Source organism: Aquarana catesbeiana, linkage group LG07, assembly GCF_042186555.1.
Source record: "Aquarana catesbeiana isolate 2022-GZ linkage group LG07, ASM4218655v1, whole genome shotgun sequence".
In the NCBI taxonomy this organism is placed as follows: domain Eukaryota; kingdom Metazoa; phylum Chordata; class Amphibia; order Anura; family Ranidae; genus Aquarana; species Aquarana catesbeiana.
Genome location: NC_133330.1, coordinates 49,657,213 through 49,729,301, shown reverse-complemented (window position 1 = coordinate 49,729,301; position 72,089 = coordinate 49,657,213).

Here is a 72,089-nt window from a genome sequence, read left to right as displayed (position 1 = left end):
TCATCTTTACAACGTGAAAGTCACTGCAAATCACTAATGCTCTCTCCAGCCAGCCTGCTCCTTTGTCTTCTGCATTTTGACAATTACAGTAAAGGTATGTCATTAGCATCACTACATCCGTTATCCTCAGGAATTATTACGATACTGTTACAACAAACATTTGAATTATTACGATACTGTTACAACAAACATTTTTTTTTTTTTAAAGTAAGCTGCTTATATCCTTGTATATTCCTTGGAGCTGTGAGGTGGTGTTATTGTGACTGTTTATCATTCAAGGTAGATTTTTCATGTAAATGCTTTAGCAGCTGCTGATGTCACATCCATCTTATAAAACAGAATAAAACAAACAACATAATCGGATTCTATTTTTTTCTCACTACATGTTCAGATTGACAAAAAAATGCAGAAATAAATATAATTTTTTACGTGTGTTTGACAGGAGTCAAGGCACATCTCACTTTTTCCTGTTCTTACTTAATATTATTGCCAAAATACCATTAGTTGCTAAAATTTGTTAGTTTAACACTTCATAAAATATTAAGCTTGATTCACATACAGTAATAAAGTAGGAGAACAATGGAGAGTACAAATCAAGACACTTGCTGATTGTACATAATATTGACATGTTGCTGGAAAAAAAACTCTGTACCATTATTACTAGAAAGTTTGGCTTATTTTTTATATCTAAAGCCAGGCTCTAGGCATATACTGAAAGCCAGAAAATAATGCAGCTCTGTGTTTATTAATAAATGATTAAAGGGCAAATTGCATTATACACTATATTGCCAAAAGTATTGGGATGCCTGCCTTTACATGCACATGCACTTTAATGGCATCCTGCTTTTGAGCTATAAGGCTACTGGGGTGGTATTCAGGCGCTTACCGCTAGAAATAGCCTCTGCAAAGTGTCTGAAAACCACCTTCCATTCGTTGCAGTGTGTCTTTTCACACTCGGGCGGTGCGCTTGCGGGACGCTATGAAAAGTCCTGCAAGCAGCATCTTTGGGGCAGTTTTGGAGCGCTGTATTTCGCGCTCCCAAAAAGCCCTGCCCATTGCAATGAGTGGGCAGTGCTTTCAAAATCACCTGAAAAGCGCTTTGAAAGTGCCGCAAAACTGGAGTTTTTACCCTTTTTTGTGGGGTAAAAACCACCCTGCTAGCAGCTGAAAACAGCGCTAAAGCACTGCAAAAACAAGTGGCGCTTTAGCATTAACGGCCAGTGCTGCCAGTGTGAAAGTAGTCTTACAGCTTCAGCTCTTCTGGGAAGGATGTGCACAAGGTTTAGGAGTGTGTCTATTGGAATGTTTGACCATTATTCCAAAAGCGCATTTATGTGGTCAGGCACTGATGTTGACAAGAAAGAATGGTTCGCAGTCTCCGCTCGAATTCATCCCAAAGGTGTTCTATCAGGTTGATGTCAGGACTCTGTGCTGGCCAGTCAAGTTCCTCTGCCCCAATCTTGCTTATCCATGTCTTTATGTATCTTGCTTTGTGCACTGGTGTGCAGTCATGTTGGAACAGGAAGGGGCCATCCCTAAACTGTTCCCACAATATTGGGAGCATGCACTGGACCAAATCATTTGGTGGAGGGGGGATTATTGGGTGGGGTTGTTTTTCAGGGGTTGGGCTTGGCCCCTTAGTTCCATTGAAAGGAATTCATAAGGCGTCAGCATATCACGACATTTTGGACAATTTCATGCTCCCAACTTTGTGGGAACAGTTTGGGGATAGCCCCTTCCTGTTCCAACATGACTGAGCACCAGTGCAGGAAGCAAGGTCCATAAAGACATGGATTTGCAAGATTGGGGCAGAGAAACTTGACTGGCTTGCACAGCGTCCTGACCTCAACCCCATAGAACATCTTTGGAGTGAATTAGAGTGGAGGCTGAGAGTCATCATCTGTCAGTGGACTTCCCCACTGACAAATGAATGTAAAGAAAAGAATGCCGGCATTGGCTGACAATAGAAAAATGTTAGAAAATAACAGCGTGGATCCCCCCCCCCCAGTCCTTACCAGACCCTCCGGGTCTGGTATGGATTTTAGGGGGAACCCCATGGTAAAAAAAGGGCGGGGCCACTGTATGATGTACCCAGGTAACCCCACCCCTTACCTATATAAGAAATCTTAAAGCACAGAGGAAGCATTTGGCGGGAGGCCTCCCAGAGAGACGGGAGCATGTTGGGACAGGAAGGGGCCATCCCTAAACTGTTCCCACAATATTGGGAGCATGCACTGGACCAAATTATTCGGTGGAGGGGGATTATTGGGTGGGGTTGTTTTTCAGGGGTTGGGCTTGGCCCCTTAGTTCCATTGAAAGGAATTCATAAGGCGTCAGCATATCACGACATTTTGGACATTTTGGACAATTTCATGCTCCCAACTTTGTGGGAACAGTTTGGGGATAGCCCCTTCCTGTTCCAACATGACTGCGCACCAGTGCACGAAGCAAGGTCCATAAAGACATGGATGAGCAAGTTTGGGGCAGAGAAACTTGACTGGCTTGCACAGAGTCCTGACCTCAACCCCATAGAACATCTTTGGAGTGAATTAGAGTGGAGGCTGAGAGTCATCATCTGTCAGTGGGCTTCCACACTGACAAATGAATGTAAAGAAAAGAATGCCGGCATTGCCTGACAATAGAAAAATGTTAGAAAAAAACAGCGTGGATCCCCCCCCCCCCCCCCAGTCCTTACCAGACCCTCCGGGTCTGGTATGGATTTTAGGGGGAACCCCATGGTAAAAAAAAAAAAGGGCATGTGGTTCATGCTGGGTCTGTGACTTCAGAAAGGGCGGGGCCACCGTATGATGTACCCAGGTAACCCCACCCCTTACCTATATAAGAAATCTTAAAGCACAGAGGAGGCATTTGGCGGGAGGCCTCCCAGAGAGACTGGAGCTTTTTTAATTTTTTAATTTTTTGGGTTCGACAGGCGGTAAAATTGATGATGGATTTACATTGAGGGACACTTTTTAAACATTTTTAAATAAAAGAATTTTTAAAAACTTTGTCTCGTGTGTATTAATTTTGGCCATTTTTTTGGTGAATGGGTAGGGGCACTATGTACCCCATTCTCATGAGGGAGTGGCGGAATCTGGCGGCCCCCTTGTTAAAGAGGGCTTTAAGATTCCGATAAGCCCCCTGCCCGCAGACCCCCACAACCACCGGTCATGGTTCTGGGGATGAGGCCCTTGTCCCCATCAACGTGGAGATAATGTGCTTGGGGTCCCCCATGTTGAGGGCATGTGGCCTGGTATGGCTCAGCGGGGGGGTGCCCCTTTTCCTGACCTACCAGGCCGCATGCCCAGATAAGGGTGTTGGTATAGAATTTAGGGGGGACCCCATGCCGTTTTTGTAAAAAGAAATTTGCGTTGGATTCCCCTTAAAATCCATTTCAGACCCAAGGGCCTGGTATGGACTGGGGGGACCCCACGCCATTTTTAAAAACATTCATCTGTCAATGGGGAAGCCCGCTGACAGATAATGACTTATTACTGTAAGGACGCAGGCGGGCGGCTTCCTGGCCCACTGCTTAACAACCAGCTAATCTTTACACAGAATTCAAATCGGTCGATCATTTTTCGACCGATCCGAATTCTATTTGTTTTGAAAAGTTGGAATTCATTAGAAAACGAATAAAAACAAAACAAATTTTAACGGATTACATTGAAATTCATTACTATTTCATTTGAAGATTCGGATACATCCGAATCTCTGAAAAACAAAAATTCTCAGAATTTGTATTCAGACCAAAACGCACATGTCTAATATTTAATTCAATCCACAGTCCCCCGATCTTAAGTCCCCTGAAGCTGCTCTTTTTGCTAGTTTCCATCTGGTCTTGTTGCCACTCCTCTTGCTAATGCCATGGAATACAATGCATGGCCAGTGGCCAAGTTTCAGTTAGATAACGTTTCTGCTGGTCCTGTATTGTAATCTCGAGTGCTCACCTACATTCGAACACTAGACAGAAGAGGACTAGACAACCATTTGTTGTAGCAACCGGCATTTAATATAGATATTTTTCTGTGCTGGCCCATCTCCAAGACAAACTAACACTAGAACCTTCAATAGCTGGATTTGAAAAGTGAGGAGACAACTGTTATGACTTTTAATTGCCCAGGGTCTGCTGAATTTACTACACTTATGTTCTTTTATTATTGTTTGAATAATTTTATTATCACTCCCTAAAATAGTGCCAAATTTAGGTTGATGAGCACTGTAAATTTTAGTGAGGCATCTGTTGAGGAGAGTTGGAAAAGTAGGTGATCTAAGTGGTGATAAAATAACACAATGATTTACTAAGGTAGACACTGTTCACTTACCAAAGTGAATGTTCAGTAAATGCAATGAAGCCGCATTCATTTTAAGCATGCAATCAAAAAAAGATCCTATACTCAGCTTTCCCCAACTTCCATCCATGGTTCCTAGGCGAGAGTGACGTAATCTTCCTTGCAGCAAATATAGGTATTAGGGAATGTATAGTGCTCAAATCTTGCAGGAAGTCACTTATGCCACAATGCCCTCTTGTGAGATTTGAAGTACTCACCATTTCCAGGGATCTCATCGGCAGATAGTTGACTACCCTGTGCAAAGTTTTTACCCTGTGTAGTACAGAAGACAGAAGAAAAGCTAAGCACTTTTTTGTGTGTTTGTTTTGGTTTGTTTGTGCTTGTAATGAGCAGGGCCTCATTCACACTGCCTGTAGCTTTTCTGTGAATGAAAGGTCCATGCAAGGTAGCTTTAGGCCCCATGCACACTGTGCATTTAGCCCTGGTGTAGGAGGCTCTGACTTCTCGGTGCAGGTGGAAGACACAGGTGCACTGCCCAGCCCCTGGGACAAATGTCCAGAATGTAGACTTCTTGTGTTACAGGCATTCACCCCAGTATGCATAGTGCCCTAATTGTTGGTAGCACTCAATGAATCACCCAGCAATGTCCAGCCGTAGTTGTCAGCCTCTCATATGTAGCGAGGGGGGGTGCTCTGTTGCTGTGGCTCTCGCACCTCCCGCTGGCGCCCTGACACTGACACAGGCCAGCTCTCAGGGAGAGCATGCCTGTCAGTTCCTGTGGGGGATTCCTCCCCCTCTCCCTCTTCACTGATTCTATGCTTAACACAGCACAGCCAAAATCACCCACTCTGTTCCCTCCCCTGCTTCCTGATTGACAAGGAGGAGGGAGCCAATCAATGGCCAGCAGAGTGCCAGCAGAGGATTGTAGGATATGTAGCCCCTAGCCTTCTATGGGGCAGAAACTTCAGACCCCAGCATGTACTTGGAGGAAAGGAAGAATGGACACCATCTTTTTTGCCTGGGGACAGGCAGACACCATGAGGCAGAGAAGAAGACCAGACCTGGGGAGAGGTGTTGCCTCCCGGGTTGGTGTAACGTTCTTGCCAGGCATCCATGGCCATATATATGGAAAATGTGAAGCGCTAAGCAAATAATGATCAATATCAAAAATAAAATTGACATATGAAAAAAGCAATATAAATAGTGACACGTGTTCTGTGAGAATTAATGTCCAAGGTGTAAACAAAAAAAAAAAGGAGGGAACACAGACAAGTCCTAAATGTATTCCAAAAGGGTGAAGTTCAAAACATAAATGGGTAACAGTCACAGAACTCCTGAGTGAACATCCAAAATGTGACAGAGGTAACATAGATGATCCACCACCAAAAGCACCAGTCGCTTACCAGAAAGGATAGACTCATACAGGTGTACACCTGATGGGTCAAACAGGTTTTACAGGATGACAAGGGAATCCAGGCTCACTATGTGGATACGGTCTTCAAGCAAACACTCCAAAACGATGGATAAAGCAGGTAAATGAATGGGCAAATAAGTCCAACCATAAAGAGAAAAGAGAGGAAGAACAGGGCACATAGCGTAATTCCGTAAGGAATATTTATTGTTGTAAACATAAGAGTTGCACTTACATTTTCCAGAGTAAAAACAAACGCTTCAAAATAGACAGTAATCGGGGGATCAGCATAACAACCCGAAGCTTTTCGCCTAAATAGACATCATCTGTGGTGCTGTTCCATGGTAGTTTCCGCCTTTATATAAATATATAAGCCCCCCATAATGAACAGCAGCTCTGACACCAATTGCTGACACTTCTGAGGTCACTTCCTGTTTTTTGCGTGTGTTTCAAGCCTCATTCTGAAACACAGGAAGTGGATCCATATTGTTAACAGCTTTTCCGGTTAGAAAATGGCTCTGACATGTGTGTTGCAAGCCTCATTCTGAAATGATGAAACAGGAAGTGGCCCAATATCACAAAGAAAACCGATCTGAATATACCACATAGATGGTAATATAAGCGCTGACACTAACACACATCCGCATAAGCAGCCAGGTGGGGTGACAGCATCCATGGCCAGTCGGGATACAGAAGCACCTGTACTGATGGCGTGAAGTGTTCCAGAGGTGAGGTAGCCAGTCGGGTTACCTGAAGAGCCTGCCTTGTTCCAGGACATCTCGCTTGGCCTTGATTGGTGAGCGGGCACTTGCCCATTTGCAGGACACAAGGACACTGTTTGCAGACATAGTTGTTCACTTTGCCCACACTTGCCAGAACCTGGCTCACATTTACTCCCTGTTGAGCAGTTACAGCATCCACTTTGTTACCCGGATACTGCCAGTATACTGCAATTCTATCTACCAAGCAAGATACCTAAGTGCACCAACGAAGAGTGGCTAGCTGAAAATTAAAGGCCTTCTTCTCTTTGGGACTGAAGAAACGTATGCCTTACGGACACGCACACATGCCCAGGGCTCAGTATATGTGATGTACTAGCAGGGTGGTTTGTCTTAGGAGTTAAGCCATTGACCACTGAACTATCTGAAGTGTTTATAGTTTATGGGCCTGTTGTCAGGGGACAGAAGAGAGAGGTCTGACATAAGTGAGGGTCATTTCTCTGCTCTCCTCCTGCCTGGACTCATAGAGCCAAACCTAAGTGAATGGGTGTCCAATCTTGTATAAAGTTTGCCATTTGTGATCTGTTGTTATTAAAGTGTTTGCCTCTGATCTTGGGGTTATCCCCTGAAAGAAGCCTGATGGTAATATTGAGTTATATTGCTCTTGATTCCCAGTCATTACTCTTTACTTGAAATATACTTCTACTGTCTGTTACTATTTCACAGAAACTTCACACTAAAGACAATTTCTGTGTTTATCATAAAGTGTGTCTTTCATTGGTGTTGTTGCACTAACATTCCCACTAGGTGTGCCAGAGGAGCTGGGGCTGTTCTTGGGGTTGAGAGGAAGAGTACAGAACCAAACAAACTTAATATGCTCATTTGGGGGTAGTGGTACACATAGATCTGGGAGTTTGACTGCCTCCCTCTGACTCTATGAGAGGCTAGGAGATTAGGGCAGGAGGATGCAAATACTTGGCCTGAATATTTCGTAGGGCCTATCCAACCCCCCTGAGGAGGTGTTGATGGATGGATTCCTGTTAAAAAAACCTGGAATCCAGAGAAGAGCTTTCTTTTTCCCCTGTGAGGAAATGGATCTGTGAGCTCCAGGGGCTGCTTGTCCTGGAGCACTCCTGGGCTGGATGCTGGACCTTTTCAGGTTTTGCCTATGGAGTGTGTATGTTTTGGGACCCTGTGAGTAAAGCCTCCTCTCTTGAGCTGGAGTTTTCATGGCCTCAGGTGTTGAAGCGTGGATTACCTCAGACTTTTTGGTGCATGGTCCTTGGCTATGCACATATAGACTGTCCTACCTGATTATCATTCCCTTAGGAAAATACTAGTGCTACTATCAAGATAGAAGTGTCAACCATTAGCAATCTGCTTAATTTTGTGGTATACTGCATCACTCCCAGATCCCCTCAAAGTTCTACTAGCAATAAATCTACAAAAAGACGCCCCTAGACTGTTTACAGAGCTGTAATGGATGAATGTGTACCTGGCTGCCCTGCATTAATTAGAGAAGGAACCTGTTCTAAAATACAGCGGTCCCTCCGGGGGTAACGCTACACATGTGATAAAATGAAATTCAAATCTTTTTTAATCAGTAATAAAAACTAACTTGTGTATCTGTACCACCCAGGCCAATAGTAATGCTGTAGCGGTCCTGGGGTTGAAATAAACCATGCCAATAAACCTTAAAGTTACTTCATCATCCTGAAGTGAAAGTGAGATCCCAGAAGTCATCTATCAGTCTGGCACAACTCTGGAAAGGAGACCTGGAAAACCCAGATGGACACTTATAATTGTAGTTTAAAACTGTACCGGTGACTAAATTGTTTGGACGTCAGTTTCAAGTTCAGCTGCCACATTTTATGTAGCAGCAGTGAATAATCTTTATAGGCATTTCATAAATGAATAATCGGGAACACTAACTGCTGCTGCATACAGTGTCCCTGGTGGCTGTCATCTGAGAAAGTGCAAGGTGTGAAGAGGTGGCCCCAGGTCACGGTGTGTATTAGCACCTTCAGCCTGGGTTTTGCAAAGACAGGCATGATTGCACACCTGTGGGCTGGGTTTATATTTCCTTCAGGAGGAGAGCTCAGGGCTCACACTTGGGAACAGCTCCAACCTACAGGCAGGTGGCCTGGTGGAGGAGTTGGGAGGGCTTTCTGGTGGAGACGGCTCCAGGAGAGAGAGACAGGCGGTCTCTAGCAGTCTAAGGCTGCAGGTGGCAGTCTGAGCATGGATGTCTGCAGGAGGCAGATGTGGCCTGTGACCAAGCAGCTAGAAGCTGAGCAAGTAGGCTCCAGGAGGTAGTTTTGACTAAGTAAGAGTGAGCCAGGAGGCTGAAATTTCTGTTATACAATGATGCTTGAACCCCCTGAGAGGAAGTTTGTTTTCGTTTAAATAAAATTGGGCTGCCATGCCCTTAAAAATAGTCTGCACTGACTGGTGTTCCTGAAAACGCATGCACCACTAGAGCATAATCACCCCGGATTGTCACAAAGGGAACAGTGGTCATGTCAGGGAGGAGAAGCAGCTGTAAAAAGACAGGCAGAAGAGGTCAAACTCAGAAGTGTCATAGGTGGCCCTAAACAGTGGGGAAAATTTATCAAAAAGGAAGGCATGGATTGTGAAAAGAAAAGGAGCAACAGCAAGCGCTTTTTGTATATTTATTGGTATTAATGCCTATTCAGTGTTGAAGATGGTGACAGTGGGGTTGATTTACTAAAGGCAAATAGACTGTTCGCTTTGCAAGGGAATTTTACCCAGAGATTAGCAAATGAGGTGAAGCTCTGCTGACTTCCATCATCCAACCAAAAATGCTGTTTTTTTTTATTTTCCTTGCGCCTCATTCACTAAGCTATGGGGAAAATTCCCTTGCAATGTGCAACTTCCTTTGGTCAAAGGGAGCAGCCTATTTGCCTTTATCAAAAATCAGTGCGTATCAACTGCGCGTATCATAAAAGCCTGTGAATATTGAAAGATCATTAAAGGGTATCAACTATTGTGGTTAGACCATACACACCAAGACATTTATCTATTCATCAAGATATCCTGTCGTAACTTAGTGAACATTATTAATCGCGCCTATCAAACCCGCGTAGATCTAGACCCTATGATATGCCTATCAGTGTCTCTTTAGTGATTGCATATAGTTGTGCCTAAATACAATGATAAACTAACAAAATCTAGTAGCATTCAAAATGTGTTACTAGCTGTGAATCCTTACAATATATAACAAAGAAGTATTTAAAGTAAGAGTCACCCTGATCATTTTTTATTGAAAAGCCCTTTTTGTAGCTGTCAAAGCCAGTACCAAGCTCACCCCTGCTGCAGCAGCCATGAGCTTGCTTAAACCACTTGTCTACCATGCCATTTATTAATTGAACTCCAATGACTCCATAAAGCCATAAAGAAGACCTGACACTTGCTCACTGCTAGCAATAAAGATTTAAAAAAAAAAAATACTAAATAAAGTACCCCCGTACACACCCCATATCAACGCAGGACGAGCGTTTGTGTAAACATTAATTGCACAAAACATGAGGTATCTTTGCTGTAGGGAGAGCATACATTTTAGGGCCATGATTCCTGGTTAACAGTAAGTTGATACTTTGTAAAGGCTTTCAATGTGGCATCGATTTTTGCAATTTCACGGGTGTTCACAATTTTACGTCTTTTGCTGTTCAAAGTCATTCACTCTTGTATTAGATATTTTGATGAGCTATCAAAAATAAAACAGCAGCTTTCCAAAGTCATAGTCCTAGTTTTTTTATTTTATTTTGAGTTTTTTTTGTGGAGCAGTTTTTCTTGTCTTTTTTCTACAAGTTTAATGTTTGACATGTTTGGTATCTGTTTACTTTTTGCAACCCGTTTGATATTTTACCCAAAAATTGGGCATAATATTGTGTTTGTTTGCACTAAAATTAATTTTAATGTATTTTGTCCTTAAAATATTGTTTGATTAATAACTGTGCACAAAGTCTGCCACTCAAAAAAATTGCATCTACCACTATTTTATTCTGTAGGGTCTCTGCTTTCTGAAAATATATACTTTTTTTATGGGATTTAAAGTATTTTCCGTCAAATGCAGATTTTTAACGTGTGCAAAAAAACAAACAAAAAAAAAAAAACTGCCTGAATAGGCAAGCGGTTAAAGGGAATATGTCTGAAATAAACATTTTTATAACACCTGAACACAAAAACCAGTAATATGTAAGCTGATGTAACAGAAAAGGTAATTTAACCTTGTTTGACACCCACACTTTTTTTTTTATTGTCAGTGGTAAACTGTGAATTAAAAGACGGGTGTAATTAATTGTATTTCTGAACTATCACCTCTATAACATGTAATATAAACTGAGATAGTATACTTTAAGTGATTAATCACCTTCCAGCCATAATGGAAATTAATAAGGAAGCACAGTAAAAACTAACACTATTTTCCTGAACTCTGGATGACCCTGAGATAAAATACCTTAGTAAACATTTTAATGGCATGTAATAAATAAAATTATTCCAATATATTCCTACAAAAATCAATTGCATCTCACGTGATGATGAAGTGTATATTCTTATTTTTCTAAAGAGCAAGGTAGCAAACACACACATATAGCACATGAGCAGAAACAGTAGAATAAACACACTAATATAATGGTATTAATGTATACTAAACAAAAGTATCCATTTCACAAAATGCTAGAAAGTTTTCCATATCCCATCCCAGTGATAGATCACTCAAAAACTAAAAGCTGAAAACACCAGGAGGATCACCAGCATTTTATGCGATGGGAGCAAACAAGTTTGGTCAGCTGAGTGGAGAGCAGCTAGCAGTTACTGTTCTCCACTATCAGAAGAGCCACCATAAAGGGTCACATAACAGAAGATTCCAATACATTTTTCTTGATTTTTAGAAGCCTTTTGTGTTTTTTATTCTTTGACAGGTTTTGAGTTCAGCACTAAGAAAGAATGTGTCCTGTTTTTGCATGCAGAGCCTCATAGGTTAAGGCAGACCTTCACTCTCCCCAGCTACTTTCTGCTATCTCTACCCAAGCCTCCTTTTCTTTCAAAATCAGAAATTATTTATTTATTTATTTTTAAATTACCTTTTTTGGGGAATTCTCTCCACACATTCTAGGTTTTTGATTAAGCAAGAAAAATTGTTTTTTGTAGATTACCCAGTGAAAAAGTTGAGGAAAGTGGGAGGGGGGAAATGGGGGGTTTGAAGATAATTCCAATAAACAACAAACAACTTCTGCCATTATATTATAAAGACAATTTTTTAGCTTAGAGGGTTATACAGGTGTAAGGATTTCAGCTTACGCAATCGGGAGCAGCAAGATCAGTCAGTTGCTTGAAGGGCAGCTAACAATAACTGAGGGTCACATTACAGCAGATTCCGGTGTTTATATATATATATATATGTAGCGGGTAAAATAAGTATTGGACAGATCACCATTTTTCTAGGTAAATATATTTCTAAAAGTGCTATTGACATGAAACGTTCACCACATTGGTAGCAACCCATGCAATCCATACATACAAAGAAACCAAAACAAATAAGTTCAGAAATTAAGTTATGTGTAATAAAAATGGAATGACACAGGAAAAAAGTATTGAACACATGAAGAAAGGGAGGTGCAAAAAGGCACTGAAAGCCAAGACACCAGCTGAAATCTATTAGTAATTAGAAAGCAATCCTGCCCCTTGTCAGTGAAAATTAATATCAGCTGGTTCACTCTCAACTGATGTACTATAAAAAGGTGTCTCATTACCAAGGTGTCAAGGTGTGTTAGCATCTCATGATGGGTAAAAGCAAAGAGCTCTCTTAAGACCTTCGCAACCTTATTAATGCAAAACATACTAATGGCATTGGTTACAGAAGGATTTCTAAACTTCTGAATGCTCCAGTGAACACTGTTGGGTCTATAATCTGGATGTGAAAACACCATTTTACCATAAAGCAACCACGACTGGGTACTCCTTGCAAGATTCCGACAGAGGAGTGAAAGGAGCTATCAGAAGAGTTGTCCAAGAGCCAAGGGCCACTTGTGGACAGCTGCAGAAAGAACTGGAATTAGCAGGTACAATTGTTTCAAAGAAAGCAATAAGTGATGCACTCACCAACCATGGCCTGTATGCACGCTCACCACACAAGACTACAGTGCTGAAGAAAAAGCATGTTGAAGCATGTTTAAAGTTTGCTGCACAACATTTAGACAAGCCTGTGAAATACTGGGAGAATATAGTCTAGTCAGATGAGACCAAAATTAAACTCTTTGGATGCCATAATACACACCATGTTTGGAGGTCAAATGGCACTGCACATCACCCCAAAAACACCCCCATACCAGTAAGACCCACCCATAACAGTGAAGTTTGGAGGTGGGAACATCATAGTGTGGGGTTGTTTTTCAGCATACGCTACTGGCAAACTTCATATCATTGAAGAAAGGATGAATGGAAAAATGTACAGAGACATTCTTGATAAAAATCTGCTGCCATCTACCAGGATGATGAAGATGAAATATGGGTGGACATTTTTAGAAAGACAATAATCCGAAACACAAAGCCAAGGAAACTCTCAATTGGTTTCAAAGAAAGAAAATAAAGCTGCTAGAATGGCCCAGCCAATCACCTGACTTGAATCCAATAGAAAATCTATGGAAAGGACTAAAGATCAAAGTTTATAGAAGAGGCCCACTGTACCTTCAAGATTTGAAAACTGTTTGTGTGGGAGAATGGGCCAAAATCACAGCTGAGCAATGCATGTGACTAGTTTCTCCATACAGGAGGCATCTCGAAGCTGTCATTACCAACAAAGGATTTTGTACAAAATATTAAATAAATTTCAGTTAGCACGTTCAATATTTTTTCCTTCTGTCATTCCATTTTATTACACATAACTTCATTTCTGAACTTATTTGTTTTGCTTTCTTTGTATGTATTTTTTGACAGTTTCTAATTTCAGCGTTCATAGAGAATGTGTCATGCTTTTGCATACAGAAAAGATTAATGAACATAAAACAGCTTCTACCATTAGGAAGACTACAGTGTTCGGTTTTCAGGGTCATACAGGTGTATGGTTTCCAGCTCTAGCCTACAGCTATTCAGTACATAGATGCTGATTTACTAAAGGAGCGGAAAATCATCAGTCAAAAAATGTGTAAATATTTACTTCAATTATCCAATTATTTGAATGCCCAGCCACATACAGAAGAAATACGTGAACATGAATTCAGTTTTATTATGACCCGGTAAATGAAGTGAATATTTACCCAATTTTTTGAATAAACATTCTCAACTCTTTCAGTAAATCAGGCCAATAAGGCCAAAGGTTTTAAACCAGCTTAGAACATATTAAGCAAATTGCAAAAACTGTTGCTAAAGAACAAAGTATCTTGTTGAGACCCCTAATATGGTATTCGAGCATTTGAGATAGAAGCAGAAGTGTAACTTAAGAACACAGAACCCCAACAGACCTGGTACTGTTAGTCTATTACATATATTTAAAAACGTGACTGATGGGGTGATGGTTGGCTTCAGAGTAATCTATAGTTAATAATGTTAATCCAAACATTTTGAGGAAACCTAACCAGCTATCTTAAGAAAAGTTTTATTAGTAAATGGTGGCTTCTTCTGTTCCTTACCCCTGTTTGCTCTGCATAGATTCTTGCTGTAGGGTTAATCTTGCTGTAGGGTTATACAAATGTCATGTCCCGGCACAAAATTAAATGTATCAGTTTTTTAACTAAAGAAAAGAAAAAGGAGAAAAATGCTGCTGAAACCCGTTGAAACCTTTCCTGGAGCAAAGAGTAACTCAAACCCAATAGGCTCCTTGTTACCCCAGGCCCATAGCTGCCCCATAGACTGCAACTGCAATACCCTTGGATGGATGACATGTCGCAAAAAATGGCAGAAGAGAAACTCACTGAATTTAGGATTGGATTGTCAATGTTTTAATGAAGATTTGGAAACACATACTGTAGTAGTATTGTATGAAACATTTTTATTTTAACATTTTGACAACAGTCTTAGTAATTTCCCGTCAATGTATTTTGTTGAATTGTATCTTTCCATAATTATGTATTCTTTTGTGTTATACTCCTGTGTGTTAAAAAAAAGTTATATTTTTAGATACCTTAAAAACTCAAGTAATGGTGAGGTATGTCTATTTTGAAGGAGGTCTATAATTGAGCTCTGGGTCCATCTTCACTGCACCTCCTACTTTTGTTCTGCTTAATTTATCATTCAAAAGTGGACAAAGCCTAAAGCCAACTCTTTGCTCCTTCTTCATCCCTAGCATTTTGTTTTTTTGTGCTTAATTGTCATTGAAGGCTTATGGTGTCTGTCCAATGTTCAAAGAAGTTTCGACGGAGCAGCTAAACTGTACGACCCCGTATAGTTTACCTGCTCCGTCGAATCTTCTTAGAACTTTCAACAGACACCATAAGCCAAAGTACGTGTGTACTTAGTTCTAGCTATTTTACTGTGATCTTTTCTCCCCTATGTCGAATCTTTTCTCTCTATGTCGAATATTTTCTCTATGTAGAATAATCTTGGACTAATAGAGTTAAGGTTAGGCACATTCGACCACAGGTTTGATGGACACAGATTGTTATTGTCAGCATCATGTCGAACTTCCTATCTATATCGAACTGTTGTAGCAACGAAAACGAAAATAAAGCATTTGTTTATGTCGGATCTTTTGTTTTTCGGACTCCGCACTTTTGTTATCGTTTGTTAAAACGATAACGAAAATACCTGAAATTCGGACGAAAATGCATTCGGACGAAAATGAATGCACATGTCTACTCCTTATGCATCTTTATACTGCAGGGAACCATTGGAACAACCCTTAGTGAGCAAGTCCATTCTGCCCTGCAGTCACAGGACATCCACGATTTTCTGGATTCAATGGTGCTAGGTGTGGCAGTGCTATTCATTTTTGCACTATTATACTAACAGGTAATGCCCCCACGCATGCTGTGCCGTGTTAAAAAAAAGGGCCATGTCTGTTTTGTTGGATATTAAGGTGCACTACAAGTCCAATTAAAATGAATGTACAAAATCATAATGCCCTGTACACACGGTCGGATTTTCAGACGGAAAATGTGTGATAGGATCTTGTTGTCGGAAATTCCGACCGTGTGTGGGCTCCATTACACATTTTCCATCGGAATTTCTGATACACAAAGTTTGAGAGCTTGCTATAAAATTTTCTGACAACAAAATCCATTGTTGGAAATTCCGATCGTGTGTACACAAATCCGACGCACAAAGTGCCACGCATGCTCAGAATAAATTAAGAGACGAAAGCTATTGGCTACTGCCCCGTTTATAGTCCCGACGTACGTGTTTTACGTCACCACGTTCAGAACGATCGGATTTTCTGACAACTTTGTTTGATCGTGTGTATGCAAGACAAGTTTGAGCCAACATCCATCGGAAAAAATCCATGGATTTTGTTGTGGGAATGTCCGATCAATGTCCGACCGTGTGTACAGGGCATAATAGAAAATGCGCTGGCAGGTGCAAAATCAAACCACTGGCAAAAAGCAGTCAGATAAACTGTGTAGCATAAGAACAAACTAATTTGTCACACTAACTGTAAAAATTTTCAAAATCAACACTTAATTCAATGTGAAATCCAGAAAATTATAAAGTCTGTTTTATATACAGTATCTCACAAAAGTAAGTACACCCCTCACATTTTTGTAAATATTTTATTATATCTTTTCATGTGCCTTTCGGCTTCACAGCCGGTTCCCTACTGCGCATGCACAAAGCATGCTGTGCTTTCTAATTGGCACGGTGGCAGAGGAAGTAGGAGGGGGCAAACTTCTGAGAGACGGTGCCGCGGCGCCGTCTCTGGAAGTGGGAAAGGGGACCTGTCAAAAACGGATCCCCTTTCCCCCCTCCCCCCGGAAAGGTGCCAAATGTGGTAGCAGAGGGGGGGAGAAGACGAATAGGCGGAAGTTCCACTTTTCCGTGGAACTCCGCTTTAACGGCATCCCAGTCAAGTGCAGGCCAGTCAAGTTCCTCCACCCCAAACTTGCGCATGTGTGTCCTTATAGACCTTGTTTGTGCACTGGTGCTCAGTCATGTTGGAATAGGAAGCGGCCATCCCCAAACTGTTCCTACAAAGTTGAAATTGCATGAAATTGTCCAAAATGTCTTGGTATGTTGACACCTTAAGAGTTCCCTTCACTGGTACTAAGGGACCAAGCCCAACCCCTGAAAAACAACCCCCCACCATAATTCCCCTTCCACCAGATGATTTGGACCAGTGCACAAAGCAAGGTCCATAAAGAAATGGATGAGCGAGTTTGGGGTGGAGGAACTCAACCTGCTAGAACACCTTTGGAATGAATTGGAGCGGAGACTGCGAGCCAGGCCATCTCGTTCAATATCAGTGCCTGACCTCTGGAATAATGGTCAAACAATCCCATAGACACACTACTAAACCTTGTGGGCAGCCTTCCCAAAGATTTAAAGCTGGTATAGCTGCAAATGGTGGGCCAACTCAATATTGAACCCTGCAGTCTAAGACTGGGATGCCACTAAAGTTCATGTGCGTGTAAAGGCAGGCGTTCCAATACTTTTGGTAATATAGTGTATAATGCGAATGGCCCTTTAATCATTTATTAATAAACACAGAGCTGCATTATTTTCTGGCTTTTAGTATATGCCTAGAGCCTGGCTTTATATATAAAAAATAAGCCAAACTTTCTAGTAATAATAGTACACGTTTTTTTTTTTTTTCCTGCAACATGTCAATATTATGTACAATCAGCAAGTGTCTTGATTTGTACGCTCCATTGTTTTCCTACTTTATTTAAACAAATTTGAAGCAAGGAATACAATTATATTATTTTGCAGACAGATAGCAGGGATTCAACGGTGTGTTTTGCCATCCTTTGTGAAGCTCAGTCATACCTTGACAACATCTTCATTGTCAGCTGGGACAACCCATCAAAATGCCATAAAGACGAGAGCATGTCGAAACCTGCGCCATAGGAAAGTCTGTCAAGAAATGGTAAGTAGACAGGTGTGTAATGAAAGAGAGAATTCAGAAATATGTCACCACTTTGAGTTTTCCTAAATGCTTTGTACATGGTTTGTAAATCTTTTATTTCTGTTTAGAATACAGTTTTAGTTTATTTCATAATACAATGGGAGATAAGGGAGAATTACATAGGGATTATTAATGAAACATTGAATTGTTATGAAAATAATTGATTTTTGAAGGTTCTGCCTATTTATTAATCTGCTCTGGGAAATTTCTTTCTTTAACAGAATAGCTAATCAGCCGAATGATCAGACAGGGAGTAAGTGTAACTTGAAGTTTACTAGACAGGTGCAATTAGAAGTAATAATGCAAAACAGGTCCAGGATGGCACAAACAAGCATACACTGCAAACTTTGATTATGAAAGCTGCACAAACATGGATGCTTCACAGCAATGTCTCTGTGATTAACCACTTGACCTCCAGAAGATTTACCCCCCTTCATGACAAGGCCATTTTTTGCAATACGTCACTGCGTTACTTTAACTTACAGACTGTGGGGGTCATTTACTAAGATGAATGCACTGCGCTGGTTCCGCCCTTAATTGGTGTGCTGGATAAAGCCTTTATCCAGCGTGTGAACCAGTGCAGACACAGGAGTACCTGCACGTGAGAATGTTTCCAGCGCGATGGGATCGCGCTGGTTCTCGGCGAGGTACATCTCGCGCTCGCTGCAATAGGAAAAATACTCTTCCTATTAAAGCAGCGCGAGAAAAGGACGCGGCAGACGGTTTCCCGGCCCCCTTCTTAGCAACCAGCTATATACAGTGTAAAAAAAAAAATGCAAAACGCGGTACATTAAAATCTATTACAAGCAAAACGCTGCATTTTGCGGGAAAAAAGTCCCCGACCCTTTCCAAAAACACAGAGGCACAAAAATGCATTGATGTGAACATGTTCCATAGGAACCCATGTTAAAAAATTCCCATGCATTTCTGCAAAATGCATCAAAAAAACGCATTCGTGTGAAAAGAGCCTAAGGCCCTTTTCACACTGGGGCGGGGGATTGTCTGCGGTAAAGCGGCGTTTTAGCGGCGTTATTCGGCTGCTAGTGGGGCTAGCAGGGCGGTTTTAACCCCCCCCGGGGCGGTTTTAACCCCTCTGCTAGCGGCTGAAAAGGGGTTAAATCCGCCCACAAAACGCCGCTGGATCGCCATTTTGCCATATCACAGCGCTGCCCCATTGATTTTAATGGGGTGGAGCAGTGAGTTCACCGCTCCAAAGAAGCTGCTGGCAGGACTTTTTGTGATGCCCTGCCAGTGCACCGCTCTAGTGTGAAAGCCCTCACTGGAGTGAATGGAGCCACTTCTTTAGGGCATTTTTCAGGCGCTATTTTTAGTGCTGTAGTGCCTAAAAACGCCCCAGTGTGAAAGGGGCCTACCAGCAGCATCTTTGGAGCATTTTTGATACAGTCCAGTGCTCCGCCCTCTTTTTTCTTAACCTTAAATAAGGACAAGTGTGTTGCAGTGCGTTTTTGGTGCATTTAGGTGCATTCCAGTGCATTTTTGATGGATTTTACAGCTTTCCAGTACAGTCCAGTGCATAAAATATGCAGCATGTTTGACTTTTTTTTTGGGAACTGGAAACGCACTGGAACTGCAAGCACTAGTGTGAACTATGCCATTGAAAACCATATAACCTACTTTCCGTGCATTTTTGATGCAGAAAAAAACGCACTGGACTGCATGTGGTGTGAACTGGCCCTTAAGGAATAAAAGTTATTTAAAACTACTCGCGGCTATAATGAAATGTCGGTCCGGCAATTAGGGATGAGCCAAACACCCCCCTGTTCGGTTCGCACCAGAACTTGCGAACAGGCAAAAAATGTGTTTGAACACACGAACACCGTTAAACTCTATGGGACAAGAACATGAATAATCAAAAGTGCTAATTTTAAAGGCTTATATGCAAGTTATTGTCATAAAAAGTGTTTGGGGACCTGGGTCCTGCCCCAGGGGACATGGATCAATGCAAAAAAAAGTTTTAAAAATGGCCGTTTTTTCGGGAGCAGTGATTTTAATAATGCTTAAAGTGAAACAATAAAAGTGTAATATTCCTTTAAATTTCGTACCTGGGGGGTGTCTATAATATGCCTGTAAAGGGGCGCATGTTTCCCGTGTTTAGAACAGTCTGACAGCAAAATGACATTTCAAAGGAAAAAATGTCATTTAAAACGAATCGCGGCTATAATGAATTGCCGGTCCGACAATACACATAAAAGTTCATTGATAAAAACGGCATGGGATTTCCTCACAGGGGAAACCCGAACCAAAATGAAAAAAAAAATGACATGGGGGGTCCCCCTAAATTTCATACCAGGCTCTTCAGGTCTGGTATGGATATTAAGGGGAACCCCGGCCAAAATTTTTTATAAAAATGGCATGTGGTCCCCCTCAAAATCTATACCAGACCCTCCAGGTCTGGATTTGATTTTAAGGGGAACCCGGCGCCAAAAATTTTTTTAAAAATGGCGTGGGGTCCCCCCAAAAATCCATACCAGACCCTTATCCGAGCACGCAACCAGGCAGGCCGCAGGAAAAGAGGGGGGACGAGAGAGCGCCCCCCCTCCTGAACCGTACCAGGCCACATGTCCTCAACATTGGGAGGGTGCTTTGGGGTAGCCCCCCAAAACACCTTGTCCCCTTGTTGATGAGGACAAGGGCCTCATCCCCACAACCCTGGCCGGTGGTTGTGGGGGTCTGCAGGCAGGGGGCTTATCGGAATCTGGAAGCCCCCTTTAACAAGGGGACCCCCAGGTCCCGGCCCTCCCCCCTGTGTGAAATGGTAAGGGGGTACAAAAGTACCCCTACCATTTCACAAAAAAACTGTCAAAAATGTTAAAAATGACAAGAGACAGTTTTTGACAAATCCTTTATTTCTTCTAGTTTCTATCATCTTTCTTCTATCTTCTTTCGGTTTCTTCCTCCATCTTCTTCTTCTGGTTCTTCCTCTGGTGTTCTCGTCCGGCATCTCCTCCGCGGCGTCTTCTTCCCTTCTTCTCCTCGGGCCGCTCCGCATTCAGCATGATGGCATGGAGGGAGGCTCCCGCTGTGTGACGCTTCTTTCTTCATCTTCTTGTCTTCATCTTCTTGTCTTCATCTTCTTTTCGGGCCGCTCCGCACCCATGATGGCATGGAGGGAGGCTCCCACTGTGTGACGCTTCTCCTCTTCTGACGGTTCTTAAATAATGGGGGGGAGGAGCCACCCGGTGACCCCGCCCCCTCTGACGTCACGGGGAATGCCACAGGGAAGTCCCCGTCAAGGTGTTTTGGGGGGCTACCCCAAAGCACCCTCCCAATGTTGAGGGCATGTGGCCTGGTATGGTTCAGGAGGGGGGGCGCTCTCTCGTCCCCCCCCCTCTTTTCCTGTGGCCTGCCAGTTTGCGTGCTCGGATAAGGGTCTGGTATGGATTTTGGGGGGGACCCCACATCATTTTTTTTTTTTTTTTTGGCGTGGGGTTCCCCTTAATATCCATACCAGACCTGAAGGGCCTGGTATTGAATTTCGGGAAAACCCCACGCATTTTTTTTTCTGAATTGTGTTTGTTTTCTTAATGCTGTTTTTATCAATGAACTTGTATGTGTTTTGCCGGACCGACATTTCATTAGAGCCGCACAAAGTGAACCAGCGTTAAAAAAAAAAAAAAAAAGTCTAGAGGTGCGCCCGTTCAACCTATGCAAATGCTTTTACGTTGCCTGACATTTACTAATATTTTGCCTGCGCACTGAACTAGAGCATTTGAACAAGCGCAAATGCCGTTTGAGCATGCGCAGTGTATAAATTCACCTCCCGCAGTTTAAATGTATTTGCTGGCGCTGCCGGCTTGTTCCGAGAAAGTCACTTTCTCGTTCTATATTGGCCATATTTGTGACTTGGCACTTCCAGCTTGTTTAAATTTGAAGTTAAACATTCCGTGCACCAGGTCTATATTAGCGTACAGATCACCTCTTCCCGTGCGCCGGGAAGAGAATAGTAAATGGGGGATCGCGCTGTGTTACCGGCTCAAATGCTTTGTATATACGAAAATGTCGTTTGCACATTGGCGTGCACCGCAAGTCATGGCGCAAATGCTTCGTAAATCAGCCCCATTATATCCAAATAAAATGTATGTCACAAATAGAGCTTTCTTTTGGTGATATTTGATCACCTCTGGGTTTTTTCTTTTTTGCGCTTTAACCCCCCTAGCGATATTCCCGAGTCTGGCTCGGGGTGGATTTTCAATACCAAAAGTGGTAACCCCGAGCCAGACTCGGGATCGCATCGCAGGATCCTTGTAGCATTTACTTACCTTGTTCCCTGGATCCTGCGATGTCTCCGCGCTGTGATCTGCGAGCCCCCGTGTCTCGCTCGATTCACTTTGCCAAGCTCCGTTCCCTGCGAGCGTTGCGACTCAGGGGGACGGAGTTCGGCGCCAAATTCAAAAAGTGAAACACACAGTATAGATACAATATACTGTAATCTTACAGATTACAGTACTGTATCAAATAATTACACATTCCCTTTGTCCCTAGTGGTTTCTCCAGTGCCCTGCATGCAGTTTTATATTATAAAAACTGTTCTTTCTGCCTGGAAACTGGAGATTGTCCATAGTAACCAAAACCGTCCCTTTACATCAAAAGTGGTTTTAGACCAGCTAGAAAACAGCGATAATAAATTAGAATCACTTGCAGAATTGAGCGATAGTGATTTGTGGGGAGATCCTTCATCAAACACTGAAAAGTAACAACAGCGATAATTCTGCAACTGAGCAAATTTCTGTGTTTTTGATTTGATTAAATTATTGAATATTTATTATTATTATATTATTATTTGGTATAATTATTTATAGTTATTTATTATATTATAATTTATGATTTTGTTTTTCAAACTTTGTCATACCCGGGATGTCTACTAGACTCTGGTTTGGACAGATTTAAGTGAATTATTCCTAAGAATTACAGGCCTACAATATAAAATGCCAAATTTCCATGCAAAATAATTGTACCGCTTTTAGTACCTAAAATCTGAAATAATCATGCTGCCAGGGAAGTTAAACAAAAAAAGACCGACAAGTTTGAAAAAAAAAAAAAAACAACAACATTTTTTTACCTTCTGCTATAAAACATATCCAATAAAAAAATTTTAAAAACGTATTTCCTCTTAACCACTTTCCATCCGGGCCAATCCTGGCACTTCGCTCCTACATGTAAAAATCATCATTTTATTTCTAGAAAATTGCTCAGAACACCCAAATATTATATATGTTTATTTAGCAGAGACCCTAATATGGCGGTCATTGCAACTTTTTATGTCACACGGTATTTGCGCAGCGATTTTTCAAACGCTTTTAAAAAAAAAAAAAATACTGTTTCATGAATTAAAAGAAAAACAAAAAACAGTAAAGTTAGCCCAATTTTTTGTACAATGTGAAAGATGATGTTACGCTGAGTAAATAGATACCTAACATGTCACACTTTAAAATTACGCACACTGGTGGAATGGCGCAAAACTTTGGTACTTAAAAATCTCCATAGGCGACACTTTACATTTTTTTTACAGGTTACCTGTTTAGAGTTACAGAGGAGGTCTTGGGCTATAATTTCTCTCACTCTAACGCACACAGCGATACCCCACATGTGTGATTTGATTTGACGTTTACATATGTGGGTGTGACTTACCTATACATTCGCTTCTGTGCGCAAGCACACGTGGACGGGGGCCCTTAACATTATTTTTTGTTTCTTATTCATTATTTTGCTTTTATTTTTTTATTTTTACACTTTCTCTTTAAATATATATATATTTTTTTATCACTTTTATTTATATTAATGTAAATATCCCTTGTAATAGGAATAGTGCGTGACAGGTCCTCTTTATGGAGAGATGTGGAGCCAATAAGACCCTACATGTCTCCTCCAGGCTGGAAAGGCTGGGATGAAAAAAAAAAAAAACACTCTCTGCCTTTCCAGATGCCTCCCCGGCATTGTTTACATAACGTCACACCCGGGCCTCCGAGGATCATAAGGATGACTGGAGACCATATGCTCAACTTCCGGCGGTGACTGATTCCTTCTCCAGCACCAGAGATTATAGCATCTACAAACTATGGGATATATTTATGGAAGTTTTATTTATTTATTTTTTTTATATTAGTAATGGCGGCGATCAGTGACTTATAGTTGGACTGCGATATTGCAGCTGACAATCGGACACTAACTGACACTTTCAAACCTTAGCGGGAACAAGTGATACAAATACAGTGATCAGTGCTAATAATATGCACTGTCACTATACTAATGACACTGGCTGGGAAGGGATTAAACATCTAGGGTGATCAAAGGGTTAAAGGTGTGCCTAGCCAGTGTTTGTGTTTACTATGTGTCCTGCTTTTACTAGGGGAAGATATGGATTCTAGTCCCTGCTTTGCAGGAACACAGAATCCATCTCTCCCCTCCTTGTGTACATAGGCAGATCCCCATTCTGTGTAGTTTACTGATGATCAGCTGGTGCTGGAGGACATTAAGTGCCCGGCAGCCGCAGATCGGCTTCTGCTGTGGAATAATACAGCAGAAGCGGCCCAGCGGCAGTGCGCCCCTATATATATATATATATATATATATATATATATATATATATATATGTGATCCGGCGCATGGCTGCTGCCCTGGGGTGGACGGCAAGTGGTTAAAGAGGATTGTCACCCTGTTTGATAAAAGAATAAAAGTCATCAGCTACAAATACTGTGGTTGTTGATTTTTCATAAAAGGATACTCACTTGTCCAGGGATCCAGTGCCATTCTCAACTGGAGCAGTACTTTGCCAGTCTTTGGGTATCTGGCACCGGAATGTTTACTGTGGGAAGCCAGTTGTAATTACTTGCAGCTTACGGTGCATGCGCAAGCTGCACTGCCCATTGTGAATGGTCCCACAGCATTCTGGGACCTGTGATGTGTCCCAGAAGGTTGCAAGCAGGGAAAGGGTACCCGCTTTTCTCCCCCCCCCCAAATAAAGTACCAACAGTAGAAGACCAAAGGAGGGAGGAGGGCATAAAGCGGAACTTCGCCTTTAGGGCATCGTTTCTTTAACCTCCCTGGCAGTATGATTATGTCAGATTTTTGATGCTCAAAGTGGTACAATTCTTTTGCATGGAAATTTGGCGTTTTATATTGTAGGCCTGTAATTCTTAGGAATAACTCAGTTAAATCTGTCCAAACAAGAGTCTAGTAAACATCCCGGGTATGATAAAGTTTGAAACACGAAATCATAAATTATAATATAATAAATAACTATAAATAATTATTATAATAAATAATAATATAATAATAATAAAAATTATTCAATAATGTAATCAAATCAAAAACACTGAAATTTGCTCAGTTGCAGAATTGTCGCTGTCGTTACTTTCAGTGTTTGATGACGGATCTCCCCACAAATCACTATCGCTCAATTCTGCAAGTGATTGTAATTTACTATCGCTGTTTTCTAGCTGGTCTAAAACCGCTTTTGATGTAAAGGGACAGTTTTGGTTGATATGGACAATCAGTTTCCAGGCAGAAAGAACAGTATATATAATATAAAACTGCATGCAGGGCACTGGACAAACCACTAGGGACAAAAGAGATGTGAAATTATTTGATACAGTAATGTAATCTGTAAGATTACAGTGTACTGTATGTATTGTGTGTGTTTCACTTTTTGAATTTGGCGCCATTCTCTGTCCCCGTGCCTCGCAACGCTTGAAGGGAACGGAGTCTAGCTCTGTGATACATCTAGCGGAGACACAGCCGCCGCACACAGCGGGGAGGACATCGCAGGATCCTGGGGACAAGGTAAGTTTGCTGTACCTGGATCCTGCGATGCGATCCTGAGTGTGGCTCGGGGTTACCGCTTTTGGTACTGAAAATTCACCCCGAGCCACACTTGGGAATACCGACAGGGAGGTTAAGGCTCTATAAAAACACAGAATTAAGTTAAGAATCCCTACTTTAGTAAAACAGTACCGTACACAGTTACTTGCAATTGTCTTCATTTCTTCAGAAACAGCATGCGAAGTCCAGGGTAGATCTGGTAACACAGGTAAACAGCTGGAGGGATCCAAGGCTCAGAGACAAAGGACTGTCCCACTGGAACTGCATTGCTCTAGTAGCAGTTGGGGAGGTGCTCCCCACAGTAGCTGGGTCTTCTGAAGAAGCTGTGTGTTATAAGTCAACTGCTTGGCTTCCTACGATTCGATTCCAACAGGAATCGGAAGGAAGGCCTCTCGCTGCACAGTTACCTTTACCTCATCAGGACTGCTCTTTCTGAACTGCTGAGGAAGGTAAGCTAAGGGATTTATATTCCCTAGTCCTGTCCAGGAAGACAGGGAGCTGTGGGAGTTAAAGGGGCCTGCATCTGAGCATGGTGAGTAAGTAGGAACTTCAATACAAAAGTTATAATAATATGTAATATATGTAATAATCGTAATATGGCAAATCAGCAGTGTCACCAACTCCATAACACAATCACATGGCTAATGGATCACCTATGTCCTCTGCAGCGATCACTGGCTCTTCCTTGCTAATTCCTCCTTCCCTACAGGACACAAGAGTTGGTGGGAGGAACCAGTAATCACTGTGGGGTACACAAGAAATCGACACCCTGGGAAGGGTCGGTTGCCCAGCAGACTTTGGGGAACAATTCCTCTTCAAAGGAGCAGAGTTTGGTAGCCAAAGAAGCAGGGGTAAGTATTTACATACTTCTTTAAAGGAAACTGCATTATTTAAATTTTGAGATCCGCAGCAGGGTTGATTAAGAACCTGATTGGCTGAATGTGTCATGGTATGTGATTTTTTATTTTTTTGAAGCATTAATTAAATTTCATGTCAGACCATGTAATTGAAGTACATCTAATTAATGTACATCAGGGGGGGTTGATTTACTAAAGGCAAATAGACTGTGCATTTCCTCCAGAGCTTAGTAAATGAGGTAAAGCTTCACTTCACAAAGAAAACCCAATCACGGTTATTTATTTATTTTTTTCAATTTCTTTTAAACCCTTTTAACACTGGGGTGGTTTTCAGGCATGTTAGCACCTCCCATTCATTCAAGTGTGACTTTTCACACTGGGACGGTGCGCTTGCAGGACGTTCCGAAAAGTCCTGCAAGCAGCATCTTTGGGGCTGGTTGGGTGTGCTGTATCTAGCGCTCCTAAAATGCCCTGCCCATTGGAATGAAAGGGCAACATTTCTGAAGTGCCTGTAAAGCACTTTAGAAGTGTCACGACACAGGAGTTTTTAACCCCTTCTTTGGGGTTAAAAGCACCCGGTAGTGGCCGAAAAGCGCCGCTTAAACAGCGGTAAAGTGCCACTAAAACAAGTGGTGCTTTACCCCGAATGCGGCTGAGGCCCTAGTGTGAAAGGGATCTTATAGTCACTTTAATTTTCCTTGCTGGAGGTCAGTAACATTTTCAAGTCTCTTCCCCACCCTGTGAATGAACTCCAAAAAAAGGAGCAGAAGACTGTTTCAGCATGCTCCTTGTATTGCAACACAACTAATTGGCTGCTCATGCCTTCCCAATCTGAGCACTTCTGCAGAGGGACTGCAAGTGACTGATACTAAGTCAAATTCAGGTACTTGCTTGCTTGCATTAAAATAAAGGTATGGGAATTGTTTTTTCTTTTTAAATAATTCTACTTACCTAGGTGGATGCAGCATTGCTCTGATGCTGCATCTGTCCCCCGTCGGCTCTTAGACTGAGAACTGAGTAATCAAACATTGCAGATCGCTCGGTTCTCAGAGCACCCTGAACAAACCGCTGGTGACTGTCAGTCACCGCTGTCTACTCTACCCCTTCTGTGCTCACTTGTACTGGGCTGTGGAGGAGGTGGGAGCGGCGGGCTCAGGCTCTCAGTGGCTTACTGAGAGTGCCGGTCCAGGCATGTGGGTGGATCCCAACCATACAGTCGCGATCTTTCCCGAGTCTGGACTGACTCTGTGACATCAGTTGATAGTCAGCTTCAGCCCGCTGTCTGCTGAAAATGGGTCACAGGCATGCAGAACAAACTGCACTCCTGTTATCCACAGGAGAAGTACAGCCAAACATGCTTTGACTGTACTTCTCCTTAAAAAAATATTTAAAGTGATTGTAAACGATCACCTTTGTAAAACAAACCTATAAAGTTTAAAATTGAAATAAAAGGCAAAACATGTATGTATAGATAAAAAAAAAAAAAAATCAGGAGGGGAGGAGAAGCAGCAGCAAACTGATTATTGAATGGCTGTGCAGGGATTGGGGGATGTGTCAGGACAAGTCTGATTATTGGGGGAGAGCACACCCCAGCATAGCTACAGAACTGACCACAATGTGTTTTCCTTAGTGTGGTCAGTTTTTAAGAGATTTCACACAAAAGAAGCAATACAAAGAGAACAGGATATTATTCCATTCAAGTACACGGTACAGCAGGCACATATCAGAAATGTCGGGTTTACGTATTCTTTAATGATGTATCTTCTATATGGAGTTCAGCTTTAATCTTTAAAAAAAATGAGATAAATGAGAGGGAAGCAAATCCAGGACCAAGCTTTGCAAGATAAAAGCTCTAACCACTTAAGCACAATGCCGCCTATGGATAAAAGGCTGAGTTCAATATGCTTTAGTCATAGACAGCTTTCTTAAAATCGAATATTTTTAATGTCATCTGTCCATTTATAGCCACCCTAATTACTCACCAACAAACTGCATGAGAAATTATGTTTTAAAATATTTATGTATACCATATTTAATGTTAAATTATGTACTTAAACAAATGACTTGATGACCTTTCCTGCACCAGAGGGTAAAAAAGAATAATTTCTGTATTAATGTATTAATATGCAAATTGATGAAATGAATGCATTGATTTGAATGACTAATTTACAATGTAGTTTATTATGGTGGTTGATCTTTTTGACTTCTGAGATTGCCTCAGTATATTTTTTCCTTGCCCTTCTATAAGCCTCCGAATATAAAAACACACAGATGATAGAGAAACTCTAAATAATACCTGTTTACCGATTATTTCAGAAAGCTTATTAAAGAAGATGTTGTATTTCATAATTACATCAAAGCTGCCTCAGAAAGTTTCTTAAAGTGACCTTTTCCTTTTTTCCATACAAGGTCAAGTAAAAGGTGCCCTTCAAGCAGAACTAAACTCTCTCAATCACCATCAACTATTTTTAATCCTTATGCTGTTAGCATTGATAAATACAGTCTATAGAAAAGTATATTATGTTTAAACTTTTTGTTTTCATTTTTTTTACATTTCTTCAGTGTGCTACCTGGTTTCTGACCTAGGCCATAATGATGTCATACATCCTAGGAGTCTTCATGAGCATTTTTTCTTTCATCTGGATGAGGGAAGGAGGATTTTCTCAGGTAAGCACCCCCTTTCCTGCATTCCTGAGCTAAGGAGCTAAGGGCAGATGGATTACAGGAAGTGCTACATGAATCATCTGCCCTTACTCAAGATGGCCTCTGCTAGAAATGCTGGGGGGGGGGGGTTCTTCAAAGTGATTTCTTAACAAAATAAAGCATGGAGATATGGATGGATGGGTGAGTTTGTTTCAAATACTAAAAATGAATTAAACAGTATTTTCAGTTTCTGGTGCTCAGATACAGCTTAGTTCCTCTTTAATGCCACCATCCCCAGAACTATAAATCTACCTTCTTCCACTTCTCCGTCTCTCTCCATTCAGCCAACAAGAAAATAAAGCTTGGTGTAAGTTCTAAACTGACTTGTTGGTATCCACACAGGACTGTGGACTCCTTGCACGCCCTCATGTGACTGCGCTTGGCCAATCAAAAGGGGAGGTAAGTCACATGTCACCATTACCCAGGAGTGGTAGGTATTTCATTATTTCACGCCAAACAGTGCAATGGGGAAGGGAGAACAGGTGAGTACAATCAGCTGGAGAAAGGAAAAGAGACAACTGAACCTGTTACCTTGCCTTACATGGACAAAGTCTCCATACAGGACAAAACAGGTTCACTTAAAGCCCAACTTCATTCCCAACCCCAACTCCCCAGTCTTTCTTCTTAATTGCGTAATTTTCCTACAATTACATTTTTCATATGTTCAGGGCTTTTTTTTCTCAAACAATAGGTGCTGGAACTCAACCACGACCCCCCAAAACCCCTCCTCCCACACACACCCTCCAAATCACATCGAATAGTGGATGTGGTCATATTTCACAAACAGTAGAAGGGTCTTAAAGGGGCATTAAATATCAGGATTGCATTACATACAGAGTGCAGAGTTCATGGGGGTTACACACAGTGTGCAGAGCTGTCACTTGTAAACACAGAAACCAGACTTCTATGTTTACAAGTGATTGTGGTGAGCAGGCACCAAAGGGTCTAAGCCAGTGGTGGTGGAACTGAGTTCCACCAAGTTCCCCCTGAAAAAAAGCCCTGCATCTGTCGCTTGCCCAGTCCTCTTAATTTCTTGTCCAACAATAGGCTGAATTTATAAGGAGACAAAATGGACAATTTCCCTGGGCCCCCCTGCCAGAGGCGGCTGCAGACTTCTCTTATTAAAAAAATGAAGTAATTATAAAATAATTCTTATTATTAAAAAATTAACAAAGTGTGTGGGTGTCAGGATATGGAATAGTTAAGGCTGAATTCAGAGGCAAAGAAAGGGATGGGGGCTTTTGGCAGATGTTTTACATTTCAACTTCTCATATTGTTTTACTATTCGAGATGTATGTTTTAACATGACTATGTTGGGGAATTTATTGCCTTTTTAAGAGAGACAAGTGGCTGGGACAAAGGAAATGTTCTAAACAAATTGGAAAGTGCTAGGCAACATCCCTGACCCCATCGTGTGGGAATGAAGTTAATGACCAGCATTGATTTATCGTAGTGAGAAGCATGAGAGGGAAGCTCACTCCCCTGCTCGACACTGATTGGGTCAAGGGGCGAATTCAACACTCCATGATCTTGAATAGGGTAAAGCTTTGTTAGCAAGTTTCACCCATAATTAAGAGATTCGGGGAGGGGGCGTGTCTGGACGAGCATCGAGGAGGACGTGAGTTAGCTGAGCTCCTCAACGGCGCCCGGAATCCGCTATCATCCGGACATTAAACCACCTCCTGAGGCCCCATCACCTCTGTAAAGCCTCCCGGACCCCTCCTGTTGCACCCCGGGACCGGTCTTTTCTGGCTCCAGCCGAGCACCTTGACCCGGGCCTACGGATCGCGCCGCGCCGGGGTCCCGGTCGCCATCTTGGGGCCTACTGCCTGTACGGAGCCTCCGGCCTGGCATCCCTGTGACCCGTGCGCTCGGCGGGCATCTACACTGGGTCAGTAGCCTCCCGTCGCACCGAAGATTGCCGGGGACCAGCAGCGGTGATCTATCTACAAGCCCGCAGCTTCTCTTCCCTGGGGCCGGTCGCCATCTTGCGGCCTGTGGCTCGATCGGAGCCTCCACCTTGCAGTACTCAGGCTCCAGACATCCACCAGAGGCAGACCGATCCTCTACACTAATTGGGACACAGTGAGTAACAACATCCACCTTTTGCTTAAGTTGGACACTAGATTCTTCTCCTAGAAGCGGCGCCCACCCGGTCGGGCGGAACCGCTAGGAAAGTCCCCGGCTCCGGCCTACCTCTGGAGGCCGGCGGCCATCTTGGTGCTCCATATACACCCCTTCAGACCCCAAGCCTCACCGAACCTCACTGAAACCCCCTTACTGCCACGCTACATATCATCTGCTGGGACTTTGTCCATAGATTTTGCTTGTCCTCCTTGAGCCCTAAATCATATTGCGGCTCTTGACTGGCCGCCGCCGCAGGGAGGATTCGCGGCTCTGATCAGTATCTGGAGACCAGAGATCACCTTTGCGCTCCTAATGGGAATTCCCCTATACGCTGATGGTGCCTTACTGAATGTGTGACTTTGTTCAAATGTGAGGGGGGTGCTCCCTACAGCTATCGGCCATATAGTTCCAATTATGCCCGCAAAAACATCTAAACGCCGGTCTGCCCCAACTAAACGCCCCACTAAGAGATCACTACTCAATCCAACCTCCACTGGCTCTATTCAACAATACTTAGCCAACGCACGTGGTAATCAAGCCAGAACTTCGAGGACAAGCGCATCTCCATCATCCCGCGCTGCATCGGCGAGAGAGAGCTCTCCGGCATCCTCTTACTGCTCGGACCTCATGGATGATCCTGGATCCCCTGCGGGCTCTGAAATGTCTGTACTTATGAGTGGTCTAAAAAAAGAACTCGCAGGCATGTTCCATGGCTTGGAGAAATCCATTAAAAAAGAAATAACTGCAGTTAGATCTGATATATCACATATCTTGGTCAGAGTGGAGGAAACAGAGCAGCGACAAGACACGCAAGCAGTAGCTATCAAAGAATTGCAGGACACCGTTACCCAGTTGGCGTTTGCCCATCGTGCATCTCTATATAAGCTTGAAGACCTCGAGAACCGTAACCGTAGAAATAATATACGTGTTAGAGGTCTACCAGAAGCCACTGGAGACTCTGATCTAGAACCTTCTATAAGAGGCATTTTCAATACTATTCTGGATAACCCTGCCACTGCACCGTTACGCTTCGACCGTGTGCATCGTGCCCTACGACCCCGTAATGCTAACTCAGATCTGCCCAGAGATGTTATATGCCGTCTGCATTACTTTGAAGATAAAAATGCTATCATGATGAAAATGCGGGGACTCCCTAACATCGACTTTGACGGTGCAACTATTACTATCTATCCAGATCTTTCCAAGGACACACTAGATCGTCGTAGAGCCCTAAAACCGCTCCTTGACCGACTACGCTCAGACGGGATCACATACAGATGGGGCTTTCCTGCCTGCCTAATTGCCACAAAAAATGGTCGCTCCCATACGCTGAGATTCCCTGAGGAACTTTCAACTTTTCTGCAGGAGTTGCATCTCCCGCCCATGGAACTTCCAGGCTGGCAGGACCCAATTCCTAAATTCTCCTGCCCTATGGACGCTCTCTGGAAAAAAACACCCTCAAAGAAGAAGTGCACCTCTCTCCCGGGTTCTGCACAAAAAGATGACTGAACCATTTACATTATCACCCATACCTCCATCATTAATGTGGACGGTGTCTCTCCTACAGGGTTCCTAAAAAAAGATGTCCCCCCCCCCCCCCCTTTTTTTTTTTTTTTTTTTTTTTTTTTTTTTTTTTTTTTTACCAGTGTCTGATCTTCCCTCTTTTTTCTTCTTTTTTTTTTTGGATTGTATGGATCAAGCACTGGGCTAATCTACATTTTCGATGCCCTGTAGGGGGTACACTGTATATACTGAATCTGATTCAATTTGTACGGGTTTTCCATATCCCTAACTGGAACGTATTGTTTTGTTTTCTTGCTAGCTGCAAGTTATTTGTTAATTTGTTTCTTTTTCCCACAGGCCGTGTGCTGTCGGGGCACATACCCCTCACTATCTCCCTCCTACAGCGTAACCCCGCCCCCCCACCTCCTTCTGGGGTAGGCGAGTGCGAATGGCCCTGAAGTTACCCCATTCCGCCCTTGCTCAGGGATTGGGATGGCCTTTCGCTCTCTCTCTCCCCAACGGGACCACTGCAGATTTCTGCGTGACATTCATTCATTTCCCACAAGTTCTTTAATTTACAGGTATATCTTCTATATATGTTTACCCTCTCCCATATCTTCTCTTCTCCCTCTTTACTTACCTTCTCTTCCCTTTTCTCCTTCATTTCTTTCTTCCTGCTGGCATGCCGGGCTAACTTGTTTGAAGGCTCACATCTTATTTCTAAATGGCTAAGGTAAAGATAGTGTCCTATAATTTTAGGGGTCTTAATGTTGCTGCTAAACGACACCAAGTATATCGAGAACTGAAACAAGCTACATGTTCCATTGCCTTTCTTCAGGAAACCCACTTAACTCACACGACACCCGTTAAACTAACGTCACCTAACTTTCCACAGTGGTTCTATAGCCTATCGGACACTAATAAAGCTAAAGGTGTAGCTATTGGTTTTTGTAGAAACATGTCCTTTAGGTTATCTGAAATGCTTGCAGACGATCACGGTCGCTTTCTTTTTCTTAGGGGTTTTATTGGAAATACTCAATGCACCCTTGCGAACATTTATTGCCCGAACCATAATCAACCAACCTTTCTCTCCCAAATACTGACTAAATTGTCACATTTTGCTAAAGGCCTTACTATCCTAGCAGGGGATATAAACATGCCATTAGATCCCTCTATTGACACGTCACAAAACCGCTCTAATATCTCCTTCAAACGATTGAAATTTGTGAAAAAACGGCTTCTCGATCTTCAATTAATGGACGCATGGCGCCTTCTTCACCCCAAAGAGAAGGATTTTTCACATTACTCCTCAACGCATCAATCATACTCCAGAATAGACAATATTTTCTTAGATCACTTTCATCTCCCTCTCTTACACTCTACTCATATAGGCACCGCATCTATCTCAGACCACGCACCTGTGTCGATGACATTGACCATGCCTTCCTTACCCCGACGCACCACTAACTGGAAGCTGAATGACTCCCTGCTCTCTGATGAAGTGGAGGTTTCCATGCTGGCTTCCCATTTATCACAATATTTCAAGGAAAACAAACCTTCTGACACCTCCCCCTCTATTGTGTGGGAGGCTCACAAGGCCACTATTAGGGGCCGACTCATTGAGCTTGGCGCTAGGAAGAAAAGGGAGCATGGTCAACAAATTGACCAGGTTTTACAACAGATAGCGGCTCTGGACAAACAACACAAACTTTCCTTACATACTGCACATCTCCAATCCCTTACACTTAAAAGAGAGGAACTGAAATCCCTCCTTAATTTAGACACCAAGCGAAAATTCCAACGCCTGTCACAGAAATTTTACGAATGGGGAAATAAACCTAGCAGACTGTTAGCTAGATCATTAAAGACTAAGCAATCGCAATCGTTTATTCCCAAAATCAAACTCCCGTCTGGTTCACTAGCTCATGCAACTCCAGATATCGCTAAAGCCTTTAGAGACTACTACTCGGACTTGTATAACGTCAAAAACGACTTGTCCTCTCTTCCTCATAAGGAGAGACGGAATCGCATGCTTTCCTATCTGATTGAAGCTAATCTTCCTAAACTGCCTGTAGCCGTCCTTAAAGAATTAGAAGCAGACTTCTCGGTGGAGGAGTTTCAAGCAGCATTAAAGTCTTCCCCCTCCGGTAAAGCACCTGGACCAGACGGGTTCACTACTCTATATTATAAAACATTCAGTGACATTTTGCTTCCTCGCCTCTCTGCATATGCAAACTCTATCTCTCCCTCCTCAGGTCTTCGCCCGGAATCACTTCTATCTCATATCACTGTCATTCCCAAATCAGATAAGGACCCTACCCATTGTAATAGTTATAGACCAATATCATTAATTAACGTTGACATTAAATTATTCGCCAAAGTCATGGCAAACCGCTTACTTCCCCTTATACCCAAATGGATTCCAGCCGACCAATCAGGTTTCATACCCACCAGAGAAGCAAAGGACAACTCCCTTCGGGCAATCTCCTTGATTCAATATGTCCGACGCTACTCCCAGCCCACCCTACTCCTGTCTACAGACGCAGAGAAGGCTTTTGATAGGGTGGACTGGGAGTACCTTAAATTGACCTTACGCCACTTTGGTCTGGGACCTAAAATGTTCCACTGTATTTCATCATTATACTCTGATCCCTTGGCTCAAATTAGAATTAATGGGACGCTAAGTGACCCCTTTGCTCTGCATAATGGAACCAGGCAAGGATGCCCCCTCTCCCCTCTCCTTTTTGCTATTACCTTAGAACCTTTCTTAGCTACAATTAGGAACAACGCTAATATTAAAGGCATACAAATAGGCAACAAATCCCACAAATATGCAGCTTATGCAGATGATGTTCTATTTTTCATTCAACAACCACGTACTTCGATCCCCAACTTGATATCCGAATTCTCCTTGTTTCATTCAATCTCAAACTTCAAAATAAACCTATCCAAATCCGAAATTTTAAACATTAACATCCCTAAATCTGAGGCTCTCTCGCTTAGACCCCTCTTTCCATTTAAATGGGAACAAAAATGTATAAAATACTTAGGCATTTATCTCACTCCTAATCTCCACTCCCTTTTCCGATATAATTATATTCCCATGCTAAATAGGATTAGAAATGACTTACGAAAGTGGTCCAACCTGTCTCACACCTGGTTGGGGAAAGTAAATATAATTAAAATGAACATTTTACCTCGCATTCTCTTTCTTTTTCAAATGCTACCATTGGATGTTCCAGTGGGGTTCTTTACTATTATACAATCCATGGTTTCCCGCTTCATCTGGAAGGACAAACACCCTAGAATATCCAGGGCGTCACTGTTTCGTTCCAAATGCTCAGGTGGCCTGGCACTTCCCAATTTTAAAGCATATTATCAAGCGACTGTGTTGGCCAGGCTAGCTGAGTGGAAATATGCTCTTAACTCGAAGCTATGGGTACAAATTGAGTATTCCTTGAGTGGCATGGATCTCTCGGTGGCGCCCTGGATACCCAAATCTCACAGGAACCTTGCTCGCTCCACCTCGGCTCTCACCATATCCTCTTTAGATGTATGGGACGCCCTACGTAAAAAACTCTCCTGGGCTTATGACTCCCCCCTATTACCTCTCCTCAACCATACATACTTCTTGCCGGGTCTTCTAGACTCAGGGTTTAAGACATGGAGACCGGGAGAACCTCTTTTGCTCCATCATATCCTTAATGGCAATGTATTGAAACCACTATCTACGATCCTCGCCCCTAAACCTGTCACGTATTTAGATAAATGGAGATACCACCAGATACAACACTTCCTAAACTCTCTTACTACTCCACTTAGGGGCGTTAGTGATTTAAACGCTATAGAAGCTATATTTTATCCAAAAGACCCTCCCCTACATAGCATTTCGTTATTTTATAAAGCCCTTATCACTCTCCAAAATCCCGGATTCCCACACTTCTTGACTAAATGGGAGGCTGAATTTGATCTTCCCCTGACTGATATTCAAAAGGATAGGATCCTACAACTAGCACACACCACGTCCTTAGCATCAAAAATGTCAGAGGTCAACTACAAATTGCTCACTAGATGGCATTACACCCCAGTTAAAATGCACCAAATGTTCCCTGCCAGTTCCCCTTTGTGCTGGAGGAACTGTGGGAACAAAGCTACCCATGCACACATATGGTGGTCCTGCCCACTTATCCGTCCATACTGGGATGCCATTCGCGATCTGATTTTTCAGATTGCCGAGGTTCACATACCAAACGACCCGTGGGCTATACTTTTTCATGTTACAAAAACTCCCATGGGGTTGTACAAACGCTCAATCATTCCTCATCTGCTGAACACTGCCAAGGCCTTGATTCCCACTCTATGGGGTCAACCAGTAATTCCTCCCATTAAAAACTGGCTACAAATGATTGATAACGTACACCTCATGGAGAGTATCACCCATGATCTCAGAGGGACCTCTCAAAAACATTCTCTCATATGGGATTCTTGGAAAAAATTTAAGACCACTTCCTCATATAAAAATCTCATTACCGAAACCCCTTAAAATAATTAACCAAACTTAGCCATACAACATTGTCTCTCATTTCGCTAATGCAACCCTCTTTTCAACACATGGCCCTGCATGCCGGCAACCTTTCACCTCCCCTCTCCTCCCTTCTCACCCTTCTTCCCTCATTTCTTCCTTTTATATTCCCTTCCTACTCTATCTTTCCTTTATTCCCTTTTTTCTTCCACACTTGCTCCTCAATAGTACTCCTTAGGTACCTATTGTTAACAAACCAATATTCAATGTTCTTACTCAACTATATTTGATACATGATACCCACATAGTTTATATCTTTCGCCTAGTTGGATAGTACGCTAATTCTATGTACCTACCTAGAGGCAATTGCGGAATTTTCATAACTGGTATGTTATGTGAGTACTATCTCTCCCTCTCTGTTCTATTGTTAAAAATGAGAATGTTTCCTATTTTGAGATATAATTGTATTTCTGTTATATTTTTCTCTAATAAAAATTTATTAAACAAAAAAAATTAAGAGATTCGGGACAGGCGTTGCCCTGGATCAAAATTCGTCCAGAATGACATAGCAGAGTGTCGGATGAAAATGGAAGAGAATAGAGGACCTTTTTCCTATACGTGTCTTGAGTGTAGTAGTGGGGTAGACTCCTAAACAGTGGGTTTTTTTCCATGTCCTGAATCCTTTGACCAGATTTTTTGTTTCCCAAACCTTTCAGCTTATGGCACGCCAACTCCTGTGTGCCTGTTAACATCATATACTCAGCAAAAAGAGTGGGGACTTGCCATAATGCTCTGCAAGTTTTGACAGAGAACTCAGGAAAAAAAGTACCTATGCTCGATGATATTCGCTCTCTTGTCCTGGGAATACCATAAATTGTTAACTCTCTCTCTGCGGGCTCTCAATTCCACTGTCTAAACTCCTTAGGTTAGAATAAATTTATGTTATTTTTTCAGTCCTCAGTCTAAGTCCTTAATTTCTATGTTAAGGGGACCCCAAAGTGCCGGGCCCCTTAAGGTCTATATTTGGCACTGACAATAGGGTGGTCATCAATGATGCAAGAAGTGTCACTGTCATCATGAGTGCAGGCCTCCCTGTTGACATGACAGAAAGAGGTGGGCACCTTGCACTTACAGGGAGTGAGATGAATGATGGTGGATGTCATGTAACCAGGAAGAGGACTAGTGTTGGATTTTAGAGTAACGAGTCCAGTTGGATAATGTTGAGTTTGAGGGACAGTTGCATAGAGACTTTGAGTATTGCTGCCAGAGCTGCATTTTTTGTTTTTTGCACATCTTCCAGTGGACAAAGCTATTCGTGACTGCCATTGATTACCATGTGCATCTAGCCATGATCACCCATCCTTCAAGAGGAGCTCCAGGCTTCCCCCAAATACTGTAGCTGCTGACTTTTAATATAAGGACACTTACCTGTCCAGGGATCTAGCGATGTCCTCACCTGAGCTGATTCTTAAATCGGCTTTGGGTGCAGGCTCCGGCATATCAAGTAAGGGAAACAGGCAGTGAAGCCTTGCAGCTTCACAACCGATTTCCTACTAAGTATGCAAGAGCCGTGAATGGTCCCGTAGTCTTCTGGGACCTGTGATGTGTCCCAGAAGACTGCAAGGGGAAGGAGGGGGCCTAACTTCAGATTGCCACGGTCCATCTGACTGGAAGTGGGAGCTGGTACCTGCTTGTCCCCAAAAAGTGCCAAATATGGCAGTTGGGGGGGGGGGGTGCAAACAAGCGGAACCTCCCCTTTTGGATGAAGATTGTTCCGCATTAACTGCAGATAATAGCTGGCTGTGCAAAGAGTCACAAATAGTTGCTGTCAGCCTGTCACTGCATTGTATGTGCTAAGTGTTGCAAGCTATTTGAACACACCGGTCATTCCAGACACAGAAACCTGCAGATTCTTGCTGCTGGAAATTGCAGGGTGTGCAAATCACTCGTGTGAATGTAGCCTAAACTGCAATATATTACAGGCCATTTTGATTTTGCTATAATGCATTACTTCATGTTGTATAATATCATTACTCTATGAACTGTTGCACTAAACAAGCCCAGCAGTATGATATTATACAACATTTCTTGTTCCCTCTTACCCTAGTACATAAAACAACTGGCATACAAAACACAGCTTTAATTATGTACGAGGATACTTGCAGTGAAGGGGAATAATAAGAAACCAATTTTCATAAAACTTGATTTAAATATAATACACACCTATTAGTCGCTAGACACTTGTTTCTTTTCCGTTTTCTTTTTTTTTTCTACACACTTTGTTAAATAAACCAATTTAATTGCTTGTAGCAGAGCTGTAATAGATGGAAGGGGATGTTATTGAAATCTATTTTACATCTTATTCATACATGACAAGGCTCTCTGTGCTGTAACTATAGCAGGTTTTCTTCCCGCTTAATTATGTCTGTATAGTTGTGAGACCACAATTCATTCCTCCCGGGATCCTAAGCTATGATTCTAATGCATTATAGTGCTATTAATTATGCAAATTTAGGTGGGTAAAAGATTTTAAGATGTTTCAAAGGCACAGGACTAGAAATAAGAAGGATTCAGTATGACAGAATTGCCGCTACTATATATATATATATATATATATATATATATATATATATATATATATATATATATATACAAAAATGCTCAATGATTGAATGTTATTGTATGGTACACTGACTTGAAGGTGGACCTTGCATTCAAAATTAAGGGCTGCATACTGTTTTTTTGGCTTTTACATCCAAAAACATAGCATTAAACATTCCAAACATTCACATATTCAAAGAAAAGTGAAAAATATACTTGCCTTACTCATGGCTTCTGCCCATGGTGTTCCCCTAAGCTTTCTAGCAGGAACCTGGGAACACTGAAGGTCCCAATAGGAATGTCTACACTACAGGACATTTACCACAATAAATTAAATAAATAAAAATACTGCTTGTCGAGGTAGATCGTTAAAGGCCACAACCCTTTATTAGTAGCTTTAAATCAATATATACATATAATAAATATTTTTGATATATAATTGTAAAAAATAACTGAAATTAATCAGTAATTTATAAGATAGCTCAACAATTCTGACTTAAACTGGCCATACACATAAGACTTTCCAATGAATGTTCTGACAAACATTTGTATGAACTCTCAGCACATTCAATGACTTGATGAAAGTTGTTTGAAAGCACTTCAAATTATTGTTTGCTTTTAATATTCAATTTTGAAATGAATGGACTTTCCTGAATGAAAACAACATACACTGTTATAAATTTGCTTATTCATCTGTCCCTGGCTCTTTCTGTCCGTCGCTGTCTTACTTTGTACCTTCCCCCCCTTTCGTTGGAGTGTGGTCCGTTGCGTTGACCAATCTTTCCAATTTTGCGGTCGCTGCAACCGCCACCGTTGACACTCCACCCTTTTCTTTTTCTTTCTCTTTGGCTGATCGCAGAGACTGAGACCCCATGATTTCCACATTTGCTTGCTCATCTCCCTTCCTTCTTGTTGACATTTTAACCCCTCTGGTCACTATTAATTTACTTTATTTATCGTGTTGCGACTATGTATGAGGGGACCAGGAGTCGGGAGTCAGACAAGGGAGTATCAAATAAAGAGGGGGGTATTTTTAGGGATGTTCTAAGAATATTTCAGGTTTCACTTATCTCGTCTGCTAGTTCCCTGGAATAAGCTTCTTAGTATGGTATTCCATGATATACTGTAATATAATATGATACAGTCCCGTTTTCAGGTCTACAGCAGATCCAGCAACTCCTATTATTTATTGAGAATTCTTCCCCAAGTAAGGGCAAGTAAGTGCATGAGGGTGTTATTATGAGGGATAATAGCGCTACCTTCAGTCCTATTTCACCTTTTAAATTTCCATTCCCCCCCTCAGAAGACTCATCACCCAGATGAGCGGATGTCCCCTCGAGATTCACGGGCACCAGGCTTCTGAGCGGCTCCGGTGTCTCGTTCGGCTTTCGAATCGGCTCTCAGCGGTCCTTCCCTGCTGACAAGTAGCGTTACAATAAAGAATCCCTCAAATAAAGGCGCAGGAGCAGTGGGGAAAACAGCAGAAACAAGTGGTACCCAGATTCATATTACGGAAGGAGAGCCATCTCTTAAAGAAATCCTCGCAGCAATTAACGCTTGTGAACAACCTTTGAGCGAAATGTCAGATCAAATGAAAGATATTAACGAAGAAGTTTCCCGTGTATGCCACGATCTTAAGAAAATGGCAGAAAGAGTGACAGAAATAGAAGGGAGAATAAGCTTAATGGAGGATGACTTGAACCCAATGAAACAAGAGATGAAGGCACAGAAAGATCAGATAAAAAGGCTTATGGAAAAATTCGACGAAATGGAAAACAGACTTCAGAGGGACAACGTGAGGATAGTGGGGCTCCCCGAGAACAGTGAGGGTTCAGACCCGATGGGTTTCGTGGAAAAATGGCTAATTGAAACTTTTGGAAGAGAAACTTTCTAACAGCAGTTCTCTATTGAAAGAGCACATAGAGTTCCATTTAGACCCCCCCCCCAGGGAAGCCCCCCAAGAGCCTTGCTACTGAAATTTCTGAACTACAAGGATAAGGTGACCCTTCTTCGAAGGGCTAGGGAGAAGGGGAACCTGTCCTATAATGGAGCTAGGATATCAATGTACCCCGATTTTTCACCTGAACTGCAGAAGCGTAGAGCAGAATTTTTGGGAATTAAGCGTAGCCTGCAAATGTTTGATATTACATATGCTCTTCTTTATCCTGCCAGGCTTCGGGTAAATGCACTTGGAAGAAGTCAGATTTTTGAGTCCCCGGAGAGGGCGCGAGTATGGTTAGAGGAAAAGAAAGATCAGCTGTCGCCAAAATAAATAGGGGTTGAATTAGAGAGGATTTATGTAGATGCGGAAGGAATGAGAATAAAGCGATATACTTTGTATAAAGTGTGGTGGGGGGGATTCACATGATTGAGATAGAATAAGAAATGAGTTTTTGTTTGGGTGAAGGGAGAAAGGGATGGGGGGGGCGGGGGGAGTGATTGAGTGAAGGGAATAAGTTGGGAAAGGGTAGAGGAGTGTGTGACGGTCATTAAAAAAGCTTTCAAGGGGGACCTAGAATGGTGTGGGGGGGGGAGAGGGTTTGGGGAGGTGGGAAGGGGAGGGTAATGATCATAGTAAGAAGATACAGAAAAGGACACGGTTGAATCACAGGATCATAAGGAAAGGTTTTTGCACAATTAATAGTATATTCCCTTACAGGGTAACACAGGGCACACCAGTAAAATTTAAAAATAGTCATGATAAACACGTGTGGTATGTGAATTATGAGTAAAATTTTAGGGTTTGAAGCTATTAAAATAAAATATCTGAGTAATGGGGAAAAACCCCTCTTATTAATAGAGATAAGCACCTTAGTTGTTCAGACACACAAGGGGATAGGACACCTTTTATCTAGAGGAGGGGGCTTAGGGGTGTTCTTTACCTTTTTCTTTCTCTTTTTTTTTGTTTAATATTTTTTTTTTTTTTTTTTGTCGTTTGTTGCTAACTCTCCCTACTACAGGATCTCCTGACTATAGATAAAAATAATAAATCATGGTTCTGAACATTGGGTCATGGAATGTTAGACGGTTGGGTTCCCCTGTTAAAAGAGCAGCAGTATTTGATGGTTTAGATACATTTAAAGTTGAAATTGCCTGTCTGCAAGAGACACACCTGATAAAAGACACAAAAATAACTTGAGGAATAGAAGATACCAACACCAGTTCCACTCTATGCACACCTCCTATTCAAGAGGAGTATCGACTTTGATTGGCAGTGGGGTAGCGTTCACTTGCAGACAGTGCAAAGTAGACGAAGAAGGGCGGTATGTGTACCTGCATTGTGTAATAGAGAATTTGGAATGTGTGCTGGCTAATATATACATTCCCCCTCCTTTTAAATTGGATATTATGTACAGCCTTATGGAATTTATAATAAAACTGAGCTACCGGTCATAGTGGTCGGGGATTTCAACGTAGTCTTGGATAGGAAAGTAGATTCCCCTTGGGGAAACATAGCCAAGGAAAACAGGAAACCCGGATGAGACAATTTCTGCAAGAAGCAGGGCTGGTAGACATTTGGAGAACACGGAACCCAAGGGCCTCACAGTTTTCATGCTACTCGAGTTCCTGTGCTGCATTTTCGAGGATAGATCTGGTTTTAGGTAATGGGTCAGCATCACAAGTAATAAATAACGTAGTTTACCAACCCAGAGGGGTATCGGACCACTCCCTGCTCACAATCTCGGTAAATCCGGGATACAAGAAAGTACATAGAACATGGAAGATGAACCCAGCTTGGCTGGAAGTAATAGAGAGCCAAGAAGTGATAATAGCAGAGCTGAAGCAATTTATAAAACTTAATTCGGGAACCACATCGAAGGGGGTGATGTGGGATGCACTGAAGGCATACCTGAGGGGTTTACTTATACAGAAGGTGTCAAAAATTTAAAAAAAATCACGGGATTGGGAGGAGCAGTTCAGGAGGGAACTAGTTGATGCTGAAAGGGAGTACATGAACGAACCATCTCCTGAAAAACAGAGAGTGTGGGAGAATAAACAACAAAGGTATAAAGATATAATAATTAGGAAAGTAGAAAATAAAAGGTTATTTCAGAAACAAATTATGTATGGGGAAGGGGAAAAAGTCGGGAAGATACTGGCTCATATAGTTAGGACCAGCTCCCCCCCATCCATGGTCCCAGCCATTAAGACCCCGGGAGGCGAGATATCATCTCAGCTAGAGGTAATTACCGAGACGTTTAAAGAATATTATAAGGGGTTATATAAATCTCGTGGGACCATGGGAGAGAGGGAAATGGATAATTTCTTTCAAAATATCGACATCCCGACATTGGAGGGGATGGATAGTGAGGAATTGGAAAGACCGATTACAATAGAAGAAATCAAAATGGCGGTAACAGAAATGGCCAATCATAGGTCTCCTGGCCCCGATGGTCTCCCAGTCGAGATATATAAACAGTATGGGGAAGTACTATTTCAGGAACTTCTAGACGTGTTTAATTGGGCAAAAGAGAAAGGGAGATTACCCACATCAATGACAGAAGCTACAATTATTGTACTACACAAGGAGGGGAAAGATCCCCTGGAACCTGGGTCATACAGACCCATATCGTTACTCTGTACAGATGTAAAAATTCTAGCAAAAGTTTTAGCTGCCAGAATAAAGAAAGTAAAAATAAAACAATGTGTCTGCGCTGGAAAAGAATCACATCAATCAAAAGTGCAGCAATAATAAACATAAACAACATAGGTATTAACAAATAGTACACTTGAGTGAAAATACCCCTAAGTGCTAAAGTATAAAGTGCACAGTGCTATATAAAACGCACAATGTGAGTGGTCAATCAAAAAACATATAGATATTGGATCAAATGAAATATAAAGGGATATAACTACTAGTGAATGAAATAAAGTCCAAAACAGTATATATCCAGAAATATAAGAGTGCCCAGAAAAAACATAGTCCGAAGATTTAGTGAAATCCGCATATCCTTCCTTCCAAAAGTGTGTCACCAAGAAACATGCTGTAGTGTCTTCCAGCCACCCCCACAGGTATATATGCTCACCTTCCTGTGTGTGACACAGTGATTAAACTATGTCAAACAAAGCTTTGGAGCCACTCCTGTGCTCTTTTGGAACCAGCTGTGCAGACCTCCAATGCTCTCAAATGAAGATAATATATGCAAAAGAAAAAAACTCCATAGCGCAATATTGCAAGGTGTAATAAAAGGATTTTAATAAAAAGTTCTCTCCCCTTGCTGGGGTACTCACATACTGTGGGTGCGTGAGTGCACCATCCTTAACAAACAGAGAACGGACAATCTCGCGGTGTGGAGTGCGATGCGGTGTGTGTATCGAAACTCTCCTTCTCCCTCTCTGCTGACAGCTCCGTCCAGGCCCCTCCCCTACGCGTGTTCGGCACCGGGACCACGTGCCTTCATCAGGGGGAAAGTGATCCATAAAGTAGTCCATCCGGACCAGACGGGTTTCATACCCCATAGAACAACTAGTATAAACATCAGGAGAGTTCTCCTGAATTTACAGATCCCCACAGAAAACAGGGGCTCTAGGGCAGTTCTACTGTTGGATGTGGTAAAAGCATTCGACAGCTTAGAATAGGAATACATCTGGAGGGTATTAAAGGAGTATGGTTTCGGTCCTTCATTCATTAGCTGGGTTAAAGTATTGTATAACGAACCAAATGCAAAAGTAAGAATCAATAACGATTACTCAGTTGGGTTTAAATTGGAGAGGGGCTCAAGGCAGGGATGCCCTTTGTCTCCCCTGATTTTTGCCTTGGCTATGGAGCCGCTAGCTACATCAGTAAGGCAAAATAGAATAATAGAGGGGTTCCGGAGGGAAGATGGAGAGGAGCGAATCGCACTATACGCGGACGACGTCCTTATATTCTTAGGAGACACTGAGGGATCCCTGAGACAAGTGATGGATATTTTCTCGAGGTTTGGGAAAATCTCGGGCTTATCCTTAAACTGGGGAAAATCTGTCTTATTACCATTGGACCCCGATAGAGAAGATGCCCCACAAATAATATCAGGATGGAAATAACAGAGATAACGAAATATTTGGGTATTAAAATAACGAAAGACCCAGAGAATTACCTAGATGATAACTTAACCCCTTTGTTAAAAAAATTTAAAAGCAAGACTGAAATATGGAAGGGTCTCCCATTATCAAAAGCGGGGAGGTGTAATTTGATTAAAATGCTATGGCTCCCTCAATTGCTGTATATAATACAGAACTCGCCAATATGGATAAGTAGGAAATGGTTTAATAAAATAGATACAATATTTAGAGACCTCATATGGAAAGGGGGATCCCCTAGTATAAGTTTGCAAACCTTACAACTCCCCTCGCGGGAAGGGGGGTTAGCAGTACCTCACCCACGAAGTTATTTCTTAGCAGCCCAGTTGCAGCACTTGGGGAGAAGTTCGACTCTTAGGGGATCCAGCAATGAGAGATTGACGATCATGGGTGCCCCCCATAGGACTGTGATAGAGACACTGGAGGCAGACTCCTTCATACATAAAACCCCCACGGTCAAATTAATAGCAAAAGTTTGGAGATCTATTAAAGCTATGAAGGGAATGAGTGGATTGATTAAGTGCACTCCCTTGTGGAACAATAAGAACCTACAAGAACTACAAGTAATAGGTAAAATCAAAATATGGGAAAAAAGAGGAATAAACAAACTAGTCCAGCTATATAATCAGAATTCCTTAAAATCATTCCTGTCATTGAAGGAGGAATTCGATTTACCGGATCGGTCATTATATAGCTATATACAAATTAAACACGCTCTTAAGATGCAGTTTGGGGGTCAGGGTCCCCCCTGGAATGAGTCCCCTATGCTTCAAAAACTGGGAGACCAGGGGGGCCATTGTGGATCTATCGCTGAAATATACCCACATATTTGTAAAAATAGCATAGAGTCCCCGGAAAAACTTAAAAGTAGAAGTAAATGGGAAGGGGACTTGGGTGTGCTCTCAGATGGGCAGTGGAAGGAGATACTGGCGGGAGGACATTGGGTGTCAGTCTCACCTGCCCAGAAGATCTCACACCTGATGCTACTCCATAGGACTTACTACACCCCTAAAAGGCTATTTGAATTTGGGAGGAGGACAGATGCTAACTGCCCCAGATGTCAAGATGTGGGGGACCTGATACATATGATATGGAAGTGTCCCAAATTATTTCGGTATTGGTCCGAGATATTAGAAACCCTAAATAAGATCTTTTCTTTAGAACTTAAAATGGATCCGAAATTATGTATTTTAGGAGTAGGGGAGAGTACAGGCAGAGGAATTTCCAAAATTATAATAGTTCAGAGATGTCTCTTCCAGGCAAGAAAGTTAATTGCCCAAAGATGGCAGGCAAGAACCCCCCCTCGGAAGGATGAGTGGATTAAAACGGTGACTGAAACAATGTGGAAGGAAAAGGCAGTATATATAAAGAGAAGGAACCTGAAAGAATTTAAAAAACTCTGGAGACCCTGGTTGGAAGAAATGGGATACCCATTGTAGGGAAATATGGAAGATAGTGACCTTATGATTATAGTAGTTAATATAGATAGGACGGTAAAGAGTTGGGCTAAGATAGGTGGGTTGGAGTGGGGGGAAGGGGGGAGGATGGGGTTGGGGAGGGAGTGGGGAGGGAGTGGGGAGGGAGTGGGGAGGGAGGGGGAGGGAGTGGGGAGGGAGGGGGAGGGAGGCGGTCAGGAGGGGAAGAGGGGAGGGTGGGGGAAGAAAGAAAGGGGGAGTTTTTTTCGGCTTCCTTCTTGTAAATTTGTATTTTTCCTCTGTCTTAAATTCACTCCTATAAGTTTTATACCCTTGGTGCATATGTTTTGTATAAATATGGTATTTATAATTCAAAAGAATCGATATTTGATTAAGATGTATTTTATGTTATATCAATAAAGACGAGTTAAAAGAAAAAAAAAAAAAAAAGAAAAAAAAAAAAGAAATTTGCTGGTTTGAGAAAAATCTTTTATACTGTTCTTTCAAATTTTCTCATCACTGAGGTTGAAAATGAACATCGAATTGACCCCGATAACAAATTGAAGATTGAACAAACTTTCTTAAAACAAGATATTTTGAATTAAATTCTACTAGAGTATGAACAACAGTCACTAAGGATGAGCCGAACACCCCCGATTCGGGTTGCACCAGAACATGCGAACAGGTAAAAAATTCAGAAGAACACGTGAACACCGTTAAAGTTTATGAGACATGAACATGAAAAATCAAAAGTGCTAATTTTAAAGGCTTATATGCAAGCTATTGTCATAAAAAGTGTTTGGGGACCTGGGTCCTGCCCCAGGGGACATGTATCATTGCAAAAAAAAGTTTTAAAAACGGGCGTTTTTTTCAGGAGCAGTGATTTTAATAATGCTTAAAGTGAAACAATAAAAATGAAATATTCCTTTAAATATTGTGCCTGGGGGGGTGTCTAAAGTATGCCTGTAAAGTGGCGCAGTTTCACCGTCTTTAGAACAGTACCACAGCAAAATGGCATTTCTAAAGGAAAAAGTAATTTAAAACTGATCGCGGCTGTAATGAATTGTCGGGTCTCGGCAATATAGATAAAACTCATGGAAAAAAATGGCATGGGTCCACCCCCCCAGTCCATTACCAGGCCCTTTGGGTCTGGTATGAATATTAAGGGAACCCTGAATCAAAAACTTTAAAAAAAAATTGCGTGGGGATCCCCCAAAATTCATACCAGGCCCTTCAAGTCTAGTATGGAAATTAAGGGGAACCCTGCGCCAAATAAAAAAAAATGGCATAGGGGTCCCCCCAAAATCCATACCAGACCCTTATCTGAGCATGCAACCTGGCAGGCCATAGGAAAAGAGGGGAGACGAGAGAGCGCCCCTCCTCCTGAACTGTACCAGACCACATGCCCTCAACATGGGGAAGGTGCTTTGGAGTAGGCCTCCAAAGCACCTTGTCCCCATGCTGATGGGGACAAGGGCCTCATCTCTACAACCCTTGCCTGGTGGTTGTGGGAGTATGCGGGTGGGGGGCTTATCGGAATCTGGAAGCCCCCTTTAACAAGGGGACCCCATATCCTGGCCTCCCCCCTATGTGAATTGGTAATGGGTACATTGTACCCCTACCATTTCACAAAGAAAAAGTGTCAAAATAGTAAAAAGACAGGAGACACCTTGGGACAAGTCCTTTATTAAAAAATAAAAATGTCCCACGATGTAAATCCATCTCACGCCGCCGATCCGAAAAAAGAAAAAAAAAGCTGCAACAGCTCCGCCTCCATGGGAGGCTCCCGCTGAGTGACGCTTCTTCTCAGTGACAGCTGTTATATAGCTGAGGGCTGGGCCACCCGGTGACGTAAATGGGTGACCCCGCTTTCCTCTGACGTCACGTGGCATCAAAGGGGGCTGGGTCACCCGTTTACATCACCAGGTGGCCCGGCCCTCAGCTATATAACAGCTGTCACCGAGAAGAAGCGTCACGCGGCGGGAGCTTCCCATGGAGGCGGAGCTGTTGCGTTTTTTTTTTTTTTTTTGGATTGTCGGCGGCTTGACATGGATTTACATTGTGGGACATTTTTATTCATTTAGTTTTTAATAAAGGACTTCTCCCAAAGTGTCTCCTGTCTTTTTTACTATTTGTTGTGAAATGGTAGGGTACAATGTAAAAGGGGGCTTCCAGATTCCGATAAGCCCCCCACCCGCAGACCCCCACAACCACCGGGCAAGGGTTGTGGGGATGAGGCCCTTGTCCCCATCAACATGGGGACAAGGTGTTTAGGGGGCTACTGCAAAGCACCCTCCCCATGTTGTGGGCATGTGGCCTGGTATGGTTCAGGAGAGGGGGTGCTCTCGTCCCCCCTCTTTTCCTGCGGCCTGCCAGGTTGCGTGCTCAGATAAGGGCCTGGTATGGATTTTGGGGGGACCCCTACCCCATTTTTTTTACATTTTGGCACAAGGTTCCCCTTAAAATCAATACCAGACCTGAAGGGTCTGATATAGATTTTGGGGGGGGGGGCTACGCCATTTTTCTTTTAATTTGGCGCAGGATTCCCCTTAGTATCCATACCAGACCTGAAGGGCCTGGTATGGATTTTGGAGGGACCCCCACTCGATTTTTTTTTAATTCTTGGTTTGGGGTTCCCCTTAATATTCATACCAGACCCAAAGAGCCTGGTAATGGACTGGGGGGGGGGACCCATGTCATTTTTTTCAATGAGTTCTATCTATATTGCCGAGACCCAACAATTCATTACAGCCGCAATCATTTTTAAATTACTTTTTTTCCTTTAGAAAAATTATTTTGCTGTGGTACTGTTCTAAACACTGCACCAACTTTATAAGCATACTATAGACACCCCCCAGGCATGATATTCAAAGGAATATTTCATTTTTATTGTTTCACTTTAACCATTATTAAAATCACTGCTCCTGAAAAAAGCTCAGTTTTTAAAACTTTTTTTTGCATTGATACATGTCCCCTGGGGCAGGACCCGGGTCCCCAAAAATTTTTATGGCAATAAATTGCATATAAGCCTTTAGATTGAGCACTTTTGGTTTTTAATGTTAATATCAAATAGACTTTAACGGCGTTCCACGTCTTTCGAATTTGCCGCGAACACCGCATAATGTTCGCTGTTTGGCGAACACCGATGTTTGAGTCAAACTTACGTTCGACTCGAACATCCGGCTCATCCCTATTAGTCACTATAGCTAAAGAAAAAAATAATAACTAAATATGTTAAAGCGGGGTTCCACCCAAATTTTGAACAATATCTGTATGTATTCTCTTCCTTGCCTAGATGCTGACATGCCGTTTAAAAAAATTTAAATCGCCGTAATTACCTTTTATTTTTCTATTCTTCTTTGCACTTCCTGGTTCTCCTCCCGTGGGAGTAGGCGTGTTTCTAGCCTCTCCCAGACTCCTGGGAGCTAGTCTCAGGCTTCCCAGGATGCCACTGAGCATGTGCGGGAATGAGCGGTGAATGCTGGGAGCACAGCATTCACCACATCCAGGAAGTAAATGCTTGTGGGCTTCAAATGCCCACAATGAAGATGGAAACCGCCTGCAGTGAATAATATAAGTTATTCTTTCTGACGAAATCTGACACAGGCGGACATATTACACACAATATGTGAGTATGTAATGCTGAGAAGAAAAGTTTGTGAATGAACTAAAAAAAAAAAAAACGATAGATAGGTGGACCCCCGCTTTAAATTAACAATAGCCCCCTTCCTTCACAGGGAAATGACACAACCTCATGACCAAATGTCTGCAACAAGAAAGGAAGGGGGGATGGGGGCAGGTTGAGATGGCTGTCGCATCTATTGCTGATTGGTGTTAACAGTCTTCTTCTCTTCTTTTAATTGTTTTTGAAGAGGACATACTGTGAGGACAGCCGTTCAACTGTCAAAAGTTAGTAAAGGAAAAAAAACAAAGAAACAATAAAACACACACCTAACATACCTTAGGCTGCACTATACTGCTCCTGTGCTATGCTGCAGTGTCTTCGTGCAAGATTTGGCATCTTCAGGTTTCCCTGGATTTTCCTGGAAACCTTGAACGTTTATAAAGTGACATGCTCCCAACTAAGGATATAGGAAATTGAGACTTTTTAGGAAACATAATTAGGACATTTTGGCAAAATGCACTGTAGTCGATATGGACATTGCTAAATTTGGTTGGTTTTGTGGGTTTTAAGCGTGTAATAGGCTTGAAATGACTGTGGAGGGTTAGCAACGTTTCTTTGAACTATCCTGGACAAGCTTTTTTTGCAAAATGAATTGCACCTTATTGGCTGACATTGACATTAGATATTGGTGCTGGAGTGTGCTTTTGCACTTGGGATCCCAACCTTTCTCTCCTGGCCATAGCCATTTGGAAAGTGCTCAAACTAAGGATAAGCAAAATTAGGACTTTTTGAAAAAAAATAAAAATTCTGAACATTTCAGGCAATATGTATTTTTCTAAATTGGTTGGGTTAGTTTTTGGTTTGGTGGTTTTCAAGGTGCTTTTTGCTATAGACTTTAAATGACTCCAGCGGGTTAACTCTAGTACAGCCGGATGTCGGGCCGTGTGTATGTCAGCTGGTCCAACAGATGGGCTGAGATAGTTGAGAGAGCTGACCGAAGTGTTCTTGTGGGGGTTCATCAGAACACAATAGCTCAGCAGGGGAGATCGTTGTACTAACATCGGATAGTAAGTACATCGGCTTCGACCTGAACTGTCAGGTTTTTTTTCTTTTTTGCTGTGTACCAGGCTTTAGGAAAACTCCTTTCAACTATCCTGGACCAGTTCCTATGACAAATAAATTACCCCTCATTAGCTGGCAACATAATGTTAGATTTTGGTGAACAAAGAAATCTTAGTATTAGCACTAGGGTTAGTTTATAAGGTTAGTTTATAGGCTTTGTTTACCAATGAGGATACTGATCACCATGGCAGCCATGTGATTTTTTTTTCTCTAGAAATGTCATCTGAGCACTCTGCATAGGGAAATTGAAGTCATCGTCTTTGCCATGAAACTGTAAAAATGGTTAATTAAGCTAAACAGATCCCTAGACAATGAAACAGGCCTATATTTTTCAATATTTTAAGAACCTCGGTAAAGGTATAGGGTCTACAAGTTTTAAAACTTGGGCTTTCTCGGTACTCTGCTATAGTCTATTAATCCAATGTTATGTAAAAATGTATGTCTTTTTATTGAATCAGGTTAGGAACACAGTATAGCACACAGAAAAAAAAAGTGAACACAAAGGGGTTGATTTACTAAAGGAAAATAGACTGTGCACTTTGCAAAGTGCAGTTGCACTCTGCGAGAGCAATTGCTCCAGGGCTTAGTAAATGAGGAAAAGCTCTGCTGAATTCCATCATCCAATCATATGCAAGCAAAAAGGCTGTTTTTTTAATTCTCCTTGCATGTGATTGGGTATTCTTTGCAAAGTGAAGCTTTACCTCATTTACTAAGATCTGGAGCAACTGCACTTGCAGAGTGCAATTGCACCTTTCAAAGTGCACAGTCTATTTGCCTTTAGTAAATCAACCCCAAAGAGTGCACTTTAAATTACACCATAGTTAGTGATTTCTGCCTATAGTTCCCAACATTGAAAATGATGCATACTTTTAAAGGTGTTCCAATGTCTTGAATTGCCATTCAAGGGGGGCCTGTGGTATCTCTACATGTTTCATGAAAATCAATGCATTTCCTTAGCAAAGTGCAGACAGGTAATGAATATACCTTTCTTGCACTTGGATCAGAGCCTTAAAAAAAAACAGCACTGCAAACAGTCCAGAACACCCAGCACCAATACTAACAGGCAGTAATTTTAGAGAATATAAGAGCTAGAAATCACCACCACCAGGCTAATCAACTAAACTCATATCCCTTCTCAGTGGGTTTAATGGTGATATGCACACAGTAAAGTCATCCACCTGATGATTGCATGAATTCAATATCATTAGAATACTCCTTTTGGAGCAGGAGCTATGTGTAACAGAGTCATCATCATGCCAATTAAATATATCAAGGATGCTACTCCCTTCTAGACGGTCCTTCTCATAAGGCTGTTTATGGTCAGAGTAAAACTTTCTGCCATGCAGTTGCTTACACTCCAGATGCCTAAGACCATCAGATTCCAAGCTCAGCTCCCTTAACGGTGCCTCTCTAATGTTCCACTCCAGTCTCACACATTTTTATATATTCAATTTACTGTTTTTTTTAACCCGATTCAATAAAAAAAGACATACTTTTCTTTTTTCTACAATATTAGATTCATAGACTATAGCAGGGAAAGGCATATACTATACTGAGCAAGGTCCAATTTTTGCAGGCAGGTTTGGTTCTAATATATGGTAGGTATGATGGTACTCTTCCCATATATGGTTATTGAAACCACAAATCATTTGGTAGCATTGAGTTTTGTATGCCCCACATCTAAAACCATTTGGTCTGTTTTCAGTCTTGCTATGTTAAATAGTTCAACATAGGCTAATATAAAATACTAGTAGCACAGGTTATTATAAAATGCTAGTAGCACTCCTAATACTAGGAGTGCTAAAATATCAACTGATTTAAGGTGCCACCATCCTTAAGAATTATTAAAATGCAGTTACCTTGAAAAAATATTACATTGAGGACACCTTGATGTAAATAAAGCATATGGTGGACATCAGCAATATTAATCTTGTGTGCACAGTGGCGTTTCATCCAGATAACAGATGTGGTACACCTTTCGTAAATCAATGTCCACACTGTAGCTGCACACTTTTACCTATAGATCACATCTTCTTCTCAGCCTCTGACTAGGTTTGTTTCTACCTACCCCGACAATGGATTCCATAGTGTTTTTAGCAATTCATGCTGACCATGTCCTAAGCTCCACCAGCCCTCTCATGTCTTTACTTGACACTGTAATCTCAACTCACATTCCCACACATTCTCATTAGTTGATTCTGTCTCTTGGTCACAACGGAAAGTCACAGTATTTCTGATTTACAAGGCCTTGCACATTGCGATCTCCAGGCTGGATCTTAGGCAAACCCTGTACAACAGCAGGCTCCAAGATGGAGACCAAGCCACTAGGTGGGGAACATGAAGTACCCCTACTCCCTCATCACCAAGATTCCCATCACCCACCACTGTCACCCGCTTACACTGCCACCTGTCTGATACTCCTTCTTAATGCCTTTTTCACAACTAAAAAGATTGACTGTGATGTGTTCTTACGTACACAAGGGTTACCTTGATTACACTAGGAATTCTCTCTATTTAACCTGAAGGGTTAACGTGACTTCACTTCCAGATTCAGTTCTTTTCCATTACACCTTGTTCCCACACTAAAATCACTTTTTCCCTAGCAAATGTCTTTGACACTTCTCTTTGTTACAAAAATCCATTTACTTAGCAGACTTGTAAATTAACATCTATAAAGCCACATCAATATTCAGAACATTGTCCTTGTAACACATGTGATCACATTACATTCAATTGGCTGTGCTGGTTTTGGCTGAGTTGTGCTTAGAATTATTGGTGCATTAAGTGAGTGGTGCCGCTCACACCTTAAGGTGCAGTAGTCCATAACAACAAAGGCCTTACGATTGGTTGCCCTGAGAACAGGCCCTTTGGAGTGGGTCTTGACCTGAAGAAAAGCTTACATGATAACACAGGTCCTCACTGTTAGGGAGTTGGCTCCCCTGCCATTTATGCCCTTCACAAGGGGAAACATTAGCACACTTGCTGGGGAAATTGGGTCACAACTGACCCAAACCCTACAAGCATCAGCCTAAATTTTAAATAACAGAAGTAGTGTGTGGGCTCCCCCGCTCAACAGAAGTCAATTGTTTAATTAAATTCTGTCAAAGGAATGTGTTGGAAATTTTTCCACTCAACAGTTGTCTCGTTTGTGTGGCTACATTTATCTCATTTGTGTGGATGGAAGAATCTGTTTTTTTTTTTTTTGGTTCAGCCAGCTTTACCATAACTTCATACCATCACTTGACTAATGACATTTTACTGAACAGGGAAAGAGGACAGCCCTTCAACAGCAACACAGACAAAAAATTAAAATAAATACTTTTCTTTAGCAGATTAGGAGAAGGTTAGAGCCCTTGTCAGATTTTTCTAGATACACTATATCCATATTGAGCTGGCCCTCCCTTTGCAGCTATAACAGCTTCAACTTTGCAGCTATACCAGCTTCAACTCTCACCCCAAACTCGCTCATTGATTGTCTTCATGGACTTTGCTTTGTGCACTGGTGCGCAGTCATTTTGGAACAGGAAGGGACCATCCCTAAACTGTTCCCAAAAAGTTGGGAGCATGAAATTGTCCAAAATGTCTTGGTATGCTGATGCCTTAAGAGTTCCCTTCACTGGAACTAAGGGGCCAAGCCCAACCCCTGAGAAAAAAACACCATAATACCCCCTTCACCAAATGATTTGGATCAGTGCACAAAGCAAGGTCCATAAAAAAATGAATGAGCGAGTTTGAGGAGGAGAAACTTGACTGGCCTGCACAGAAGTCCTGACCTCAACCTGATAGAACACCTTTGGGATGAATTAGAGCAGAGACTGCGAGCCAAGCCTTCTTGTCCAACATCAGTGCCTGACCTCACAAATGTGCTTATGGAAGAATGGTCAAACATTCCCATAGACACACTCCTAAACCTCGTGGGCAGCCTTCCCAGAAGAGTGGAAGCTGTTATAGCTGCAAATGGTGGGCCAACTCAATATTGAACCTTACGGACTAAGACTGGGATGCCATTAAAGTTCATGTGTGTGTAAAGGCAGGCGTCCCAATACTTTGGACAATATAGTGTATCTCAGAAAAACTGCAGATGGCTGGTGCCATCTGGTTGGATCCTATGATGTCTAATATCTTAGACTCCCAAGAATGCATGTATGCTCCTGGCATAGACACAAGCATGAAGTCATTTATGCATGCCTGTCAGCTAGTAGTCCAACTACAAAAAATGGTACTATTATTCACCCTCTGGCTGTACATGATTTTCAGGATGATAAAAATAATGAGGGCTACATTTAATTTCCAAGTCTTAACAAAGTGTTCTTTAAATATATATGCATCTTTAGAAAGTTGCTGTGCTACCGACATATTGCTGAGATTCTCCTTCCATCAATTACTATCACGTCAGGTTTCAGCTTCAGGTATTCATCCCCATAATGATCAGATTCTCATTTGTAAATCTATACCCTGTGACCAAAAAAGTGCGTTGGAACAAGGTCAGGACTGGCACAGATCCAAAGTCAGGATTAAGTGCCTCCTCTCCTCGGTAATGTATTCCAGTCTTATAGACAATGGATATATGAGTGTGATCGAGAATAATCTAATGTCACATCAGTTAGAGGGAATTCATGTCAAATACAATTTAAAATTAAATTAATCTTTGCGGCCAGAAAAAAAAAAATCTTGGCAAAATACCATAATCATATTAAGAAAACAGACATCAGTTCTTCTAATTACTTTGATCATCTGTTGATACAGAAGAGTGTAAAGTTTAGCTCTATAGTAAAAGGTATACAGTATAGATTAAGAAACTTGTGATGATCGAAAAAAATATTCTGGGGCTGAAAAGAAAAGTAAACACAAATGGATCATGTTTGTTACCTGAGTTTCAATAAACGCATCACTAACTGCTTCCCAACTTTCAAAAACAACAAAGATACTATGCCATGTTAAAACTATCTTCAAGTTGGTACAAAAACAAAAAGTAAAAATAAATAAATAAATTTAGTTATGTGCAAAAAATGCATTTTGAAATGGAGTATTAATCAATTAATTCATTAACTAGTGTAAATATTGAAATATGTCTTTATATTTGCTTCCAGCAAGCCCATGCACTGTAGAACTCAGACTGGAATTGTAGGGCAAGGGCAGGACTGTGAAAACAGATCTTGAACCAGTCACTAAAATCTCATATAGCTGTAACCCTGGGTCCACTGCACTTTTTGCCCACTGCTGCATGGACCGAACTCATGAAGTGGGAGGAGGCTTAATTACAGACTGCATAGCAACGGGATGCCGTGGGCCAAAACGCCACATCTCATTTCAGACTACATGGTGGTGAGAGGCTGCGAGCCACAACTTCCTTACCCACTTATTAACCACTTAAGCCCCAGAAGGATTTACCCCCTTCCTGATCAGAGCATTTTTTGCGATTCGGCACTGCGTGGCTTTAGCTGACAATTGCGCGGTTGTGCGATGCTGTACCCAAACAAAATTGACGTCCTTTTTTTCACACAAATAGAGCTTTCTTTTGGTGGTATTTGATCAACTCTGCGTTTTTTATTTTTTGCACTATAAACAAAAAAAGACCAACCATTTTGAAAAAAAGCAATATTTTTTACTTTTGCTATAATAAATATCCCCCAAAAATATATAAAAAAACACATTTCTTCCACAGTTTAGGCTGATATGTATTCTTCTACATATTTTTGGTAACAAAAATCACAATAAGTGTATATTGATTGGTTTACGCAAAAGTTATAGTGTCTACAAAATAGGGGTAGATTTATGGCATTTTTATTCAAATTTTTTTTTTTACTAGTAATGGCGGCGATCTGCAAATTTTATCAGGATTGCGACATTATGGCGGACAGATCGGACACTTTTGACACTATTTTGGGACCCTTGACATTTATACAGCGATTAGAGCTACAAATAGCCAAATTACTGTATAAATGACACTAGCAGGGAACTGGTTAAACTCTAGGGGGTGGTCAAGGGGTTAAGTGGGTTCCCTGGATGTGTTCTAACTGTAGGGGGATGAGCTCACTACAACATGACAGAGATCACTGCTCCTGATGACAAGGAGCAGTAGATCCCTGTCATGTTGCTATTCAGAACAGGGAAATGTCTTGTTTACATAGGCATCTCCATGTTCGCCGGAGGCCCGCGAATGCGGCGAGGAGAGGCAGAACGGGGAGATGTCTATGCCTAGGCGACAAATTCAAAGGGACGTACAGGTACGCCCTTTTGCCTGCCTGTGCCATTCTGCTGACGTAAATTGGCGGTCGGTGGTCGGCAAGTGGTTAAAGAGACAGTGTCACCTTGCCATGGGAATGCGATTTGGTTATTTATTACCTATATAGTATGATCCACTTAAACCTAAATGTTCTAATGCAGGAACTTTGGTCCCCAATGTTTAAAGGTACACTGACCAGAAGGAGGCATTTTGAGAGAATAAAAGACATTTTAGTTTCCAGTACATCCCTTTAGTTAGGGGCTCCCTAAATTTAGGGTTCAGGTATAAAGACACTTTAAGGGGTCCTCTCATTGTTTATGGTGTTGTATCTGTCATTACTTATCGCTCCTGCCATTCCATACCTTGCTTTGTGAGGAGTATTTTCCAAACAAAAACCTTTCTTTAGCCTTGGTATGTCAGAGGCTGTGGCATTGCCAGAAGGGTCGTTGTCATCTGAAATCTTGGGATCCATTCACTAGTGGCTGTAAGCATTACATAGGCTTTAATATGTTACTGTAATTTGTTTTTAGATTTTGCATAATCTTTTTAAATCCATAGCTTTCAATTAATAAATACAGAGTCTTTAAGTAAACAAAAACCTTGTCATGAAGGTTATTGTTCAGGCATTTCCTGTTTTGGGGTGACAGCTGCCTCCTAGTTGTGCTTCAGTAATGTCATTCAGTAATGTTAAGAATGCAAGAGTCTGTCCTGACACACATTGTGCAGGCATTATCCACCATGGTCACTATCAGGAATGCAATTCAGAGCAAGGATATGCAACCCATGCTGGAGCGAGTGCATGTAGAGGATGGAAGAGATCAGCAGCACTGAGATGCAAAAAAGGTAGAATGGGTAAAACAATATTTTGTGAAGCCTTATGTGGCATGCAACATATTAGTTCACTGACCAGTGCAGCAGACATATGCGAGGTCAGAACACTATGACTTAAAGTGGCACTAATTGATATCCTTATTGTCCAAAAATTAACACACATCCACTACCTAATCTAGTTTTCATTAAATCATTTCATACTGTGTTTTTCTACTGCCTTTTAATGTCCTCTGTGAGCTCTTGAACCCCCCCCCCACTTGCTTTTGAAATGAACTGAGCACTATAATTGCTGACATAAGCAATGCCCTAGGCGCACTACAAATCCCATAGTCTATCTTGGGATAGAGCAAGACAGGGTGGCTATGTTCCTACATACACTGGGACTATGGAGAATGAATATAGCCACCCTCCAACAGGACGTCAGATCACAGCAGCCAAAAAAAAACGGAATTTGGAGATTTGGAAGAAGCTGAGAGCAATAGAAGAGACGTTTTGGAGTTAAGACCATATACTTGAACAGAATTATCTGTACCACACTCTAGTGAAGAGTGCTAGGTTGTTCATAGTTTTATTTTTATTTTTCGTATTGTAGGTAAATTGCGTTTTGAAACTGGGTCAGGGTGGGTGATCCAGGGAGGCTGGATGACGCATCAGGCCGCACCTCTGGTACTTCGCATTACTTGTTGGAACTTTGGAGAAATTTCCAGAAGAATGGGAGAGAGGTTAGGAGGAGCTGCCTGGAGTATTGAAGAGGGCCAAAACCAATCCCTGGCCAAATGGGCTGGCGGGAGGAAGGCACTTATTAAATACTTGGGGTCAGGCCAGCAGGTGCAGTGTGGTGTTCGGGATGGAAGCTGGAGATGGAGTGCTGAGGAGGCTGTTGGAGGCCCTTGAGGGTAGCCCCCTAGTTGGGGGGGGGGCTCGGTTCTGGGGCTCGGGTGCTGGAGGGATCCTCCGAAAACACAAGGGGGAGTCCTGTCCAGAGACATGGAAGCAAGAGTGAGGACAGCAGGAGCCAGACAGCATGTCCGGGAGATCTCTAGGGAGAAGACAGCCGGGAGACTAATGAGTGTGGCAGTCTGGGAGGACTGTGGGAAGTAGCCAAGAGGGCTAGGGAAAGGGGCAGCTGCAGCCAGTGGACTGGCAGTGCCTGAAGAGGTGGTGCTGGGATCAGTAGCCACAGGAATGTAGCTGGACACTGGAAATTTCTACACACCAAAGAGGCCTGTGGTCCCTGACTGTAAAAGGGCCTTTGCTTCCTCTGATTGATGCCTTTGTCAAATTAACTAACAATGTGCCAGTTGGACCTGTGATTTTTGTTCTGCAAGCAAGTGATGTGCTGGAGGAAGAGGAGTGTACATAGAGAGTGTATATAGTTGAAGTATCCCTGAAGAGGCTTTTGTTCCAGTCAAGTGGGCATCCCATAATAATCCCATCCCCATCCAAGTTCCATACCCCTAATAAAAAGTTGCTGGATTGTTTCCTGACTTAAGTGTGCCTGTGGAAAATTTGGTGTGCCTGGCTGTGCATAGTGGGGGATCCCTATTCACCAGCGGCTCCTACATGGGGTGCGCTACATATCTTTAACCGCATCCCACCCAGCCTATAGCAGAATGATGGCCAGGCGGGGGTTCCATTATCCTGACTGGACCTCAAATGACGTTCAGCAGAACAAGCTGTTCGTGCACGCTCCCGGGGGCGCATAGTACGACAATCGGTTGTGCGGTGTGTCGCTCTGACACACCACATTTCTGATCACGATAAAGAGCCTATGAAGAGCCTATGACTTAGGATCTTTACCATGTGATCAGCTGTGTCCAATCACAGCATTACTAGGAAGTGCCAGTTATCAGCATTCCTCTATTATCGCTGACAGTTAAGTGCAGTGATCATCAGTGCAGCCCCATCAGCAGTGCCTCATCAGTGCTGCCCATGAGTGCCTTCTCATCAGTGTCCATCTGCACCACCTATCAGTGTCGCCTATTAGTGACGCCTTGTTATTGCCCATCAGTGCCGCCTCATCAGTGCCTATCAGTGAAGGAGAAAACTTAGTTATTTACAAAATGTTATACCAGAAACAAAGAAAAACTTTTTTTTCTTTTTAAATTTTCGGTCTTTATTTAATTTGTTTAGCAAAAAATAAAAAACCCAGTGGTGATCAATTTGTGGGGGGAAAATGAAAGTTTCATTTGGGTACAGTGTTGCCTGACTGCGCAATTGTCATTCAAATATGAGAGAGCTGAAAGCTGAAAATTGGCCTGGGCAGGAAGGGGGAGAAAGTGCCTGGTATTGAAGTGGTTAAAAAAAGAGTTTGTGACAGTTAAATGCAGAGGAGTGTTATGCTTCTGGGTTGGTTGTCAGACAGTGAGGTCCTAGATGAACAGTCAACTTTGCGACACGTTAAAGCCAACAATGAGTAGACATCTGCCCAGGATAGAGATAAGGGACATTATATGTGAAGATATTCATGTAAAAAGTATGGCCACTTTTACAGTCACATCTAATTATTTACCTGAGAACCTCCTAAAACATTTATAAATTGTTAAATCACCATCCAATCATCAGCTTTTCTTGTTGTTTTTAAAGTCAACATAAGCATAATCACTGAGGTTTCTGTGTCCCTGGAGGTCATATTATCTTGTAAAATACTAGAACTTACTTTAAACCAGGCATCTCTAAAACATGAGAATACCTTTGCTGTGCTTGGTAAACAAGTACGCTGATGTAGCCACACTGATGGTAATATTCATTTATGCTGTTACAGTGTGTATTTGCAGAGAGAATCAAGCACCTACCGTGCTGCTTCACAACACAACTTTTCCATGCTTAAAGGGACAGCTCCAAATTCCTTCTCTCCACAGCAAACACTGAAGAACTGGAAGGTAAGTCAATAATGAAAGTTCCACAATCTCCTCTATGAAAAATTGATGCACATAGGCATGTAAAAGAATGTCAACAAACAAGTGCATACTTTTGCCTGTAGTAAAACTTTCTTGGTAAGACCATGGCAGAAGATTCAGTAATAAAAATCCAAGTCCTAAAGAATTTAGATGTTAGCTATTGGAACCAGTATGTCAATTTATTTAATGTAGTTTTGAATTTAACAGGGAATGTATTCTGATTTTGAAAAGTATTTATTTTCTTTCAAACCTAATGACATTTTTGTGAAGCCCAAATGAAAAATTTAGCGTGTACCTAAACCCTTTGTTTTTTGATTGAGTGGTGAGAGGTTCCAACTTCTATTATGCTTTTTTTTGTCTGTGTACCCAATGGAGACATTCACTCTCATTATTTTTCATGGTGACCATTGCCACTAAAATATAAAGAGTTGGGACACATTTCCAGCTGTAACTAGAAGAACAATAGGAAGGAAATCTTCCAAACTTGCTTTGGATACAACTTTTTTTAATAAAAATAGGTAATCCATCCAATGACCATACAGGGAGTAACTGTAACTTGCAATTTAGAAGCAATGATGCAAAACAGGTTTAGAATGGCAAAGAACATGCATACACTGGTGAATCTGATTATGAAGGTTGCACAAACATGGTTTTCTTACAGCACTGTCCCTCTATTTCATTCAGGGTAACTCGTGTCTTCATAGCATAGTGGTTGATTTACTAAGGCTGGAGAGTGCAAAATCTGGTGCAGCTGTCCATTGTAGCCAATCAGCTTCTAACTTCAGCTCGTTCAATTAAGTTTTGACAAAAAAACTGGAAACTGATTGGTTTCCATGCAGAGCTGCACCAGATTTTGCACTCTCCGCTTATAGTAAATTAACACCAAAGTCTTTATAATACTCTATAACAACATAGAGTCTAACTGAGAACCACTACTTCAGTAAAACAGTTCAGAGCTACTTGTGCCCCCCCCCCTTCCCTCCCACTTCCCAGTGAAGTCCAGGGTATCACAGGTAAACAGCTGAAGGGATCCAAAGACAAAGGGCTGCCCCACTGGAACTGCAGTACTCTGGTAGCAACCAAGGAGGGACTCGCCACAATAACTGGTTGTGTGCTATTGCCTGTACACCAGTTCTGACAGTGGAGGGCCAATTATCTGGTTACAGATCACTTAAGGTGGCCATTTGTGGATCAAAATGTGGCTGGTTCAGCAGGAACCGGGCGAATTTCAGTCCATGTATGGACGGGCTTGCTGTACCAATTGACTTCTGTAACACCTGCTTGTTGTTTTTTTCATGAACAATCAGTCGACAACACTGATCTGTGTGTTCTAGCAGGGAAGGCTCCCTGCCATCATAACCCAGTGGCACAGTGAGAGTGATTCCCCCATCTACCATGAATGTGGAGGAAATAGGTCATTTATTTTAAATGAAAAAAAAAAGATTAATGCATGCCTTGCCTGACCTAACTACATCTGCTTCATGAAACAAGTAATGTATACTTTGGGTAATCTGTAACACATTTTGTTTTCCATTTTATTATGTACTGTTTGATTGAGCAACCTTTGATTGCTGTAACTGCCCCAAGTATCTTATTTTCTTATGTTCAAAAAAGGGAGAGAAGCTGGGAGGGGATTATCACGGTGCTTGCAAATAATAATAGAAACCATATATATAAAGTTATAGTTTAATAAAGACAAGATTAAAAACCAAACAAAGCCATTTTTTTAGTAATGTTTAGCATTTCATTGTGTTGGTGGTCACATGGCGAAAGTTCACGTTGAACAGGGATCTCATGTTCGTATATTAACCTGACATGTTTCTCCTTATGGCTTCATCAGGGGTTATACGAATCAACCAATGACTACGTGAGACTGTACAAAAATAGAAAATATAACATAAGCAAATTATTTCAAATATAAACATACATCAATGCATACAACAAACAAATTTACATCACTTGCCTATGTCCACCCAAAAAGGGAACTTACCGCCTCAAAATTCCCAGAGAGGGCCACCGCCGAGAGAGGGACCATGAGTCAAGGAGCCTAAGAATTACATGTTTACAGAGCCCATACGGTGAAGTATTTGGGAATATTAGCATATGAACCAAAATGAACAGGGTTCACTGACGAGGGTTGTGACTGACGTGACAAAGTAGTGCCGAGTTGGTGCCGTATCATCTGCTTCTTCCCTATCCTCTAGTCAGTCTACAATATACCGCAATCTATCTGAGGACAGACTACCTAAAAAACGGAAAGGAAACTCTGATACTGCATCTACTGAATCTCTACGGCACCAAGTCGGCAGTACTTTGTCACGTCGGTCACAACCGGTTCTTTCTAAACAAGCACCTTCATGTTTACCCTCTATTTTCTACCCATCACCACAATCCTCATGTGGCCTCTTCAAATGTTGGCCTCTCAATCTATCACTTCTACTGCACCACTCACTCTGGTCTCTGCACCCTCTACGCACAATAAGGTGAGTAATTCGGAAACTAATACTTCCCTCCCAGGTGTTTCACTACCAGTAGATACTATGTTGGCTCCTATTTTTTTAGGAAAAGAGCAAGATCCTACTCAGACTCAGAGTCCAGACAATCAGTCCCCCAATATGACAATGATAATACAGAATTAGAGATCATTAATTTATCATCTTATTCACTGATGAGGAAACACAAGTATTGAAACCTGGCCCGACTTTTGCCCGATTCACATATGGATAAATTCCATTTGATAAAGGATATAAATCTCTTTGCTCAAAGGTTGATGTATAAGGTACTATATGACAAACCCAATTTAAATTTACCATTCCAACGTGACTTACTGACAATCCAAGAAAATATGGATGAATGTTGGACTTTGGAAGACCTGATGGACCTCTGCGTGGAGGGCCACGCTGAAGACGACATCCCCTGGTCGTCTTCTCTACCGGGGATGTCTGCTGCTGGCGTGGCCTTCCCCCCACCAGTATCCTTCAGGCCCAAATCCATAATGTTTCCTTTGTTAAATATCAACCCTAATATCTGGGCTTTCATCCAGCAAACCACCAAAGAGATCGAAGATATGAATTTGAACTATCAGGGATATACCAATCTCTCACAGGCACAAAAACACACTATTGAATCACTGCAGACCAACTATGAAAAAATAATTAAACCAGCTGATAAAGGGGGAACTTAGTGTTCATGAATATTGCACAATATGAAACTATGTGTAAGAACATCCTAACAAACAAAAATGGTACAGACTCATTTCTAGAACAGTATTGGATAATTTCTGCAATGAATATCGTGCCATAATCTTTAGAGCATACCAACAAGGGATCATTGATAAAAATACTTGGAGTTTTTTAAATACTAAAGATCCAAAAATTCCAAGGTTTTATGCCTTACCAAAAATACACAAGCCTGCCACTCAACCTCCTGGCCGCCCTATAATATCTGGCTGTGCTAGTTTAACTGAAAATGCAAGCTCTTTAATTGACAGCTACCTGTATCCTCATGTTACTTCCCTATTTTGGTATATTAAAGGTACTAAGATCTTTTGAAAACAAATGAGGGTATTCACCTCCCCAAAAATACATGGCTTGTGGCCTTGGATATAGAGAATCTACAATGCCATCCCTCATGGCAAGGGGGTGGACGTTGTGGAGAGCCACTTAGGTGAAAGAGGACCCCCCTCTTACTAATACAATCAATTTGTTATTGAACTGCTCAGATTCATTCTCACACATAATGTATTTATGTTTGGCTCATCCCATTACCGCCAGGTGCAGGGGGTTGCGATGGGGACTAAATGTTCCCCATTGTATGCCAACCTGTACCTGGGGTGGTGGGGTGGGAAAGAGACCTATTTGCTTGTGAAGACCTGACCTATTTTCTTGCTAACACTATATCATGGTATTGTTACATCGATGATGTACTTATTTTTTGGTCCGGCACTGAGGCTGAACTTGGGCAGTTCTTACAAGCTATCTCCATTAATGATTTTAACTTAAAATTTCCAATGAATTGCAGTCAAACAAAAATCAGTTTTCTGGACTTGGAAATATTTTTGGAGGATGATGGCATTATAAACTCCACCCTTTTACAGGAAGCCCTCCGCAGGCAACACCATTTTACATTCCAGGAGTTCTCATCCTGAGTCGCTCCTTAAAAGTATACCCTACAGCCAATACGTACAAGTTAGATGGAATTGTAGTAAGGAAGAAGATTTTAAAAAGCCGCCAAAGATTTATATCATTTATCATTTATATCATAGACTCAAAGATTGAGGCTATAGCAGTGTGTGGCCTAGGCCTAGGGCAGCACTTTGCGGGGGGCGGCGGCTTTTTTGCCGCCCCCCGGCACGAAACCCCCCCGACCCATCCTCCCCACGTCTTGTACAGATACAGCCTCCCGTGGCTTGCCTTGCTATATATAATGTGCACCACACTCAGCACTGGCAGGAAGGAGCGTTTACTTGGCGGGAGGGGGGTGGAGCGACTGCCGCCCCCATAAAACAGACCATGAGTGACTGTCAGTGTCACTGGCCATACCTGGTGTATGATGCACATACTGGTGGAGGTGGAGCCGGAGCCTAATGCTCCACCTACCCACCTCCGCACAGCATCATTGCAATGCTCTCCAGCTCGGGAGTCGGACGGGGACGGGTCTCTCTGTAACCAGAGGATGAGGAGAAGCAGCGAGAGAGAGGAGGACGATGGCGGCAGAAACCCTCAGGTAATTGATGAGAGCAAGTGAATCCATTTACATATATCCATTATGGATATATGTAAATGGATTGAAACAGTGAGCCAGGAGTCAGAACCAATTTAAAAACTTGTATACGGTTACCCAGGCAGCTTTTGTAATGCTGCCACTGTGCCCATCAATTGCTGCCACTGTGCCCACAAAACGCAGCCACTGTGCCCATCAAACGCAGCCACTGTGCTCATCAAACGCAGCCACTGTGCCCATCAAATGCAGCCACTGTGCCCATCAAACGCTGCCACTGTGCCCATCAATTGCAGCCACTGTGCCCATCAAACGCAGATACTGTGCCATCAATCGCGACCACTGTGCCATCAATCACAGCCACTGTGCCCATCAAACGCAGCCACTGTGCCCATCAAACGCTGCCACTGTGCCCATCAATTGCAGCCACTTTGCCCATCAATGGCTACCACTGTGCCCATCAATCGCAGCCACTGTGCCATCAATCACAGCCACTGTGCCCATCAAACGCAGCCACTGTGCCCATCAAACGCAGCCACTATGCCATCAAATGCAGCCACTGTGCCCATCAATTGCCACCACTGTGCCCATCAATTGCCGCCACTGTGCCCATCAATTGCCACCACTGTGCCCATCAATTGCCGCCACTGTGCCCATCAAATGCAGCCACTGTGCCCATCAAACACAGCCACGGTGCCATCAAACGCAGCCACTGTGCCCATCAATTGCCACCACTGTGCCCATCAAATGCAGCCACTGTGCCCATCAATCGCCGCCACTGTGCCCATCAATCGCCACCACTGTGCCATCAAATGCAGCCACTGTGCCCATCAAACGCAGCCACTGTGCCATATCAAATGCTGCCACTGTGCCCCCCCGCCCGCCGTCTGCACTAACCTGTCTCGGTGGGACAGCTCCTCGATGTCTTCTCCCATCCTCTGCTATGATTGGAGGCCTGATAGGGGTGTCTTAAACAGGAAGGGGTGTGGCCTTGACAGGAAGGGTGGGTCATATTTAAATTAGGGGGTGCATGAGTTTAGTCAGGCCTAGGGCAGCACAAAACCTAAATACACCACTGGGCTATAGTCATGTTTGCCTAAAAAAAGCGTACAATAGGGTAATCCAAATCCAATCTTTTCTGCTAGATCTCACAAGGAATCCGAATCTGTTAGAATAATCAGTCGTTGTTCTAATCAACACCAACAGATTAGACAAATTGTCTGAAAATTCTGGTCTCTTTTATCAGCAAATCCAACTATAAAGAAATATGTAAAATATTATCCAGAAATTACATACAGACGTACGCCGTCCTTGAAAGTCCATCTTGTTCATAGCCATTTGATACATCGATCCCAGTTGAACCTAAAAGTCCAGATACTTTTGCATGTAGACATTGTGATGTTTGCCCATTTCTGATCAACAGTCATGACTTTATGCTTCCTGATGGCCGTACCCATTCTATTAAACACAGAGTCACCTGCCAAACTCTGGGGGTGGTCTACCTAGCTAGATGCCTGTGTGGGGTTCTATATAAGGAAAACTAAGCGCCTGTTATTTAGGCGCATTAGAAACCACATTAAACTCATTCGTATATGTAAGATGGAGATGGCCATCAGCTGACATGTGGGTACGTACCATCAATTTAAACCCAAAAATGATAAAATTTATGGCTTTGGAACACATACCAATACATGCTAAAGGGGGAAGTGTAGATCAAACATTGCTACAACTTGAGGCCTGGTGGATTTATAATCTAAAAGCTACTGAATTTCCTGGTTTCAACGAAACTCTGAGCTTCAAGCCATTTTTATAATGTAATTTTAACTAACCTTGCCCGTCTGTCCCGCTTACGGGGTGGTTTATTCCAACCGTTTTTCTTTTCTTTTTTCCTCCCTCCCTTCCATCCCTCTTCCCTCTCTCCCCTTTCCTTTCCTTTTATCTTCCATTTTCTTTTTTCTCCCCCTCCCCTTTTTTTGTTTACTATGTAAATTGATTAAATTGCTGCAATTATTGTATGTTCTTTTGTACCAGATCTACATTTTTGACTGTAAATATTGCACTGTATGTTAAATATATGTAACCGCAATAACTCTTTATTGAATTATGTATCCATTTGCCCTGTCCACCTTTCTCTTTGTGGGTCACTGATATGTGGTCATTGGTCCCACATCCCCCTTTTTTGGGATCTTGCCGCCTCTGACCCCAATGGGGATACTACTATATGGGCCCCCCTTTGTGGTGTCAGGCACCTTTGCGACCATATGGATGCCCAGGGCACTGTGGGGGTTTGCCAGTCAGCGCCCGTCCCGCGCCGCTGCACTGCACGTGTGCTTTCCATTCCCAGAAATATCTTATCTAGTGGTGTCCATCTCTTTTTCTCGGCCCACCAATTCCAACTGTCAGTGCAGTGTTTTTCTCTCCCTCTGACCATCTAAACTGCCGTGGGGTTTGTTTGCTGGGGAGGGCTGTCCTCTGATGCAATGACTGGTTGGTTGTTTCTCTCTCCATGTCGATGCCTCTGGCCGCGCACTGCTAGGCCGCCTGGTCATTGTAGTTCGAGAGACTACTTGGAGCTCTCGCACATGTGCGGTGGTGCCACCACGTCCGCATTTGGTGAGAGACATCGGACCAAATGGAGGACACATTTAAGCCGGCTTCTCAGGCAGCACCATTGCCAGAGACGGAGGGTGACCTACGAACTACTTCTTTGTGTTCACAAGGTAAAACTCTTACTGTTTTATACATGTTCTCTTGTACTAATTCCATGGTCATTAGAGATTGGACTGTTTTGGACACTGCTGTTTTAACCACTTTAGCCCCGGATCATTATGCTGCCTAAGGACCAGAGGTCTTTTTCCAATTTGGCACTGCGTCGTTTTAACTGCTAATTGCGCGGTCATGCAATGTTGTACCCAAACCAAATTTGCGTCCTTTTCTTCCCACAAATAGAGCTTTCTTTTGATGGTATTTGATTACCTCTGCGGTTTTTATTTTTTGCGCTATAAACAGAAAAAGACCAAAAATTTTGAAAAAAAATGATATTTTCTACTTTTTGTTATAAAAAAAATCCAATAAACTCAATTTTAGTCATACATTTAGGCCAAAATGTATTCGGCCACATGTCTTTGGTAAAAAAAATGTCAATAAGCGTATATTTATTGGTTTGCGCAAAAGTTATAGCGTCTACAAACTAGGGTACATTTTCTGGAATTTACACAGCTTTTAGTTTAAGACTGCCTATGTCATTTCTTGAGGTGCTAAAATGGCAGGGCGGTACAAAACCCCCCCAAATGACCCCATTTTGGAAAGTAGATACCCCAAGGAAATTGCTGAGAGGCATGTTGAACCCATTGAATATTTATTTTTTTTGTCCCAAGTGATTGAATAATGACAAAAAAAAAAAATTTATAAAAAGTTGTCACTAAATGATATATTGCTCACACAGGCCATGGGCCTATGTGGAATTGCACCCCAAAATACATTCAGCTGCTTCTCCTGAGTACGGGGATACCACATGTGTGGGACTTTTTGGGAGCCTAGCCACGTACGGGGCCCCGAAAACCAATCACTGCCTTCAGGATTTCTAAGGGCGTAAATTTTTGATTTCACTCCTCACTACCTATCACAGTTTTGAAGGCCATAAAATGCCCAGATGGCACAAACCCCCCAAATGACCCCATTTTGGAAAGTAGACACCCCAAGCTATTTGCTGAGAGGCATGTTGAGTCCATGGAATATTTTATATTTTGACACAAGTTGCGGGAAAGTTACACATTTTTATTTATTTTATTTTTTTTTGCACAAAGTTGTCACTAAATGATATATTGCTCACACAGGCCATGGGAATATGTGGAATTGCACCCCAAAATACATTTAGCTGCTTCTCCTGAGTATGGGGATACCACATGTGTGGGACTTTTTGGGAGCCTAGCCGCATACGGGGCCCCGAAACCAATCACCGCCTTCAGGATTTCTAAGGGTGTAAATTTTTGATTTCACTTTTCACTGCCTATCACAGTTTCGGAGGCCATGGAATGCCCAGGTGGCACAAAATCCCCCCAAATGACCCCATTTTGGAAAGTAGACACCCCAAGCTATTTGTTGAGAGGCATGGTGAGTATTTTGCAGCTCTCATTTGTTTTTGAAAATGAAGAAAGACAAGAAAAAACATTTTTTTTTTTCAATTTTCAAAACTTTGTGACAAAAAGTGAGGTCTGCAAAATACTCACTATACCTCTCAGCAAATAGCTTGGGGTGTCTACTTTCCAAATGGGGTCATTTGGGGGGGTTTTGTGCCACCTGGGCATTCCATGGCCTCCGAAACTGTGATAGGCAGTGAAGAGTGTAATCAAAAATGTACGCCCTTAGAAAGCCTGAAGGCAGTGCTTGGTTTTCGGGGTCCCGTACGCGGCTAGGCTCTCAAAAAGTCTCACACATGTGGTATCCCCGTACTCAGGAGAAGCAGCAGAATGTATTTTGAGGTGTAATTTCACATATTCCCATGGCATGTTTGAGCAATATATCATTTAGTGACAACTTTGTGCAAAAAAATAAATAAATTTGTCTCTTTCCCGCAACTTGTGTCACAAGATAAAATATTCCATGGACTCGACATGACTCTCAGCAAATAGCTTGGGGTGTCTACTTTCCAAAATGGGGTCATTTGGGGGGGTTTTGAACTGTCCTGGCATTTTATGCACAACATTTAGAAGCTTATGTCACACATCACCCACTCTTCTAACCACTTGAAGACAAAGCCCTTTCTGACACTTTTTATTTACATGAAAAAATTATTTTTTTTTGCAAGAAAATTACTTTGAACCCCCAAACAATATATATTTTTTTAAAGCAAATGCCCTACAGATTAAAATGGTGAGTGTTTCATTTTTTTTTCACACAGTATTTGCGCAGCGATTTTTCAAACGCATTTTTTGGGGAAAAAACACACTTTTAAAAATTTTAATGCACTAAAACACACTATATTGCCCAAATGTTTGATAAAATAAAAAAGATGATCTTAGGCCGAGTACATGGATACCAAATATGACATGCTTTACAATTGCGCACAAACATGCAGTGGCAACAAAATAAATACATTTTTAAAAGCCTTTAAAGCCTTTACAGGTTACCACTTTAGATTTACAGAGGAGGTCTACTGCTAAAATTACTGCCCTCGATCTGACCTTCGCGGTGATACCTCACATGCATGGTGCAATTGCTGTTTACATTTGACGACAGACCACCGCTTGCGTTTGCCTTAGCGCGAGAGCAGGGGGCGACAGGGGTGCTTTTTTTTTTTTTTTTTCTTTATTATGTTTTTGCTTTTTATCTTATTTCTAAACTGTTCCAATCATTTTTATTGTTATCTCAGGGAATGTAAATATCCCCTATGATAGCAATAGGTAGTGACAGGTACTCTTTTTTGAAAAAATTGGGGTCTATTATACCCTAGATCTCTCCTCTGCCCTCAAAGCATCTGACCACACCAAGATCGGTGTGATAAAATGCTTTCCCAATTTCCCAATGGCGCTGTT